The 70,861-nt window shown below is 36.5% G+C and overlaps 1 protein-coding gene across 1 annotated transcript; it reads right to left on the reverse strand.

Annotated features, from left to right (window-relative positions):
• Positions 1-16,498: 16,498 nt before the first annotated feature.
• Positions 16,499-58,279, reverse strand: LOC140162481 (polypeptide N-acetylgalactosaminyltransferase 1-like). Its single transcript, XM_072185719.1, has 10 exons — positions 58,061-58,279; positions 49,281-49,458; positions 48,198-48,361; positions 44,192-44,402; positions 43,192-43,362; positions 25,433-25,550; positions 23,462-23,773; positions 20,565-20,678; positions 17,756-17,884; positions 16,499-17,028 (listed from the first exon to the last, which is right to left on the reverse strand). The coding sequence occupies exons 1-10, from the start codon at positions 58,158-58,160 to the stop codon at positions 16,867-16,869; spliced, it is 1,659 nt and encodes a 552-aa protein (XP_072041820.1). The 5' UTR covers positions 58,161-58,279; the 3' UTR covers positions 16,499-16,866.
• Between the last annotated feature and the right edge of the window lie 12,582 nt (positions 58,280-70,861).

Genomic DNA, 70,861 nt, shown 5'->3' on the forward strand with positions numbered 1-70,861 from the left:
TAATATAGTTTTTGAATTTTTAATTGACCACACCGTTCTTGAAATAATGAGAATTTTGGGTCATTCTTCGGTAAGGTGCACGATTGCAGTTCTTCCATTTTCAGGAGTCATAACTAAAATACAAAACATGATTTCGCAGTTGTTTAGTATTGACGTTCCTTTTATATCCCAAAACATCAAAATATTAAAAGAAGTTCTTTTTTTCAAGAAAATTGCTTATACAGGGTGTCACAACCCCCAAAACCCCATGTCCCGATTGGGGTGATCAAAATTTTTGATGCTGATATCTTTTAGTGGATAACTTCAGCATCGTAAAAAACACTGGGAATGACAAGTTTTTTATTGTATATTGTAGAAAAAGTTATTGTAACACATCTTTCATAGCCAGGAGTAAAAATAATTTCACCCTATATGTCTAAAATGTCCTGTCCCTATGTCTGCGTCATCTACCGTCACGAAAATTTAGAAGCGCCTGGAGAAAAATACTAATTTTGTAAGGTCATTTATTTGACCTAGAGAGCACAAGTCAATATGCAGTAAATTCATTTAGACATTTTTTCCTCATGTTGGCACAATAAATTCATCAAAACTATAACCATTTCTTCACTAACACGGGTGGGTACCTTTATTAATCATCATCTCCGAACGCTTCTGATACCTAAAATGTTCGCATTATTTATTTTACTTTTTTCAAAATTACAACAGTTGTACGTTTATTTCTATTCACCTCCTTTATTGACCATGTGTATGTTATAGTTGTACCACTAGGGTCGTAAGTTTGTTAATTTCGTAATATACCATCACGTCATATCCGTCACAATTTTGTGACGGATATGACGTTTGGGGTGATTTTTACCATGAGAGAAGCATTTCCGTCACGTGACGGAGATGATACAGCAGCATTTCCATTCCTTGACATCATCTCCGTCACTCTACAGATAATGCCCTGCTTTGACCTTAAAACTGGTCAAATGGAAATGTAATGATATGTTGCATAATCTTATAATCTCTCATAAAGGTAAAAAACAAATGTTCAATGTGTGACACATTTTTGGTATCAGTTGAACTTCGTTGCAATTGTGACGGAGATGACGACCGTGATGGAGAAAAAGCCAAAAAATTACATCAAGCTGCTAATAAAGATTAAGCCAAACACTTTTTTACTACACTGGAGACATGTCTCTTTGTTAATCTGTAAAAAAATTAACAGAAAAATCATTTTGAAATGTCTATTTTCAAAACCTTCAAAAGTGCACCTTACCGAAGAATGACCCTTTTACGAAATTTTTTTTCAAAACTTTCCGCGGATTCAAATATCAATCGATCATCTGTATTCGGAGGGGATTGCTAATCACTGAGCATCATCAGCGCATGAGGCGTCTATTGTCATTGACATATAGACATTTAACTCCGTGGAACTGATTGAAAATGAGGTCGTTTCGTAAAATTCTTTTGTTTAAAAAATGGAGCGGTTAATTGTAAAATTTTAAAAGTATGTGATAGCTGATTATATTCCTATTATCATTATATACTACTACCATTACTATTCCGGTCATTTAGTTATGTTTGATTTATGCGTTAAAATACCGGGGAAAATCAGTTTCCGACGTTACAGTACTTTCAAGGACACCCTGTAGCGCCATGCTTTCCATTGACAGGACGTTAAAGTGCTACTTTTGAATTCGTTGCTTCCTTCGGTTTTCGATCATCGTTTCTTTAATTTATAACTAATTTAACAAATGAGGTCTTAAATCAGAGCTTAGGAGTACTGTAATGGCTGCTTGTTTTAGTTTTGACACATTTTTCTTTGTTTGTGATATACAGGGTTGAATATAGCTGGCATCTAAATTCTTTTTCAGTTTGTAATCAGTATTACAATCCCTTTTAGGTTTTTTCTTAGGGTTTTTTGTTTTTGTTTGTTTGTTTTTTGTTTTCCTCAGTAACATACCGGTTGCGTGGTCTTGAAGTAGCACGACACTCACGAATTGAATAAATCTAACATTATCTGTAAAGAAATATAGGCAGACATATTGACAAATGTAAACGGTTGAAATATAATTATTTTATTTGTAGAACCCCAGCAAACACAAAAACGTTTTAAAAACGTTTTAAATAAGTTATATTTTGGCTTTTGGTTTAGGTAAAAACGTTTTAATAACATTAAAATGTCGGGTTATATAAAGGTCATGATAACGTTTTAAAACGTTTTGTATGAAAACACACTACAACAATATTTTAAAATGTTTTCAAAAAATGTTATTGTAAACTATTTTTGTAAACATTTTTGCCAAATATTTTGTCAATACTTAAATAACATTATGTTAAAATATTTGAACCCAGCAAACACAGAAATGTTCTTAAAATATTTTTTCAAAACATTTTAATAACATTTATATGTCGGGTTATATAAAGGTCATGAAAACGTTTTTAAAACGTTATTGCAAATATTTTGGGCAAACATTTTTCGCAAAATAATTTATCAACCCCAAAATAACATTCTGTTTAGAATGTTTTGTATCAAGTTTTCAAGAATGTTTTTGGAATGTTATCAAAACGTTTTTATACCCTTTATATAACCCGACATTTAAACGTTTTCTGTAAAATATTTTTGTTTGCTGAGCAGTAGATTATCAAAATGTTTTTAAGGTTATGAAACCGTTTTATACTCTTAATATACCCTTTATATAACCCGACATTTAAACGTTTTCTGACAACTTTTTATAACATTTTGCGAATGATGTCGAAAACGTTTTGTGTTTGCTGGGACGTAATCTTTAAAAAAAACAAAAAAAACATTACATATATATATATTATCAATATTATTATTAACATGCTAGACTACGTTTACCTGCACACATAGCAACTATTTAAGATTTCATAAGAAACGACAACATTTATAAATCTTTTTTTTTTAAATCCAAACTCCAAAGTGACACAAAATTTAAATCACACAAAACGTGCAAAGGATTACATTATAAACATAATTATGTAAGATATTGTAACGCAAATTTGATTTTTTTTGTTCTGAAAACTAGACCAAGTATGTCCGATTTCAAACCATCGACATAGAGCGTAGCTTGAGCTAGTGGGTTACCGTTTCATTGACACATTTGGGTGTATTCATAATACATTTGGGTGTATTCATATACATTTGGGTGTATTCGTAATACATTTGGGTGTATTCGTAATACATTTGGGTGTATTCGTAATACATTTGGGTGTATTCGTAATACATTTTGGTGTATTCCTAATACATTTGGGTGTATTCCCGTTACGAAATGAAGGCACCTAACAATAACAGCACCAAATACTACAAAAAAGGTAACTGAATTTACTTTAGCATGTAGTATGTATGGATAAATAAATTCAGATAAATTACGCATATTCGCACATTCAACTTTGCTGTGTTTCATAGTTTTAGCGTACTAATTACTGCTGAATAATAAAGTCAAGCACATTCCTAATTCTAGTATATTCGTCCTGTTGCCATGCAAACTCTACCACAAAGGCGACGAAGCTGAGTGTGTCTCAAAAGTGGTAGAGATAATCTGGCAACATTGTCGAAAACCTACCAGATTTTACAAATGCACCAAATCTAATATATTGGCATCAATCTTTGTAAATGTAGAGGTTTTGGTAGCAAATGTGGTATCTAATAAGCCCAATCGCCATTCTAACTTCCGGTTTTTGAAAGCAGTTTTGGGACACTTTGACCTCTGACATATCGGGAAAATTGACATAATTATTAATAGTTTTCTTATTATTGTCATTATATTGATCATTAAAAATATTAAATAATTAAAAATAAAATACTAATATTTTTTATATTTGTTCTAATTATTGTAAAACATTTTACATTATATTTTGTACGTACAAAAACCCAATATTTCTGAATTTTCTGAAAGGTCAAAGGACAAAGTGTCCCAAAACTGCAAAAACTGTCCTACAATGCATTGCAAACTTCCAATGCCGATTAGGCTTATTAGAGCTAACAAGATGCTGAACATGACTGTGTCAATCAAATTGTCACAAAAATAATAAGCAGGTTTAGATTTATGACGGGTTACATTAGTGAGGACTTTCTTTTTGTGTTATGTTTTTTATCTGCATTGGGTATTAACCTGTTTGGCCACACGTTTGGAAAACAAAAGATTTTGCCAAAAGGGGACAAACTACTATTTTCAAGAGTTTTTATACATGCCAAACACGATATAATATCTATTACACTCTTCCTATGCATTTATACTCTGATCCATAATGTTAGAATATGTTTCGGTGAGCGAATGTAAACCTTTAGGTCATGAACCCTTTTCAGTTGCCCCATTCAAACATTTCTTCGCCAATTTTTCAAAAATCTATAACGAACGCAAAACAACTCATTTCATATCTACATCTACCATGTCCACCAGGATACTCAGTAAAATTGCCTAAGGTTATTATCTGACTGAGCAAAACAACACTGACGCCGGTCATCAGACACGGATCAAATTACAGTGCATTGGACAAGAACAAAGTATTAATCAACTTTTCGCTATGAAACTTTTATGTTTCTTATTAGTACTTAATTACTTTTGTTGACTAAAATCATTAATTTACATGCAATAATAAAAAAAAGAATCATAAAGTATTAATCTTTATTCTCCTATTTTTGAAATTGAAACTAAGTTCAACCAGTTTGATCTCAATATATCTGTACAAAATATGACCTTCTTTGGGGACACATTTTCCAGGGCATGGATGAGACAGCCTCTGGGCTTGGTCAGTACAGGGGTCCGTGTTGACCAGCTCCAACTATGTATGTCATGACCTTGAAGAAACCATAGTATGTGTTAGACCACAACTTTTCACATCTGGCGTTCCAATATCCCCCTTTAAGACAAGATGTAAATGATTCCAGTTTGTTACAATCGAGTAACGATGAGGGTACACTGTAATGAAATCCCATCCAATATGATGCGGGGAATAAGCTGAACTTTATGTGCGTTGATATCGGAAGGACATGACTCGGATTTTAAGAGGATATCGTTGGTTTTGTATATAACTGGTATGGAACCGGCACATCAATTGATTTTCCGATGGGGTGGGGTAGCTTGGGTCGGCCTCTGAAGTTCCACAAAAATACTGTGTAAACGTCACTATCGGATCCCTTAATCGCACTAACAGCATCACCAAATTGAATGAAACAAAAGGGATTGGAAAGCCAAATATTAGTAGCAATAAATACCATTACATCAATCTAGTAATTGTTGAATATATCAGTAGGTTTAACTGTTTGAATATTTATGTCGTTGAGTTTGTTACGGATTTTCTTTGTGAACCTTTAACAACGCCATTTCAAAAACAGTCAAGCCATCCTTAATCCACCCTTAAGCTCGATTACTACAACATTACATTTCAAAGTCCTTTTGGAGTTGTCTGGAGGGCTAAAGTATTATTATAAAGCGTCTTTTCAGTCATTATAACTCCACCAATTTATGAATCACGAAGTACATAGAGACTATAAAGTGCACTTTAAATTTTGAATTGATCACTCCCTGATCCCTTTTAATACTTAAAAGCCAAATGTATGATTTATATTCACAAAATTTCACTTATTATCTGTTAAGTGTATTCCTTTTAAATTTGAGCTGAGCCGAATAAGGCCAAAAGAAAAAAAATCCCTATTGCATTCCAAAGTATGAATGCATACCGTATGTCGATTGCTTTACTCATGCGTTAAATCTCGGAATCCCAAGATTTTATTTTTAAAATCTCCGATTTTGTCACAAATACAGCGCCTTTGGCCACGCCTTTCGCAGGTTATTTTAGTTCATTAAAGTATACAATTGCCTGTAAATCAGAATTTTGAAGAAACAAATGAATTCATACAATATTGCTTTAAGCATTTCCTAATATATCTCATCAAATTGATAAAATTAGTTTATAATGTATACGAAATCCATCTTACCTTTACGGTAATTATATTCCCATACTGCGTTTATTTCTAGCGAAAAGGTACACGCTTTACAAAAAAGTTGAAATATCGATGACTTTTACAATCACAAGAAAAACAATGGTTGCACTTGAGATAATATTTACCGATTAGAAATGTTGTATTATCTAAAGTGTGGGTTTGAGCCAAATTTGAAATTTGTGTTACAAAAGTTTTAATGTCGGTTACTTTTACAATCACAAGAAAACTTAATTTATTCTCTACAAGGTAGCACTTTGCTTTATCGACTACCTTAAAGCATCATTGGTAACCAAACGCTTTGAAAGTTGTGTTACAGAATTGTCAATCGGCGGGTTTTACAATTGAATACCTGAGTGGAAGAAGGGCCCAAATCCATCAAAACTGTTTTTGAGATATTAAGAAAAAACTTAATATTTGGAAAAGTTTTATAGACAGAATGTTTTCATCTTCAGGGGATCTTTAATACACGAACATACAGTATTACATACATTCAAAATCATATATGATGTTTCCATGGCAACGGTACAGGTCTTAATAATACGAGATGGAGTTGGGCCCTTCTTCCACTAATATACTGCAAGTGCCAGTTCCGTAAGCAAATATTTGGTAATTATCGATTAATTGCACAAGTAGAAGCATGTAATATGTTAGCAAGAAAGTTTATTGTAGTGAAAAGCAGATTTCATTAATGAACAAAAAATTCCTCTTTAACCCAATATTTGTGGAAGAAGGGCCCAACTCCCTGGCAATAAAATGCTGGGTCTAACGCATTTTTGTAAAAAATTGGAGTTGGGCCCTTCTTCCACTCAGGTATTCAATTATAAAAAGAACAATGATTGCACTTGCTTAAAATACTCTTTTGTGTGTTTGTTTTTGTTTTGTTTTCCTCAGTACCATACCGGTTGCATGGTCTAATTGAAGTAGTACGACAATTTTTATAAAATTATACGAATTGAATAAATCTAAAATTATTTGTAAAAAATATAGGCAAACATATTGACACAACGGTTGAAATATAATTATTTTATTTATAGAATGTAGTCTTTAAGAAAAGAAGAAATACATTACAGATATATTGTTATTAATATTATTATTAATATGCTAGAGCACGTTTACCTGTACATCTAACTATTTTAAATTAGAAACGACAACATTTATGTTGTCGTTTTAAATCCAAACTCCAAAGTGACACAAAATTTAAATCACACAAAATATGCAAAGGTTTACATTATACACACAATTATGTAAGATAACGCAATGTTTTGGATAACTAGACTAAGTATGTTCGATTTAAAACTATCGACATAGATAAACGTAGATAGCTGAGCTTGAGCTTGTGCGTTACCGTTTCATTAATAAAATTGGGTGTATTCCTGATATATTTGGGTGTATTCGTAATACATTTGGGTGTATTTCTAATACATTTGGGTGTGTTCCAAATACATTTTGTGTGTATTCCTAATAAACTCAACCCAGAAAGTATCGAAACGATTATAGATGGTCAGATATATCGGGAACTGAAATATATAGCGTCAAGTCGGATTTTGAAAGTTGCACTTAGCTCGGTGTTTTTGCTATATATTTCAGTTCTCATCTATAATCGTTTCGATACTTTCTGGGTTGAGTTTACATTATTCCTAATACATATTGGTGTATTCCTATAATACATTTGGGTATATTCTTAATACATTTGGGTGTATTCCTAATACATTTGGGAGTATTCCTAATACATTTGGGTGTATTCCCGTTACGAAATGAAGGCACGTAACAATAACAGCACCAAATACTAACTGAATTTACTTTAGCATGTTGCAGATTCAACTTTACTGTATAACATTGTTTTAGCGTAATAATATTTCTGAATAATAAAGTCAAGCACATTCCTAATTCTAGTATATTCGTCCTGTTGACATACAAACTCTACCACAATGCCAAATGAAGCTGATTGTGTCGCAAAAGTGGTAGAGATGATCTGGCAACACTGACGAAAACCTACCAGATTTTACAAATGCACCAAATGTAATATGTTGGTATCAACCTTTGTCAATTTAGAGGTTTTTGTAGCAAATGTGGTATCAAATTAAAGCTAACAAGATGCTGCACATGACTGTGCCAATCAAATCGTCACAAAATAAGCAGGTTTGGATTTATAGTGAGGGCTTTCTTTTTGTGTTTTGTTTATATACCTTCACTGGGTATTAACCTGTTTCTCCTCACGATTGGAAAAATATTGTTCCTCAAAAGTTTGGCCAAAAGTTTACAAACTACAAAGTTTTTATACAGGTCAAAACCGATATAATGTCTATTACACTCTTGTGTATTCTGCACTTATATTACTTCTAGTGCCCATTTCTATTCACCGTTATGTATTTTTCTCCCGTTCATTATTTTCGCGAACTTCGTAGCCCATATTAATATATAAACCCTGCACGCTAAACAATGCATTATCTGAAACCGGTACGCTAAACAATAGATTCTAGATAATGTCGGCTCTCGAGCTAAATCACTGAAATGCAATAACTCCACGGCGCGTGCAATTATCTTGATTAATGCATTGCACTCAGTTCATTATTCTTATCGTATTCTGATCCATAATGTTAGAACATGTTTCGGTGAGCAAATGTAACACTGCAAAAACAGTGTTTGAAAATTAAACACCTTTCTAAGTACAATTTGCCTTCACTTTGTAAACACGTTGAATAGAAGCTATACATCATGTGTCAAATTTCTGAACATTGGTCATTGATGGTGTTCCATTTCTAAACATCTGACATCCATATTCTAAACATAACCTTTCTAAACACATTCTTGCCTTCACGTTCTATACACTATTTTTGCAGTGAAGCATTAGGTCGTGAGCCCTTTTCAGTTACCCCATTCAAACATTTCTTCGCCAAATCTTCAAAAAATCTATAACCAACTCAATTCATATCTATACATCTGCCACGTATGTCCATCAGGATACTCAGTTGCCTTAGGTAATTATCTGACTGAGAAAAACAACACTGACGCCGGTCATCAGACACGGATGAAATTACAGTGCATTGGATAAGAACAAAATAATAATCAATTTATGCTATGAAACTTTTATGTTTCTTATTAGTACGTAAGAGAAGATGTAAATGATTCCAGTTTGCTACAATCGAGCAACGATGACTTTGTAATGAAATCCAATCCAATATGGTGAGGCGGAATAAACTGAACTTTATGTGCCTTGGTATGGGAAGGACATGTATATAACCGGTATTGTACCGGCACATCATTTGATTTTCCGGGGGGGTTGGTCGGCCTCTATAGGTCCCACAAAAAATACAGTGTAAACGTCGCTATCCGATCCCTTAACCGCACTAACAGCATCACCAAATTGGATGTCGTCCTTAATAACGACATTTCAAAAAAACAGTCGAGCCACCCTTAATCCCTTATATGAGCTCGATTACTGCAACATTACATTATAAAGTCCCTTCGGATTTGTCTGGAAGGCTAAAGTATTAGAATAAAGCGTCTTTTCAGTCATTATAACTCCACCAAATTATGAACCACGAAGTACATAGAGACTAAGTGCACTTTAAATTTTGAATGGTTCCATTACTTCCTGATCCCTTTTAATACTTAAAAGCCAAATGTATGATTTATATTCACAAAATTTCACTTATTATCTGTTAAGTGTATTCCTTTTAAATTTGAGCTGAGCCGAAAAAGGCCAAAAGAAAAATATCCCTATTGCATTCTAAATCATAAATGCATATGTCGATTGCTTTACTAATGGGTTAAAGCTCGGAATCCCAAGATTTTTTATTTAAAATTTCAGATTTTGTCACAAATACAGCGCCTTTGGCCACGCCTTTCGCAGGTTATTTTAGTTCATTAAAGTATACAATTGCCTGCAAATCAGAAATGTAGAGAAACAAATGAACTCATACAATATTGCTTTTCCTAAGACATCTCGTCAAATTAGTATATAATGTATACGAAATCCATCTTACCTTTGCGGTAATCATATTCCCATACTGCGTTTATTTCTATAGAAAAACTTTACCACAAAGTTGAAATGTCGATAAATTTGAAGAACAATGGGTGCACTTAAAATAATATTTACGGATAAGAAATGCTATGTTACCTAAGGCGTGATTTTATGCCCAAATTTGAAATGCATCGCGCTCAAGTTGATGATGTGGTTAAAATTTGTGTTACAAAAGTTTCAACGTCGGTGACTTTTACAATCATCCCCTGAGCACTACCTGCCGATCCAACATTGCCTCTGATCACCAATCAGAATTCAATTTTTTTTGCGTGATGAAATTATTCTAACAATGTTGCTTATTGGTCCAATTGATAATGAAAACTTGTTTTGACCAATCGGCAGGTAGTTCTAATGGGGTTAATTTACTCTCTACAGATAATAAAATGAATATTAAATCTGTTCATCTGGACTTACTATTATTTTTGATAGCGACAGTATCGCGTCTCATCCCAGACGCATTATCAGGCTGACTGAACAGTCGACAGCTGAACTGTCGCTATCAAAAATAGTAAGTCCAGATGAACAGATATAATATTCACTTTATTATGTTTATCTACCTGGATGACTTAGAATATTCACAAATTTACTCTCTACAGATTAACACTGTTGTCTTACCTATTCATCATTGGTAAACAAACGTTTTGAAAGTTGTGTTTCAAAGTGTCAATGTCGGCGGGTATTACAACCACAAGAAGAACAATGGTTGCACTTGCTTAAAATGATCTTTATCAGTAGCACTATTGTCTTATATAAAGCAAAATTTAGAGCCACGCTTTGAACGCATCGCATAAAACAAGATGAAGTTTTAAAAGTTGTGTTACAAAAAGTGCCAATGTCGGCTGGTTTTACAATTACAAAAAGAACAATGGTTGCACTTGCTTAACATTATCTTTACTGGTTAGCGCTGTCTTATATAAAGTATAATTTGGAGCCACGGTTTGAACGCATCGCATACAATTAGATGGAGTGTTTAAAAGTTGTGTTACAACAGTGTCAATGTTGGCGGGTTTTACAACCACAAGAAGAAAAATGGTTGCACTGTACTTGCGTAAAATAATCTTTACCGGTTAGCACCACTGTCTTATCAAAAGCGTCATTTGGAGCCACGTGTGAAAGCCATCGCATGCAACTAGACGACACGTCGTGACGTGTTTAAATGATGTGCTACAACGTGTCAATTTTGGCGGTTTTTACAACCACAAGAAGAAAAATGGTTGCACTTGCTTAAAATGATCTTTATCGGTTAGCACTGTTGTCTTTTCAAAAGCGTCATTTGGAGCCACGTGTGAAAGCCATCGCATGCAACTAGATTACTTGTTTAAAGTTGTGTAACAGAAGTTCTAACGTCGGTGGCTTTATAATTACAAAAGAACACTTGCACTAGTTTATTCCGTTCATTTCATCTACCATGTAATCCTCTTTGGAGCTGCTCACATGATAAATTATCGATACATTTTTAAAACTTTGTCAAGTTATTAGGCCCTGATTTGATCAGATTGTCATTTTCCAGTAATTCGTTTTCCTTTCCAATGTGGTTAACAGCACTATCGTTTATTTTTGTACTGCATGAATCACTGCAGATCCGTAAAGATACCGTATTTCCACTAAAATAGCGTTTATTATCCGTATCGGATCTTCCATTATCTCTTCCTACTCTAAAACATTTCACTAGACGCTTACGATGGGAGGAACTTAAAGCAAATACTAGCCATGGGTTCAGGCTTGAATTGGCCAGCGACATGTAGTAGTGAAAATGTCTAAATTTAATGATATAATCATTAAGGTCTTGAAGTGTTTCTTTAGTCATGAAGTTGTACATTAATGTGTATATGTAACTAGGCAACCAGAATATACCAAAACAGATTGACAGAGTTATTGACAAATATGCAAGTCTTTTACGCGCTTCAATTTGTTTCACAAACGTTGCATTGTTTTCTTTGAATCTTTTGGTGCTTTCTATTAAAGTCTTCGCCATGATGCTATAATGTACTGATATAGCTATAACAGGGAATATGTAAAGTACTACCACCCGAAATGATTCGTAAATTTGAGCTGCAAGACTGCCGTGTTCAACATATGTACACAAGACACCGATGTAGATATAAGAAAACTTCTCAGATAAAATTGGAGATGCAAATATGAAACCAAATAGCCACGTAGATATAGCGCAACAAACTGTACTCTTAATTTGACTCCCTTTTCGAGAGTGAATTCCTTTTGTTATTGCTGTGTATCGCTCGCGACTAAGAGCCACCAAGGAGTAGACACAAGCGCACTGGCACACCACAGGTGCGTAGTTTCTGAGTGCACAAGTGACCCATCCTAGCAACCAACATGGGTTAATCTCATGCTCGATACGAATAGGACCGGTCACAATGATAAAAACAAAATCCGATACAGCTAAATTACATATGAGAATATTTGGAGCGTTTCGAAGATGTCGATCAGTTAGAATAATTGTCAATAATGACAAGTTACCGATAATACCAAAGGAAATGAACAATGCGAATATGACCATCCTCGCCACATAGTGGGACCGTGTGACACAGACTTGTTCCCGTAAATAGTTCTCATAAAGGTAGTCACTTGAATAACTGTCGTTGGTGTCATAGTTGTCATAGTTGTCATAGTTGTCATATATCGCTGTTCCCATGGTAATTACTAATTAAGGCAGTCTGATTCCAAGCACGTTCAGGTATTCTGTTTTTGTCTAAACGCTGATAGATATATGCTCTTTTCCTAGCCCCTCTTTACATATGTTAAGAGTTCATCGTCTCCGTGACTATGCAATGCATCAGTGGTATTAAGCTTTAAGTTTGTGTTCCATCTACTGAAGATGATCATTTATTATTTCTAAAGATCTCAAAAATACTTATCTTCATCTCTCTGATGTGCCTTAACTCTATCCACGCGGATGTCGACTACAGACGACATGTTTCAAAACAAAACAAAAATTCACGATTCAAAAACTTTTCATCACCATATTTGGAATCAGCATGAAAAATGCATTAAACTGAGTACAAACAAGCCTAGTATTGGTTCAGTGGTTCTTAAGATAGCAAGTGATATTTTGAGAAAATATCTCAAAACTTTGAATTTTTCCGTTGAAGTCTATAATGTTCAGCACGCAGAGTAAAAGCCTGAAATGGGCTTCAAATGTGTTATTAGTATGTAGAGACCTCTCAGCATATGTTATGAGACATAAAGCAATGATTAATTCGCTAACAGATAATATCAAATTGATTAATTACAAAGTTTCTCCTGCCCAAGCTCTGACTTAAACATTTTTAGTTTGGAAGTACAACTGTCGTATCAAAGCTCAAAAAATGATATGGTGTCATTTCATAAGATGATTTTGCAGATGAGAATTCCACACACACACATGTCTTTCCATTCAATCTGTAGTTAATTTAGTGTTAAGCTATTTCACATCATAAGGTCACAATATATTGCCACAAAAAGTGTAGAAAACATACACACGGTAAAATATGTAGCTAACTTTCGAACATATGTCGATGAAATATATCAGTTACATTAGGAACGTGACAGCATACAACATCAGCTCCACAATCACGATTGACAGGATTAATTGTTAGCATACATTACAAAATCCGTCAGAGTTACATTGTTTCAGGTGTCGTTTTGAAATTCTAATCTGTACTAATGTAACAAAGCAATGGTTGTGAGTACAATGTTACTGTTGCAGCTCAGCTCTATTTAAATCCGATCTGTACTGGTGTAACAAGCAATGGTTGTGAACAAGTGCAATGTAACCGTTGTAGCTCAGCTACATAAATTTAGTATGAATCGGTATTTGAAAACTCTCAAACAAGCAATTTGTCGTAAGTGTAGTTCAACAACCGAAACCTCATCTCATACTATGTATAAGTGCTGAGCGGTAACTTTGATGAAGCTATAATAGTCCTTTCCTCTAAGACAGACAATTTGTCATTTATGATAAATGTTCGAACTACCGTTAGTTACACACGCCTACTTCAACTGTGGCTCGGAGTAATTGTGCTACTGCCTGCCTGCCTTTGGCTCGGAGTAATTGCGCTACTGCTACCCGCCTTTCGTTAACTTGTGGCTCAGAACAAATTGCGCTGCTGCCTACCCCGCAGACAATCAACTGAATTCAAAACTGTCTGTCCCTCCTACTATATAGAGTTATTATTTTACGTTGAGGGCGCAGAACGAAAGTGAAGAATGTCATCAATACAATTGAATGTCAGATAAACTCTGCCTCCCCTAGATGTATCATTTATGCCCACATTCATACTTGAGAGAAACATGTAGTTTTGATTAAGCGTTGAGGGCGCGGATCGCGAAATGGAATCAAGGGTGAAACTGTTAGCTTTTGTTTATACAGACATCGGATTTCATACGATACGTGTGGAGCCTGTTTACTAATGATTGTTTTAAAATCCAACCTTCTGTGGAATGTGTGCGCCATGTACGAGTCCAACAAATCGAATATTTACACTTTTTAATAATCATGAATGATTATGTTACCAATCGGCGTGATGCTTGAATGTGTTTAAAAAAGAAAAAAAAAACACGTTTCCAGCAGAAGCATACAAAGCATTAAGCATGTAAAGTAAGCAGCATAAGGTTTCATTTGCCTTACCGGTATTATTCCTGCCAGGTAGCTACATCAGCTGAGAAAGATATTTAATATAACCCAGGCTTGTTAGATCATCGAGGGTGTTTGTATAGAATATAGTTTGAAGGCAGGCACTTAGAACATATATAGAGAGAGATAACCTTACCCAATAATTACCAAACCCTCAACACGCGGATGTCCACTGCAGAGAAGTTTTAAATTTTGTTTAAAAATTTTAAAATGTCAGAAATGTTAATATACATGACCATATTTGGAAATAGCATGAAAAATGATAAATGAAAATGCATAAAAATGAGTACAAACAAGCTTAGTATTGATTCAGTGGTTCTTGAGATAAGTCTTGATATTTTGAAAAAATACCCCCAAACTTGGGACTTTTATGTTGAACCTGAAACCTATGGCTAGCATACAGAGCAATAAGCATTTTTCCATTGGCTACATTGTTACTATTGATATTGTTGTTGCAGGTGGTAATATAATACCAGTAGTATACTGTGATATGTAATACATTTTATTGAATATACCACATAACATATCATATAATTGAATTGGTAGTAAAAGCATTTTGCGTATTAAATAAAAAAATACAATATATGATATATATAGTTTTGTATCGTTATTGACGCATACATAATGTGTACTCATATTCCAAATACAGCAGGACTTTCAACACATCCCACACGCGTTCTCAGAATACGTAGATTTAGCCATTTTAGTTGAAATCCACACAACCCCTGTGGAAGATTTTGGCAATACCTTCCACAGCTGGAGTATGTTTTTCATATGTAACTGGTCAGGACTACTCATTTTGAAGCCCATACTCCTCCTGTATTATGACTTTCCCTATAATTATCTTCCACAACTGGAGTACGTAATTCAAATGGAAGTTACCAAATTGTCTATTCTATTCAAAGTTCATACTAGTTAGTTCTTCCACTCAGGTTGGGGTAAAACATCCAAACATCGGTATGCTGCAATGGTACCAACAATATAAGTTTTTAATAACCAGGATGTACCTGTATGCGGGCCTGTAGGCCTATGATAGAACAGATGTTTAATAAATTCAACCAGTTTGAGTCCAAGCACGTTTTTGTCTGGATCCTGATAGATAGGCTCTTTTCCTAGTCCTTTTACACAATACAAATAACAGCCCAATTAGTGTATTTTAATGGGCTATTCCAAATGAAATACATACATTCTCTATGGAAGTCATGACCTTAATCTTCCACACAAGGGGTGTAGATTTCAAATGGAGCCACCCGTTCAGGTAACCCACTTGAAATCCACAAACCCTGTTTGGGAGATTAAGGACCATATCTGAAATAGGGGATGTATATATAGATTTCAACTAGATTTCAAGAGTCTGATGCTCTTTCACTTCGTGCTCATGCAAATAGACAGGTTTATTTCTCAGCACAAGTCATATTCAGCCTCATGCTTTTGTTCCATCTACTTCTTTTATTGATGAAGATGATCCAGGCGGCGGATGACATGATTGAGCCGGCAACTCGTGAAACCGCCCGGCCGTATGGCATTTTCCATATACTCGGTTAGTTTTGTGGGGTTCATTATCGAACCCCAACGGTTTTAGCTTGTATTTATATTATTTATAGGCCTATTTGTTTGTGATATTTCAAGCGTTTTAAAATTTCAAAATAATCCCATTCAATTACACGGTTGACGATGAAAATTTACTGAATTTAGGGAATGCACGTCATACACCACCTGAAGATGATCATTGATTATTTCTAACGATCTCAAGATATGTTTGCCTTCCCCTCTCTGGGGCGTCTTAAAAGCTTTGAGTGAGCTCCGCATACGCTGAATGATTGTTTATTGACATCACATGTACTACAACCTCCATAGTTTCCGGTACGAGTTTGTTAGCATTTTCTCTGAAGAACTTGCAATGGATGTTTGCGAGACTATGTATCGACAAGATTAAATGTTATATTCGGTTGTCAATTTTATAGTTCAGTATTCGTGGTTCTGACAAGTATAATTTATACTATATTATGTATCCAGCTATGTCTAATGACACAAATGTAACTGGTAGTTGGACATCGCTTAAAATAAAACTCCCTTCCGCACTGTAGATGATTTTAAAGAACATTATAATGCTACCATTCTCTCAGATAAACCATTTGTCATTTGTGATAAATGGTTCGAACAACTTTTATTTTACACGCGTCTGGTTCAGTTGTGGCTCGCAGAAATTGCGCTATTTCCTACATCTTACTGGATGATGGGTCACGTGTAATGGTGTCAAAGTGCTGATTGGTTATCTGATGACGGAATATTCCATTGTCGCATGTCCATAACCCATCTTTGTGTTTCCGATGTTGCTTTACATTTGTTTGAATAAACCACGCCATCTCGCGATCCAGCAAAATCTAGACACCATTCATTCTGGCTTATTTGCTGTGTCTGAAAAAATAAAACCCAACAACAACAACACGTTTTAGTGGGCTACACTGATTATGAGTCGTGCTTTAAAAACACAGGTGGCGGTATTCATTCTAAAGTCGCTCCAGGACAACTAAGGTAGATTTGATTCCTAATGCGTCATCAACCTGTGGCCTGTTGGTAGTCGGGAAATTAAATTTGTATGTCTTCCACCAAGTCTACATTTATTTAGGCAGTATATTAGAAACACCGTGGAATAAGTATATAATTTAAAGAAACTCATCCTAACTTGCTAACAAAATGTGGCGAGTAAGCAGAAAAGCAAGATAGAATGGAAAGGAAAAAAAAATAAAGAAACACAACGTTTCGACCTTTATCGAAAAGGATTAGCGGGTTAGTGTAGTAGTCTTCTCACTCGCTTCTCACCACTGTGGCCCGGGTTCAATTCCCGCGGTGCCACATGTGAGTTTGGTTGCCGATCCATGCTCGTCCTCGCAGGTTTTTCTCCGGGTGCTCCGGTTTTCCTCCTGCTTCTAAAATCGGACCTCTTCCCATATCCCTGTCCCGTCATATCTGGAGGCATCCCTTGAATTTAGTAGCCTCTGAGCACTATTGGGTTTAGCCTGGCTTCGGCCGAATGTTATAAATAAATAAATTATCAACTGGAGCCCAATAAATAATATCTAAGCTTTCTAAAACTAATGCCAGTTTGTCTGAGCTTCATTTCTTTAAAACTAAATGTTCGTACCTTATTATCGTAGGTCCATTGCTGTTGCGGCACTCCATAATTACACATATTTACTAGTGTATACTGAGATGTACTATCAATACACCTGTCATTATGTCTCATTTCTCCATGCTGATTGAATGACCAGAGCTGTCAATGCAAAATAAACAAATTGTAAAATTGCCAGCTGGTTTAAAAAGAACCACCTCACTCTGAATATCAGCAAAACAAAATTGATGCTTTTTGGTACCCCACAAAATCTTAGTAAGTACCAAAATATTTCTTTAATTTATGAGGGTGAGGCTATTGAGAGAGTTGACAACTTCAAATATCTTGGAATTATTTTTGATAGTCACATGACTTGGTCACATCATATAGATTCAATTGCTTCCAATGTTTCTAAACGTTGTGGTGTTATTCATCGAGTTAAATATTATCGTCCAAATTATATTCTCAAAAAACTTGCTGATTCTCTTGTCATGCCTCATTTTGATCATTGCAGTCATGTTTGGTCCAACTGGTCTCTTACTCTTTCAAGCAAGTTACAAATTCTCTTGAACAACCTTGCCAGAATTTATCTTTCTGCTTGTTTGTTTGTTTGTTTGTTTGTTTTATTTCTTATTTTGCCTGGGTTACTCATTCAGTGGATGTTTTAAGGTATCCTCTGTTCTTCCATAAGGCCCAGGGGTCACATAAAAATATACATTAAAATACATCAAAATAATGAAACAAAATATTTAAATACATAGGATACATAAATATATAAGCATACACAATCATGAATTTAAAATGGGGAAACTAACCCATATTTTACATATTATAAAATACATGTTATAAAATACATAACCAACACAGCGCATCAAATTTAACTGCAAATTGTTTTTATCAAATATAAAATTCAGAATTCAGAATTTTTTCATGAAAGAAATTTCAGATTTCAGATTTCCATTATACTTGCCAAAATACAGCATAAAAGACGTGTTTTGGAAACTAAATAATTTACACAGTTTAAGATTTATGACACAATGGAATTTACATATCATTTAGTATTTGAATTAAATAAGATAAACATATTTCTCAAATTATAAAACAATCGAAGATTTTTAACACACTAAAAATTGATACAGTAAGAAATTTCATCAGCATTTCAATTATATATACACATTTGAAAACTAAACTTTTGATTGCAACATTGGCCAAATACAAGCCTAAGGCCATGTTCACACAATTTTTTTTAAAAAGGTTTGCTACTTAATTACACAAATGGTCATATTACACTATTAAATATTGCTAATATTATTACACATGATTGTCTCTAATAAGAGTAAAAACATCATTTAGGCCTTCAGGAACAAGCCCGGCTAGGCATTTAAAGACAGTGATACATAAGTTATCGTGTCTACGATCACTTAGGAGCTTCCAGCCAAGCCTGCCCCTAATAAATGAAGAAGGTGTGCGAATGGGGACCCTGAGGATAGCTCTCCCAGCCCGATTCTGAAGACGTTCTATCATGTTCTGTAGAGAATAATTGCAGTTATCCCATACAATGTCACAATAACTGAGTCTAGGAAGCATGCAGTTATCCTATACAATGTCACAATAACTGAGTCTAGGAAGCACAAGAGCTTTGTAAATTGTATATAAATTGTCAGCTGATAGCCACTTTCCAATTCTCTATAGAACACCAATATATCTTGAAACATTACAACAAATTTGGTTTATGTGAGGCTCCCAGCACATTTTTTGATCCAGAGTGAGGCCTAAGTATTTACATTTATTTACAGTTTCCAAGACATCATTATTCAAAAATAAACTAAGATCATCAGATTTACTAATATTACGACTTGAGCAACAGAGCATGGCTTTGGTGTTTTTTTGCATTAAGAGTGAGTTTATTTATTTCCATCCACAATGCAATTTGAGAAAGGTCAGAATTGAGATGATCATTAATGTTGTGAACATCTTTGGAAGCGAAAAATATGGCAGTGTCATCAGCATAAAGGTTGATTTTTGTTTCCTTAATATTGTATTGTATTGTATTGTTTACTCCTATATAACATGACCAGCTCAAGAAAGATATTAAATAGCTGAGGTGAGATCACACACAGCGCTTTCAGAGTTCCGGTAGAGATCTTCTAGCAGCTTTGTTACCACAAAGAATCAAAGGCCTTTTCGAAGTCATTCGGTCATTTCAAATATTGAGTTTTAGTTTTGGTTTTGGTTTTGGTCACGTGTTTTCCTATTATCCTGCCTAAGCTCTTGAGTGATGTCATGATTTATATCTTTGTTTGTACAATTCTTGAAAGCCATTTCAGTCTTCATTTGAGTTTGTTATATAACTGTGCGACCACAGGAAATCAGATTTGAAGTTACCTTGATCAAAATGTACAAAAGTTTTTAAATTTCGCAGTGCAATACTCGCGAGCAAAGAAGTCGAAAAGTCAATCTACATTTGAAAGCATTGATTTAGTTTTTGAAATAGCCATACTTTTTTCACTGTGAAAAATATAGACCATTGAAATATTTCCACAGACATTACCGACACCGATCTTAGACTTTCTTCTTCTTTTTTCTTCTTTTTTTTGCTTTTTTTTCTTCAAAATAAAAAGTAAATAAATAAACAAAGATAAATAAATAAATAAAAATTCAAAATTCAAATTTAAAAAAAAAAGAATCGAAAAATTTCCAAGGCCTTTATCATATACAATTTCCGGCTTCAAATGTGTGTAAAAAAATGCCGACCGACCTACCATAATTTTTTTAATGTTACGCCAATCAAACCACTTTTTCTTTAGGCCTATTCAATTATGAAACATCAAATGATTTGTACCTGATCGACATTCGGTAGGATGCAATTCCACGTTTTCAGCGCGTTGTCAGGTTGCTTTGTTTTGTTCGCGGCATAATACGTAGCTAAACAAAGTTGACTTGCCAGATGTTTAACCTATCAAAAAAAACAAAAAACAAAACAAAATTAAGAAACATTTATTGAATCGATAATTAAATCGCTTTATTGTCACTTGTATCAATTAGTAGTAGTTTATAAAGTATTCCAGGTTTAATTGCCTCAAGTAGTATCCTATGGCAAAATAAAAGCAGATATCGGGTGACCACCGGGTGGTTATCTGGTGGTTACCCGTACCTCAATTATATCATGTACCCTGGAATTGGACTCCAAATTGTACCCACCCGGGGGGGGGTTGGCAGGGAAATAAATAAATAAATTAATTAATTAATTAATTAATTAATTAATTAATTAATTAATTAATTAATTAATTAATTAATTAATTAATTAATTAATTAATTAATTAATTAATTAATTTTATTTTATTTATTTTTTATTTATTTATTTATTTTTTATTTATTTATTTATTTATTTACTTATTTATTTATTTATTTATTAATAAATAAATAAATATTTATTTATTAATAAATAAATTAATTAATTAATTAATTAATTAATTAATCAAGTAATTAATTAATTTATTTATTTATTTATTAATTAATTAATTAATTAATTTATTTATTTATTATTTTTTGTATTTATTTATTAATATATAAACAAATTAATTAATTAATTAATTAATTAATTAATTAATATTAATTAATTAATTAATTTATTTATTTATTTATTTATTTATTTATTTATTTATTTATTTATTTATTTATTTATTTATTTATTTATTTCATAATTAATTATCTAATTAATTAATTAATTAATCTAAAAGCTGGCAATAGACGACCATTTTGCTTAAAGCTATGATTATAAATGTCTGCTTCTATCAAGAATAAGTTTATCATTATGGAACCAACAATATTTGAATACTAGTAGGCCTAGATGAGATTACAACAGAATGTCATGTTCTACAATGGGGTAATCCCCAGCAAACACAAAAATGTTCTTATAACGTTTAATCAAAACGGTTTAATAACATTTAAATGTCGGGTTTATAAAGATCATGAACACGTGTTGAAAATGTTATTGTAAAAACCTAATAATATAATGTAATATCTGCTTATAATGTTCGTACTGTTAATCAAAAAGGGAAAATCCATCAGCTATTCATGGGCTGTGCTGATGCAGGTATTGACATTGCCGGAATTCAAGAACATTGTCTCATTACACCAAGACCAAGTGATAAACTTCGGTCAGACGATAGGAACTGTGTTTTAATATACAGTTCTCCTACCAAGCAAAGGCACGGAGGAGTGGGTCTGGTCATGTCCGAGCACATTCACAGATGTCTTAAGAGTGTTGAAGCTGTTTCCGAGAGGATACTATATGTAATATCCTCAGCTAAGCATCACTGTTGTATATGCACCCACTGAGTGCTCAACATCTTCTGACAAGGTGGAATTCTAATCATCTCTATCTGACCACCTGGATGGTTCGAAAAGGCACAGCATCCATCTCATCCTCGGCGATTTTAATGCCAGAATAGGAACAGACAGTTATCTTTCCCATCCTAGGGTCATTGGTACATATTGCTACCATAATTCAACCAATAACAATGGTGAGCATCTGGTCAACACCGGCCAGGAGTACAAGCTCAGACTGGCCCAGATGAGATTCCCCCAACCCAGGAACCGTCTCTGGACTTGGACCCAACCTGCTGGATCGACCCATGCACTATTAGACCACATTCTGAAAACAGCAAGTGGGTAAATTCTCTCCGCAACTGTCGAGCATACAACTCAGTAGAAGTGGACTCCGATCATCGTATTGTGAGCGTCCGTGTAGCTGCCGGTCTGCGAACAAGCAAAGAAAAACCTTGCAAGATACCAAAATGCAACTGGAAGAAGTTGCAAGATCCTGATACAAAGGAGGAATTTCAGCTGGAGCTATCAAACAGATTTCAGGTCTTGAGCATGGATGACGCCACACCCATCTCTGATAGGTATGAGACCTTTGAAACAGCGGTTCGTGGAGTTGATGAGAAAGTTATTGGAAAGCAAGAGCCATGCGGACAAGTTGGGTATCAGTTTCAACCATCAGACTTAAACTTGAAAGGGATGAGGCCAAAAAGCGGTACTCCATTTCAAAGTCTCGTCACGCTAAAGAAAGATGGAGGAACTTGAACATCAGCCTTAACCACTCTTATAAAACTGACGAGCTTGCTACCCTCAATAATCAGATGGAAGACCTGAAGCTGGCCGACGAGATAAGGAATTACACCACCACCTGGAAAATCATACACTCACTTTCTGGGAAGAACTCAAGGGGTGGAAGTCAAAAATAGGGATGGAACAACCCCAACCAGTGACCATGAACTGCTTTAGGAATGGAAGGAATATTTTACCTCACTCCTTAACAACGACAGTGACACAGCAGCTTCAGAACTTCCTGCACCAGCTGTTGAAGATTTTCCTACCATCCCTAAGCCCCCAACTTGTGAGGAAGTAGTCGAAGCAATAGCAATTGATATGATTCTCGAATTCTGTATGGAAGTATTCTCAACGCTAACACCGCCACGTTAATGGGTCACAAATGTAACGCAATTGCTGTTTGTCCTGTTCAATTTGAACACATACACGAAAAATGGAAAAGGGATTGGTTGTGGTACCTTTACAGTCTTAACATTTCAAATTTGGGAACATGCTGATTGTGCCTTAGGGTCATAAAAGGAACATAACAAAGTTGGTTTGGTTTATTTCTGGGTGGGTGCAAAGGATGTCATCTCAGCTCCCCGAGTAATTATTTCATGGTCGAAAACCTTTCGCACTTACCTGTCCAAATACCACACCTTTATGTAAACTGCTTGGTAAACTGCTATAGGGAAAAACATTCTCTATATACCATCCAAATGATTTACAATTCAGTCGCTTTCGTAGAGCTACTCTGTCCGTCACATTACCAGCGTCAGCTTCTTTTATTTCCGGATTGTAAAAGTAGAAAAATTCTTTGTACCGGCCATCTATCCATACTTCGGTTAAACGTTTTTGGTTTTCAGCATAAAACGGATATGTTCCCCTAGCGCGAGAGATATGACCCACACGTGAACAAGGCATGATCTCCATTGAACCGCCACACATCCAAGTCTAAAGCAAAATGCAAACATTGACGAGGTAATTATAATAATATATAGAATAAAAATTCCTTTAAAAAGGAATAGGGCGAGCACAGGGGCGTAGCAAGAGCATCAGGGGCCCATGGACAAGGAGCAGTACGGGCCCTCTTAACCATGGCGGGATTTACCTTATGGGGGCCTGGACCAGGCAAAATTTGGAGGCCCCGAACTCACGTACTGATACTAGGACATTTGCGTGCACCGCACGCGAAAAAATATTCAATTTCAGACTAAGCGCCGAAAATGTTACAATTTTGCCATATTTTGGCCAAAAACATAGTGTTATTGGGGTTGAAAGAAAGATGCATAGGGCATCTATGGGGCCCCAAATTTTGGTGGCCCTGGACCCGGCCCATCTGCTTGCTACGACCCTGGGCGAGCAAATGAGCAACTGTCACGATATAGGCGTAGTTATGATATTGATAACGCAGTGTTACTTCGATTTTCATTTGTCGTCATTAAGAGAAAGTGAAATTTTGATTAAAATAATTGAACTAGGAAGGTTGGTGTTGGAAGTTTATTGTTAATAATTATAGAATTGCTGGCCGAATGATGAATGTCCTTGATCGTGATGTTTATCCGATTTATTTGTGGTATTATTCATGAGCGTGAATCCAGGGGGAGGGGGGGGCATGTCGCCTCCAAATTTGGGGATGGGGACCTTTGACAATATTAAATCCCCCCACGATTCGGCAAATACTTCCCTGGTCTCAGTAGGCTTACTGTAAAAATACAGCTTACTGTAAAAATATAGGTGATATTCGATATTGTACCTAAAATAGCACAAAATTTAACATTTCTCGCACTCTGCGCGCACTTCATCCTCTGTATACTTAAATTAATCTTGATTGGGACTAAAATAGTTTAACAAGCTTTGCGTGAAGTATATGCGCAGTTGTCCCCGTAAATTTGACTGGTAAAAGGCTTTGCCTACCCTGCTGATGTCTTACCACTGTTATGTCCTTCTTAAAGTTCTTTAATATGCCAGTAACATCGGGCCAGAATAACGCTCACTGGATAAAAAGTCCAGGTACGGCACTGGAAACTGTTTCAATGGGGCCTTATATTGAACATTTTACCCAACAATAGTGTAAAAAGTGTCCGTCTTCATTTGGCGCTCATTTTGTAAAATTTTCTAACGACTGTAAGGCGAAACATCCAAACAAATCCCTTTTGTGTAAGGGAAATCCCGAAAGAGCAATCCCTTATATTTTTAGAGGAATCCTCAGCTTGATATTGAGTTCAAGTTATACGACATAGTAGCCTCTTGAGATGGTCAGATACCCCAATTAAATGAAGTTCTTCTGCCGGATGATAGGCATTTCATATAGAGAACACAAAATAGGATCTCGAGCTTGCTACTATGAATCTCTGCTAACGGCTGCTAACTGGGACAATCCACCGGTTTGGTAATGTGGTCAGAAGTAACAACACCTTGTCCAAGACCACTCGGCAAGGCTTTTCAAATGACTTAAAATCTAGAGGTCGTAAGAGAAGATTGTGGACCAACGTTACAACCTGAAGACATGGAGTGACTCTGAACCGCCTATATTCGCCTCATTGACTATCACCCTAACTGTCGCTCCGCTGTGGCTGACTTCCTGACATAGAAAGTAGGACTACTTTTTACCTTGAATGAAAGTTCCAGATTATCTCCACCCCAGATCTTGAATCCATCATCAAATCCTCCCAGTTTATTCCAAAAAGATTTATCGACAGCGAAAAGCCCGCCACCTATTGTGGGAGTTCTGGAATAAAAACAAAAGAATATCATATCACTGGCTTTTTATTTTAGGTAATATACTCGGGGAGCTGAGAGGACATCCTTTCCACCCCCGCGAACTAAACCAAACAAACTTTTTATGTCCTCTCATTAGGATATCTTCAAAAAAATAAATAGTGGCTAAAAGGCAGATATTCAAGATGGCCGCCAAAAGTGGTACGATTTCACAAAATAATGTATATCAACCAAAAATTAACTCTTAAAGTGTGGTTAAAGCAATGGGATAATGCACTGGACCATACATTCAGATTTAGTATTGTACCTTTGATAGTGTCCTTTAAATCCAAGATGGGCGCCAAAATGGCCGCCAAATATGATCAAATTTTACAAAATGTTATTTATCAGCCAAAAGGGACAATGCAAGTGTGGCTAAAGAAATGGGATATATGCATATTAGACCACAAGACACAAAATATCTAGTATTTTAACTATTCTTATTTTATTTTTCTAGAGGGCCGCCAAAATGACCGCCAAATATGGTCATTATAGCAGTTATATTCCAAAATGTGCGGTACTCAAATGGATATCAAATTTGATACCAACTTGAATTACACAACTGTCTATGCCAATTTGCCTTTAGTATAGGTGAATGGTATAGATCCTTTCAACAGATGATGAAAATACATGTACAGGGCATTATTTTTTTTATTTTTGTGAGTTTTTATTTTACGAGGAAATACTTATACGAATCCCATTTTTTCTTAAAATATTCATGTTATATTTACATGGTTTTGTATTAACTTTGTTAAATCTAACTATAAAGTACAACTGGGCACGGGGATCCATTTATAGGTGTGTTTTTTTTTCAAGTCTGTTATGGATTATTGATAATAAGAAGTCTCCTAAATGATTGAGCTGGAATCTTTAGAAAAAAAGTCAAAGACTGTAAGTGCCCACTCCCCAAATAAAGTTGTTATTTTATAAATTTATCATTAAAGAGGATGTGATTCCCTGATCACATTTAATATTGATCTTATTGGTCAACTATATGAGGACCAGGAATCTGCAGTCAGGACAAGTAATGGAGATACCGAATGGTTCAAGATTGGAAGAAGGCTGAGACAGGGCTGCATATTGTCACCATACCTGGTTAACATTTACTCAGAAGACATCATTTGAGAAGCTTTGGACGGGCTGAGTCAAATTTGGCGGTAGCAGTATCACAAATCTACATAATGCTGATGATACCACCCTAATATGCAGCAGTAGAGAGGAATTGAAGGCCCTTTTGAAATGCATCAAGGAAGCCAGTGAGGAGTAAAGGCTTAAAGACTACTCCACTGACAAAAAATATGAAAGAAAAAATTGCCCCTGACCAAAAATGAAAGAGAAAAGGAAAAGAGCAATGATCATAAACATTTGCCGGAATATCTACTTCAATTTCCATCTACATTATTCAGATATGTAGCCAGGAAGCCCAGGATAATACTTAATTACCATGACAGGCGACTATACTTAGAGAGCTTTTGGATGTTTTACAGATCGAACTTTATTCGAATCTGTCAGCTCAGTGCAGTGTAATTTGTACACGCCATTCGATATGCGATCAATGCACCGTGTATAGTGATATGAATGCATCCGTAGTGTTGTGAAGGCATAGCCTCTGTGGCATTTCTAGGCATGGATACACATGGATATACCATGATACGGGACGGTATCTGTCTGTTTTTGTTGGTTTTGGTCTGATTCTTCCTAAATGATTGGCTTGCTTTGTCATGTTTATCATCATATGTATGGACCTCCCTGTACATGCCCGGTGTACAATGGTGTACATATGGGGCGGAAGACATGCCGAAAATATCCACGCAAATTTATGACCATTGCCTGACAGCAACTCTGATGTCAACACAATAATGGATTGTTTAGATGATTAATTCGGGATGATTAACGCCGAATTTCGCTGTTTAATATGTCAAAAGTTACAAATATAACAAACCATTTAGGTTTCTTAAACCTTGAAGAGAGTTACAACTTTTAACCAATAAACGGGTAGTGAACCCGTTGCTTACGATTGCATAAAGTTGATTAAGGGAAGTGTAATGAGCGAACCGTGGTTTGGATTCCAGATGGAGGGTGTCTGTAAGAGGCACAGCCATCAGAAAATGAATAACTGAGATCGCGCGCCAAATAAACTTACTGCAGTAATTTTCCAAGTCTTTAAAAAAAATTAGTCATAGGTGGGAATTGAACCCGGCACCTTCCGGTTCTGAATCAACGGATAATACCACTAAGCCAACTTCCTATCTGCACTAAAACCTGTGATATTAATTCTTGATAATGCTTAACGGAAAAAATCAATACTAATGTACGATTTCATTCAAAATCAAATAGAAGTCCCACAATTAAAGTAGCAATCGATAAATCTGCTCACTCATTCATCAAATAACCAATCGAAAAATAAACAAATAAATAAATAAATAAATAAATATGTCCGTTCTCTCGAGCCCCAAAACGTCATAAGATAAATAAGTAAAATAAATAAATAAATAAATAAATAAATAAATAAATAAATAAATAAATAAATAAATAAATAAATAAATAATACAAAAAGAAATTATAAATTAGTTTTCTTGGCCCTACGCTGGAAAAATAAAGCAGCATAAGAAAAGTGACAGACGCACGGTTTCGAACAAGCGACGCTCAGAACAGCAACTAAGAAACCACAACGCCTTAGACCGCTCGGCCATAGAATCACACAGTCTACTCAATGTCAAAGAAATATATTAACCTTTAACGTTACGCAATATTGGCACATGACACGGGCACATGTCTGCGGGTAAAGATTCTGCATGATAGAAAGGCGCACAAAGGGTCTATCCCTTTTGCACATACTAACCAAAATGTAACCAATTCTTTGTATACCAGCTACAGTCAACATATACAAAGAAGTATATTATTAGGCGTAGACGCAATCATCAATGCGGGAAGTATAAAACCATAGTCGCCACTCGTGCACTTGTTTGAGTCCACGGGCATTCCAAAAACAGCCTTCAACCCTGAATTCAGAGGTCGATTTTGGATTGTTTCATTTCATTTTCATTTCATTTCATTTTATTCGCCAGAAAAACATTATAAAATACATATATTGCACATTTATAAGTACTACATCAAAAACAATTAGATATTTAAGAACGATTAAATATAAGCCCCTTGAATAAGTTCATTAGGACTGTTTGATAACATACCAATGGTAAATGAGTACAACAATTCACTCCCTCATATGGGAATTGAGCAACATGGCCTGCTGGGCAGATAGCACCAACCCCCGGGAGGGTGGGTTGGAGCAACAAAATTGGCAAAACAGGACGGAAAACAAGAGAACCCTGGCAGGGAAAGCCAAACAGTGACAAGAAGTCAACTTTCAAAGTGGCTAACCGTATGGCTCTCTACAAACACAAAACAACAAAAAGGGCTGAGAGACCCCCCCCCCCTCCCCCGGGATGAAGAGCAAAAACTCCCACCAGGCCAGGCAGCTCATATGGACATCTAAAAATGTAAATAAAATATTATGTAAAATTATAAAAAGAACAAAAATACAAAAGTATAGAAAGGAAATTACAGTTATTGCACCCAAAAAGGTAAAAAAGAAATCAGGATTAGTTCTGGACCTGCCAGCTGATTTCATTTAAATATTTTTGTACCTTGTAAAAAACTAGGAAGACTCATCAAGAGTTGGTCCTTGACATGAGAGGGTAAATTGTCAAAATAAACAGGAAATCTATTAAAAACTGTGAATTTAAAACTGTCAGTTCTGGCATATGAATGATGAAACTTAAGAGTGTCTGCATGACGCAAATTAATCTTGATATATTTGAAGGGATCAACGTCGTACACACCACAGAGACACTTGGTAACATAGGCAATGGCAAGATATGTATATCTGTTCTCCAGTGAGGTGAGACTAAGTCTTTGGAGGCGCTCATTATAAGACAACTCGCCCCTAGGTGCAGGCATACAAGAGCGTGCTAAGCGCTTCTGAATATTTTCAAGTTTTTTAAGATGACCAGACTGATGTGGAATCCAAGCTGGGGCCCCGTATTCAAGAATGGGGCGGCATAATGTATTGTAAAGCCTAACAAGGATATCAGCATCATTACAGCGAACAAGACGTCTGATGAAACCAAGGAGCCTTGAAGCCCTGGAAGTAATATGCTTAATGTGATCCCCCATTTCAGATTAGAAGAAATGATAATACCCAAATATTTGTAGCTTTGCACAACACCCAAAGGCGAGTTGAGAATATTATAAGAGGGACTGCGATGCGCAACACCAACTCTCCTACTTAGACGCATAACTTTGCATTTATCAGGATTTAAAGACATTTTATTGATTTGACACCAATAAGTAATATTATCAAGATCACCTTGTATGATGTTGATGTCATTTTCAGAACGGATAGGCCTGTAAAGAAGTGTGTCATTTTATAAATTTATCATTAAAGAGGATGTGATTCCCTGATCACATTTAATATTGATCTTATTGGTCAACTATATGAGGACCAGGAATCTGCAGTCAGGACAAGTAATGGAGATACCGAATGGTTCAAGATTGGAAGAAGGCTGAGACAGGGCTGCATATTGTCACCATACCTGGTTAACATTTACTCAGAAGACATCATTTGAGAAGCTTTGGACGGGCTGAGTCAAATTTGGCGGTAGCAGTATCACAAATCTACATAATGCTGATGATACCACCCTAATATGCAGCAGTAGAGAGGAATTGAAGGCCCTTTTGAAATGCATCAAGGAAGCCAGTGAGGAGTAAAGGCTTAAAGACTACTCCCCTGACAAAAAATATGAAAGAAAAAATTGCCCCTGACCAAAAATGAAAGAGAAAAGGAAAAGAGCAATGATCATAAACATTTGCCGGAATATCTACTTCAATTTCCATCTACATTATTCAGATATGTAGCCAGGAAGCCCAGGATAATACTTAATTACCATGACAGGCGACTATACTTAGAGAGCTTTTGGATGTTTTACAGATCGAACTTTATTCGAATCTGTCAGCTCAGTGCAGTGTAATTTGTACACGCCATTCGATATGCGATCAATGCACCGTGTATAGTGATATGAATGCATCCGTAGTGTTGTGAAGGCATAGCCTCTGTGGCATTTCTAGGCATGGATACACATGGATATACCATGATACGGGACGGTATCTGTCTGTTTTTGTTGGTTTTGGTCTGATTCTTCCTAAATGATTGGCTTGCTTTGTCATGTTTATCATCATATGTATGGACCTCCTGTACATGCCCGGTGTACAATGGTGTACATATGGGGCGGAAGACATGCCGAAAATATCCACGCAAATTTATGACCATTGCCTGACAGCAACTCTGATGTCAACACAATAATGGATTGTTTAGATGATTAATTCGGGATGATTAACGCCGAATTTCGCTGTTTAATATGTCAAAAGTTACAAATATAACAAACCATTTAGGTTTCTTAAACCGTGAAGAGAGTTACAACTGTGATGTGCCCTGAGTAATTTGATTTAATTTAATTATTTAACTTTGTTTACAAGCTGAAAGTATTTCATGAGATGGGAAACCCCCTTGTACGTGCAAGATAATGGTGTGGAAAGTCGATTTGGAATTCCCCCAAATTATTGTAAACAAAGTCAGAGCTATGTTTGGAACTTGGAAAGCCCCAGTTCATTATTGCACCATCAGGAAAACCCCCCAGGAAGTGATGTAATGTGAAAGGTGAATGTGTATAATTAATATTGGGAAATCCCAAGATTGCAGCAATGTTGTGAAAATGTGATTGAAGTAATGGTTTATTAATAGATGATGGGATTTTTTGCATGAGTACTGATATAAAAAGCTGAAGGCTTTTGTTGGGACTTGACAGAATGTCATGTGAGATTGAAAACTCCACATGTGTGTGATGGTCTTCGTGCTTCAAAAAAGAAGTACATTTAACCAGTTTATATAGCCAATAATTGAGCTAATTTTAATACAGCAACGAAGAAGACAGCGAGCACACAAAGTGCTCTTCCTCATCAAAGGATTAAAAGTTCTTCTGTCAAATTGCTGGAGTTTGCTGGGTTTGTGAAGGCCACGCATCTGTCAAAAAACAGCGGAGCTGTGTTAAAGAAACCTGTTCCCTGGAAAAGAGTGATTGGTGAAAGAAACACCATTTTTGGAGAAAGCAGCGCAAGGAGATACATTCGTGGAGATAGCAGCGCAAAGGAGATTGGAGGAAGCATCATCATTTTCGTATGAGGATTTTATACGCAAGGATTTATAAATGCAAGTGTACTATGGACATCGCTGATTTTCGCAGGACAAGTGAATAAGGATATATTACATCAGTCGTCCAGAACATTGCAAGAACTCTAGGATCACCAACAAGAAGACAGCTGGTTAAGTACTGATATAGTAAAACTGTCATTGTGTGATTTTATTGTATATGCGATATTGTTATTATATGTACCAATCATACTCTGTTTTCAATTAAAGACTTAGATTTTGTTAGCTTAAACAAACAGTGTATTTGTGTTGTGCATTCGTGTGAGTTCGGGAAAAGGGTAATTTTTGGCCTTGAGTCAAGTACGACTCGTAACACAACTTTTAACCAATAAACGGGTAGTGAACCCGTTGCTTACGATTGCATAAAGTTGATTAAGGGAAGTGTAATGAGCGAACCGTGGTTTGGATTCCAGAGGGAGGGTGTCTGTAAGAGGCACAGCCATCAGAAAATGAATAACTGAGATCGCGCGCCAAATAAACTTACTGCAGTAATTTTCCAAGTCTTTAAAAAAATTAGTCATAGGTGGGAATTGAAACCGGCACCTTCCGGTTCTGAATCAACGGATAATACCACTAAGCCAACTTCCTATCTGCACTAAAACCTGTGATATTAATTCTTGATAATGCTTAACGGAAAAAATCAATACTAATGTACGATTTCATTCAAAATCAAATAGAAGTCCCACAATTAAAGTAGCAATCGATAAATCTGCTCACTCATTCATCAAATAATCAATCGAAAAATAAACAAATAAATAAATAAATAAATAAATATGTCCGTTCTCTCGAGCCCCAAAACGTCATAAGATAAATAAGTAAAATAAATAAATAAATAAATAAATAAATAAATAAATAAATAAATAAATAAATAAAAGATAAATAAATAAATAAATAAATAAATAATACAAAAAGAAATTATAAATTAGTTTTCTTGGACCTACGCTGGAAAAATAAAGCAGCATAAGAAAAGTGACAGACGCACGGTTTCGAACAAGCGACGCTCAGAACAGCAACTAAGAAACCACAACGCCTTAGACCGCTCGGCCATAGAATCACACAGTCTACTCAATGTCAAAGAAATATATTAACCTTTAACGTTACGCAATATTGGCACATGACACGGGCACATGCTGCGGGTAAAGATTCTGCATGATAGAAAGGCGCACAAAGGGTCTATCCCTTTTGCACATACTAACCAAAATGTAACCAATTCTTTGTATACCAGCTACAGTCAACATATACAAAGAAGTATATTATTAGGCGTAGACGCAATCATCAATGCGGGAAGTATAAAACCATAGTCGCCACTCGTGCACTTGTTTGAGTCCACGGGTATTCCAGAAACAGCCTTCAACCCTGAATTCAGAGGTCGATTTTGGATTGTTTCATTTCATTTTCATTTCATTTCATTTTATTCGCCAGAAAAACATTATAAAATACATATATTGCACATTTATAAGTACTACATCAAAAACAATTAGATATTTAAGAACGATTAAATATAAGCCCCTTGAATAAGTTCATCAGGACTGTTTGATAACATACCAATGGTAAATGAGTACAACAATTCACTCCCTCATATGGGAATTGAGCAACATGGCCTGCTGGGCAGATAGCACCAACCCCCGGGAGGGTGGGTTGGAGCAACAAAATTGGCAAAACAGGACGGAAAACAAGAGAACCCTGGCAGGGAAAGCCAAACAGTGACAAGAAGTCAACTTTCAAAGTGGCTAACCGTATGGCTCTCTACAAACACAAAACAACAAAAAGGGCTGAGAGACCCCCCCGGATGAAGAGCAAAAACTCCCACCAGGCCAGGCAGCTCATATGGACATCTAAAAATGTAAATAAAATATTATGTAAAATTATAAAAAGAACAAAAATACAAAAGTATAGAAAGGAAATTACAGTTATTGCACCCAAAAAGGTAAAAAAGAAATCAGGATTAGTTCTGGACCTGCCAGCTGATTTCATTTAAATATTTTTGTACCTTGTAAAAACTAGGAAGACTCATCAAGAGTTGGTCCTTGACATGAGAGGGTAAATTGTCAAAATAAACAGGAAATCTATTAAAAGCTGTGAATTTAAAACTGTCAGTTCTGGCATATGAATGATGAAACTTAAGAGTGTCTGCATGACGCAAATTAATCTTGATATATTTGAAGGGATCAACGTCGTACACACCACAGAGACACTTGGTAACATAGGCAATGGCAAGATATGTATATCTGTTCTCCAGTGAGGTGAGACTAAGTCTTTGGAGGCGCTCATTATAAGACAACTCGCCCCTAGGTGCAGGGATACAAGAGCGTGCTAAGCGCTTCTGAATATTTTCAAGTTTTTAAGATGACCAGACTGATGTGGAATCCAAGCTGGGGCCCCGTATTCAAGAATGGGGCGGCATAATGTATTGTAAAGCCTAACAAGGATATCAGCATCATTACAGCGAACAAGACGTCTGATGAAACCAAGGAGCCTTGAAGCCCTGGAAGTAATATGCTTAATGTGATCCCCATTTCAGATTAGAAGAAATGATAATACCCAAATATTTGTAGCTTTGCACAACACCCAAAGGCGAGTTGAGAATATTATAAGAGGGACTGCGATGCGCAACACCAACTCTCCTACTTAGACGCATAACTTTGCATTTATCAGGATTTAAAGACATTTTATTGATTTGACACCAATAAGTAATATTATCAAGATCACCTTGTATGATGTTGATGTCATTTTCAGAACGGATAGGCCTGTAAAGAAGTGTGTCATCCGCATATTGCGGAAGAGAAAATTGCACATTGTTTGGTAAATCCAAAACGAACAAATTAAATAAAAGAGGACCCAAGACCGAGCCTCGGGGGACCCCTGATTGAACAGGGATCCATTCGGATGAAGCCCCTGAATTGGACACACTGAGAACGATTCATAAGAAAGGATGAAATCCAATGCCACAAAGGGCCACAAATGCCATAATGGTGCAGCTTTTTAAAAAGAATTTGATGACTCACTTTATCAAAAGCTTTGCTCCAATCAAGAAAAATGACATCTACATCAGGAGGTGATCTTTCATCAAGAATCTGAGCCCAATGATAGCAAACAGAACTGAGAAGAGTGGTACATGACCGACCAGAAACAAAACCATGTTGCTGATGAGAAATCAGGCCAACATTACGCATGTACTTGACCATACGGCCAGTAACCACCCTCTCCAGCAGTTTGCCAACCACAGAACACAATCTCACAGAACACAATGAGATAGGCCTATAGTTTTTAATACTTGAAATATCACCAGCTTTGTGAATTGGCACTACGTTGGCTCTCCTCCAGTCATCAGGAATTCTACCTTCGCTAAGAGATAAATTGAAAAGCAGGGTAAGTGGCATCGCAACTTGACCAGCAGTAATTTTTAACATGGTAGATGTAATACCATCAGGCCCGGGGGCCTTACCTGACTTTAAACGATTGATAAGCTGAAATATCTCATTAGCGTCAGTACCGATGGCCACTAGAGGTGAGCCAACGTGTCCATCACAGGTGGTATCAACATCAGAGTCTACATCTGTAAAATTTGAAGCAAAAAAAGTGTTAAAATTAGTTGCAATAGTTGCGGGGTCAGTAATAAAAATATCTCCATCTTTAAAAGATGTGGCACATTGTTTGGCCTTGGATGCACGAACAAAGGACCAAAATGTTGCGCCATAGTTCGAGTTGTCAGCAGAAATATCTTTGAGATAATTGTAATAATCCTTTCTAACCTGAGACTTGAGTTTATTACGACACTTCTTATATTGGTTCCATTTATTATAGTTATCAAGAGCTTTACGGCTAGCTCTATACAGTCGGCGCTTCCTCCTAGCAAGATTTATAGTCTCAACTGTAACCCAAGGCTTCTTGGGCTTCTTTTTAGCTTTCCGGGACGGCACATACTTGTGGATACATACCATAAATCTATCCCGAAAAGCGCACCAGGCATCATCAATTGATTTGCCACCGATGACTTTGTGCCAATCAATATTACCAAGCTCGTTTCGAAGCCCATCAACATCCGCCTTGGAGTACTGAAGAAAAGATCCAGGAGGAAGCGTCGGTCTGGGGAGAGCAACACTGAGTGTAAATTGAATACCAGCATGGTCACACCACCTGTGATGCCATAATGTGGCATTACCTTACTAATAATATTAGAGTTATTTGAATATAGATGATCGATGAGGGTACCATCAAGATCATTTTCTGAATATCTCCTAGTAACAAAATTAACCAGTTGAGTCATGTTAAGGTTATACACAATTTTGCCATTTTCAGAAGCAAAATGGGATGCACGTAGCCCCCTTTAAACTTATCTATTTCTGGAAATAAATATCGGAGAGAAAACGCAAACTACGTCTAAAAGCTGAAAGTGTAAGGGTCATTATTATGCTTGAATTTTCCACTTGGCTCAAAATGAAATGTACTTTTCAAACATTTCAATTTTTTTTCAATATCCGGAGCATCAAGATTTTTGGGAACACGGCCATAATTTCTCATTGGAAGTGGCGATTTTGTTGGGAACTTCGACGCACATTACAAACAAGTCAATAAAAGAATGTGCATATTCATTCTTGATATTGGTTGTCTCGATTTTTATGTAAGCTTAAAATGTTGGCCGAATTTGAAGTAAAATGGCCTCCACTTGTATGTCGTTTTGTAACCAGTAATAATAATTCCGTGCAAGATTTCATAGACAAAATTCTGACCTACATTATTTCTATAAACCCTCTTCTGCATGCAGGTGCTATTTAAATTTTCATTTCGATAGCAGAAAATTGAGATATTTGCTATTTTTCCGACTCGCTGCTGCCAAATTGTCTAGTTTCGCGATAAAAAGATACAGCGAAATCAATTTTTTTTTCGAACCATTTCACCTCGTTTCGGCTTGTGCTTTGAAGCACAAACTTCAAAATTGATATAGTGATTCTATATTTCAAGCTGCGTCATACTGTGTTTTTCTTACCTCTGATTGTCGCTGCTCAAGGCCAAAATTCGAAATTTTTTGGACAGAAGTGACACTCTCATTTCTTTTTAAAACATGTGTTTACGTACGACATTGTTACGACGGGCTGTATTTGCCAAGTGGTGTTGCCGAGGGCAAGTGGTGTTGCCGAGTTTGGATTTTAAAATATTTAGGTATTTTCTAGCTTAAAATCCAGCGCCAATGCTGCGCTTGCAACAGGTAGATATTTAGAAATCCATTTAAGGTATGGGTATGGGTATGGAAATTGGGGATCCCAAAAATTGGCATATGCCTATATATAGGCTATATGCAAAGGGGATGTGGCATTTTTGTCAGGCCAAGGGGGAGGGGCCACAAAAATTTGGCAGTCCAGGGGGGTGCGGACACTGAGCGATTTTCGGCTGGCCGAGACGGAGGCAAGCGATTTTAGCGAGTCGCTTGGAAATTTTGGCTTATAATTAGTAGGCTAATACCGGTACTGATTGCACAGCCTTTCGAGAAAGCAATTTTTTGGCAAGCCGGGGCCGGGGGAGGGAATAAAATTAAATTTTGGCAGGTCGAAAGGAAGAATGACTTTACCTAGCACACATTAAAGGGGCATTTCGTGATCCACAGCCTCATACAACCCCATAGGCCTACGTCCGAAGTTTCTCACAAGTTAAGATTTTTATACCAGTCATCCCGCTCTGGCCACATTTTCACGCAGATCAATTCATTAAGCAATGGAAAATATTGCCAAATTTGAATTTCGTTTTAAAAGCCTACTCCCCATTAAAAAAACCCACTAATTTTGGGGGATTATAAAAGTTCTGTAAAATGAAACAAAAGGCTGCCTCAATCCTAATTATACATTTAATAGGCGAGGCCTTCATTTCTGAAAATAGCGTGAGCTGCGGGAGCACAGTTAGTCACTCTCCTATGTGTAGGCCTACTGAGGAGCTTGACAAGGAGCTCAATTATATAATATCAATATTAAACCATAGGATTTTCAAGAAGTGAGCAGCTCAATAAATGCCATTAGTAAAATTATTGGGCCTACGATTTTTATATTTTATTTGACTGTGATCCGCTTTTCTATAGGCTATAAACATGCCTACACTGTATATAGGCCTACCTTTAAAATTTCTAAAATTGGCGGAATTGAACAAGCTCTAAATTTCTCATACGTCCAGCATAACCAAGGGCAACGGGGGACGCCCCCTAGCTATGGCCATACCCGTAGTGGCGGAACCATAATTTTTTTCCGGGCATGGGGCCGGGGGAAGTGAATTTGAGACAGGGGCACTTATTGCACTTGAAATTGCCGCAAAAAGTGGAAAATTACATAATTGTGGGGATTTTGCCTAAAAACTGGAAGAAAAAATATTGGGGGAAATACTGCCCCCCCACCCCTAGCGGCGCCACTGCATATCCATCCATGATGCTAGATTCTTAGTCAGTGGGAGTGGTCTAGTTCGTAGATACATTTCTGATTGGACAATCGCATGATTTCGAGTGCCGTCTATCAGGCCGTAGACGACCCCACGTCATCATGCATCTTGATAATGCGTAACACGCGTGTAGAGGTGCGCGTATGCATCGCGCTGGGTGCGTAGACTAGTGCGAAATACGCGAACGCGCTAGCAATACGCGCAACAGAATACGTGAAGTTGTAAACAAGTTTCGTTCATTTTATAATGAGGGAGTTTTATGACGGTAACTTAGTTTTTGCTTAACAAATGTGTTTACAATTATTAAAATAATATTTAACTGACTAAGAATGAGAATAAACGATAGGAATTTTTATTTTGCCTATCCTCTACCTATGATAGACGACAGGCAGGTCCAATATTTTTTTATCGTAGTGGATACCGGCTGCGCCGGCATCCACTACTCAAAATATTGGACCTGCCTGTCGTCTATCACACGGTAGAGGATAGGCAAAAAAAAAATTCTATCGTTTATTCTCTAAATGACGGAAGTTCTGGCGCTGAAATTCAATTTCAATATCACGAGGTTTTATCAGGGATTTTACCAAGGGAAGGCGATAGTGTAGGATTTTGCTGATATACCAGGCAACACGAGAAAGGTGTGGCTAAATAAGGGAGTGTGCATTATAAATATTTTCCATTATCATACTTTTGACGCCGAGAGCATAACTATTTGAAGCGTACATCGTTTCAGTCACATGGTCACATTATTTTCTGTTGAAAGAGAAACGCACATGTCTCTGATTAGCTCGGGGATTAGCTACTGCGCGCTGCGTGCTGGTCTGTTGTTGTCGAGTGGAAATGGGAAATTTATGAATGAACTTCCGCAACTTTGCAACATCATCACGCAGCGGCGTAGCTGGGATTTTTCCAGGAGGGGCAAGACTGTAGGCCCTATGGGGCGGGGCCCAAATCCACCAAATTTCCCACTGGGGGCGGGGGCCCAAATAGACAATTTTTGCCAGGCTTATCATAATCGTATATGGTAGGCCTATTGAGCTGTATTGCATATCGTTTGGATTCCCCATCTCTCTGCCCCTCCTCTCACCCTCTCCTCTCTTTTTCCTCTTTCTCCCCCCCTTCCCTCTTTTTTCCTTGCACTAGGGGGCGGGGGCCCAAATAGGCAATTTTGCAATTGCCCCCCCCCAACAGCTACGCTACTGTCATCACGGTAGACATACGCGGTAGGCCTACAAGCAGGGCTGTCAACTCTCACGCATTGGCCGTGAGTCTCACGCCCGGGGGGGGCACTCAACTTAAATTTTGGTAGGGGCGACGAACTTTGGGAACTGAGAACTGATTTTCGGGCAAAACAGGGGCTTGAAGAACTGAAATTTGGGCCAAATTATAGGCTGTTGAGCTAAAAATTTCCAAATTTTTTCCAAATTTGAGCTTAAAGAGCTACAATTGTCAGAGTTTGAGGCTCAAAGAACTGGATTAGATTCATAAGGAACTGCCGGAGAGCCTGAAAAAGGGACCCTTGACCGCCGCACATACCCGTACCACCTTAACATGTGAGTGCCCCCCGGGGTCTCACGCATTGGGTCACTTTCTCACGGTCTCACGCCAAGGTAGTATAATCTCACGCCTAGGTAATAAATCTCACGCAAAAAGCTGGAAAATGAGTCAAATCTCACGCATCGTCCTGAATAATTTGTTGCTCCTACCCCCATTTGGGTAGGCCTAAGCTACCCATGCTTGATTCCGGGAGGTTTTTTAGCAGGCCCGACCATTTTTTAAATAAAAACACCTCAGGCGGGTCTCTTCAAAACATTTGTACCATGGGGATCAAAGTCATCCAAATTTGGCCTAATTTGACGCTTTTTAAGGGCACTTTTGCCAAAATGCGCCCAAAAGTTGGTCTTCGCTGTAAACCCACCCATCATAGTCGTTGAAAAGGTAGGCCTACCCCAAAACTGTGGCACATCCACGAACCCGAGGGAGAGACCTCCGCGTGTAAAAACACACCTCTAGCGGGACCAGATTTATAATTTAAAATAGGCCTACATTTTGGAAGCCAGTCATCACGACAAAATGGGCCATGGCAGTGTTAATGGTATTAACACTTTGATTTTAGGCTTAAATAACGAGTGTAGGCCTATAAATTACAAATTTGCACACACCCGGGGGAACCTTCTCAAGCTGGTTTGGGTAAGGATGTGAGGCTGTGAAAAAAAAAACTACGGTACGATTTTAAACCAAATTTGAAGAAAACAGACCCAAAATTGTATCAACTTTTGGACTGAAAGTCTTTTCGCAAATTTTTACTTTTTCGAGAAAATTATTGAAAATACCCTTCTTGAACCTAATTTTCATGACACTGAGGGTCAATAAAATCATGGCTAAAAATACAACAGAGTCTAAACTAAATGGCTGAAAATGCACCCCAAATCTGCCGCACATCCCCACGACACATTTCACCTTATAGATTTTGAAAATTGTCGCAATAAAATAGGCCCGAACTTATCCCAAATTATCCCCCGAAAAAATATTTTTTTGCAGGTGAGGTTGGAGTCTTATTATTTTTATTCTCAGAGAGGATATGGGTTGATATTTTTAGCAGAGTACAATTTGTCTTGTTTTTTGACGTTGAAGTTCCAGATTCTTTTTTTTATATGTTATTATTCATTTATACCCCGGGATTTATACCCTGTACGTGGGGAAAAGTAGGCCTACACACGGCAGCTACAGATAAACCACGAAAAACTCCAGAGAAGTGCATGAAAATGCACCGAAAATGAGCCAACCGAAACACCCGAACAGGAAGATAAAATAAAAAACAAAACCAAAAACCCAGGAAATTTCCCGAAATAAGTTCCAAATTCTTTGTCCCCACTAAAATATATGAACACTCCCTTATGAAGTCTGCCCTCTTCCGGCTATTCTGGTAGTAGGCGTTGACAATTACCTTCATATTTTTGAAGCATGTTTGAACCCGATTTGTTCTCTATTCACATTTTTAACGTTGCAAGTAACATTTCAAGACCTCTATTTGTGACAGGTATTTATTATCTTGCTAGAGATGTGCCTAAAGTTGAAATTCAATATTTCGGATCGCAAAGATCGAGAGATATAAAGTTGTTGAATATCAGTTTAACACCATGGATCATATGGGCGTCTTATATGAACGATTACGATAACTAGGCAAAAATGGCTGGGATACAGGTTGCGTAAATACTACATGAATATTCATGAACTATACAGATTCCATTCTTCTCTAATAATAAAGATGTCAATCACTCTCCTAGACGACAGTTGCTTGGCGCTTGTAAACAAATCGAATAATAGTGCTTGATAACAGCTAAAAAAATAGGCTAAAAACACATTTTCACACAATTTTTCCGGATTTTTTATTTCACATGATAAGTAGACATATTTTCTTACGTATAAGGTAATAATATATTTTTTCTGGAGGTAAAGCCCTTCAACACTTTGTTTAACCTTAAGGGGGTCTAATGTCTGAGAAAGTAAACCGTATAATCTTGTGTCACCCTCGGAGACCTTTTGAGAAGGTTGAATATTTGAATATGTGGAGCATCGATGTTGAAATCTCCAACAAGAACAACAGCTAAATATGAATTAACATGTTGGAGAATTCTTTCAATGCAGTCATCTAAATCAGTAAAAAAAGATAATTTTGGGTTTTAGGACAATACAAAGAGCCATATAGTATGGAACCTTTATGAGTCGTCATTTTTATCCATAACAGTTCTAAATTATCATGTTCAAACTGTGTAATTCTAACTGGGCTGAGACTGTCTTTAGCTGCAATCATTACACCACCGCCGTTCCTTGAGCGATCCTGACGGAAAAGCACATATGGGGCAGCGATGACTTCAGAGTCGCAGATGGAATCAGCAAGAAATGTTTCATTTATAGCCACAATATCCGGGTTCTCTGTGTCCAACGTAGTGTGAAAATCAGGAATCTTATTCATAATGCTGCGAGCATTAAAAAATAAAGATGTGATCACATTTGTCCGGTAATTAAAGTCTGTAGATGATGAGAGGGCTGGTGAGTTTAAAGTGAAGTTAGACGAATCCCCACCACGATCACTATTGTTGAAATATGAATCAGTAGGCTGGTTATCGAGGGGACCAGGGCCGGGATTCAGCCCCACATCATTAGATAAAAACAAAACACGAGATGGATGAAACGTAGCTGTCCCATTGTTATAATAGGTGACTGGGCATGATAAGAACCTCCGCCCGTAATGAGAACTTAGTTTTGTTTTGCCTGCAGCATGTAAGCTTACACAAGTTCCCATGGTGGAATGTAAGGAACTAGCATATAAAACTATACATAGCAGTAAAATAGTTGTGGATGGAGCCATAGTTAATTTATTGCACATGAAGCAGTCAATGATAAAGTTAATGTAAGCTTAAACCAAGACTTGTGTGACAGTGGTGCCAAAGGTGCCAAATTCTGCAACCTTGTTTGTGTACAAACCTGGACTCAAAAGTTGTCATCAAAGTCAGGCAAATGTAGCAAGAAAACTGGTTCTCTAGCAACTGGTTCTTGTTACATGCAAATACAAACTAATTATATCATGAAAAAACCCACCAAGAGGACTACGATACTTTAATATTCAGAGCCAATCTACATTCTGTTATTTACAAAAGCCGACGAAAAAACGCCCCAAAATTTAAAACAAACACGAACCTCCCAAAATAAATATATATTAGCACTCGGCGGCCCAGTCACTACCTGTCGCTATGATTTGGGGTAACTCGTTGCTTCCCTTCTCCAAATACCTGTACTTCAAGGTCGCTCATACCCCACGCCTTAAGGATTTCGTTTACGGGAAAATAAGAGTGTTGGCAAGGATGTCTACCTAATCTCAACACTTTGTAATAACTTTGTTAAATCTAACAACATTTTGTTACTTTACCTTACTGGTATTGTTCCGTTTTTATTTAATGATGTAATATCACGTGGTTGCATTAATTGCCACATATAATCCAATCTCCACTGTATGCCACCAACAAAACGAAGATCACCGTATAGATATTCGAAAGTATCAGCATGGATAGTATCCACAGTTGGCGTAACAATACGAGTTCTAAAGTAAATGGTAATGAATAAAATAAATAAATAAATAAATAAATAAATAAATAAATAAATAAATAAATAAATAAATAAATAAATAAATAAATAAATAAATAAATAAATAAATAAATAAATAAATAAATAAATAAATAAATATCACATTCATTTTGGATAGGGAGGCCGCTGGTTCGAGAGAGGTGTTAAGGAAGCCATCCACATCAGAGCCAAGTAACCATCTCTGAACAAGGACGGAGGGTGCGACTAGCTACCAAAGGTCTATGGTCCGATTATTACCATGATTACGTCACACTTCGAGTGTGCTCGATCGGGTCATTCCGCTGAAGAAGGTTGTAGTAGCAACAGCTGAAAATTACGGCGGGAAATATTTTTTGATATTGAGAACAAAAGTTAAAATCTTCCTATATATTTAATAAATAAATTCAATAATTAAGTAATTAATTATTCAATTAATTACTTCTTGAATTAATTGATTACTAATTTAATTAATTAATTAATTAATTAATTAATTAATTATTGATTTCTTAGCTAAAATACTGTTGCTCGTAGCTTGTTAAGGTATGCAAGGGTAAGATGAAATAAGAATATGGAAGTGGAAGATTACGAGCATTTTCCAGACTCAACAATGCTACCCTATTATATAAACAAACATTATTTCTTGGTATTTAAATTAAAATAAGATTCTCGATTGAGTGGGTGAAGGGAAGGAGAGAATTTCTCAGACTCACTAAGCAATCCTACACTAATATAATCTACATCATTTATAGGTACATTCTTTCCATTTCTAGGTGATTAAATTAAAGGAAAATTCTCGATATTTTTACCTGTCTTGTACTACCCTATACACCAATGGTTCCAACCAGCCTTCAGTCACTTCACAGTGAGAGTCAAGTATCACTACAATTTCACCTGTCGCTTTCGCCACTCCAAGATTCCTTGATTTCACTGAACCAATTCGCGTTTCCATTTGAAATAGTTTGATATCGAAGTCCAGTTTCTTAGCATAGTCATCCAGCCTTGATGGTAGAAGAACGGCTTTAATAAATAAAACCATAACATGATAAATAAGATTCCATGTACATCAAGAAAGACCGGGTATTTGATTGCCGATCTCCAATTCAGGATAACCCTGTCGCAGTTAAAGCAATATTATAACATTATCATACAAAATAGATTAGCATTTCTTTGCCATAAAATGTTAGTTCTTACTGTCAGATATATCCCCGTTTATTTTTGAGCCGAACAACTATGGCAAAGCAAAGACAATTGGAATTTACTATCAGCGCGTATGTCGCCAATTACGTACCACTCCTTCGGTCATGTTATGGTACGACCCTTTGTTGTGTAGATCACCGTCTCGCACGCAGTATACGTACTGTGTGTTATGAACATCGTGTATGCGTTCGACTGATAATTCCATCGTAATAATAAGACGCCGGTTCCGGCGCTTTATTCAAAATCTCGGATTTTGACAAAACTACAGCACCTAGAGTCTTAATTTTTGCAGGGTATATTGGTTTAATAAAGTACAATATAATCAATGTAAAAAATGAATTTTTAAAAATCAGTGAGGGCGTCCTCAATAGCAAATGTTATAATATGGCTTTAACCTGATCGTGGTATCATAAATCAATGTGAATGAGACTAGTGAACTTGTTGTCTTGTTTGCTGCTGAGTTCTATTTGAACTGGCCTTCAGTTTTTGACTCGAATTTGTTTTTCAACTACAACATGCAGTTTTGCTGTTTGATTATATATTTTTATGCCTGTCCCTGTAGAAGAGCAGTTTTATCTGCTGGAAATGTCGCTTGTTTTTTTGTCAGTTTGTGTATGTGTACATTTATTTTCATCACTTCCATGTACTTTTGTATTGTTTTCCTGACATTTCTGCGGGCTCTGGAATTGACAGTTTTTGGCCATCAAACTTTTTCTGTTTTATGCCTAAATTTAAAAAACAAAATTTGGCTTATCGTGTCTGCTTTTGTGCACAGTAACTTTCATTACTTCTTCTAGTGCACTTTTGTATTCCCATTGATTCCTGTTGTTTTTGCAGGTTTAACACTTCTGTGGGACTTCTATGCCCCACATCAAGTTCATGTACCTTGCTTTGTCTTTCAGTTGTTCGTATATTCAAGGTATTCTCTTGTATCATTTACTGATCCTGTTTTATATGTGTTTTGTATCCTCGTCCGTTGGACTCACCATTAGCCACTTTTTCTTACAATGTGTAATGTGGTATTCTCATCGAAGGCTCTTGTAATCGATAAATTCTTCCTTGACAACATTTTGTCATTGGCCTTGACATCAATTGCGCAGTCATCAGCTAACGTATGTGCAGTCAAACGTTTCACAAAATTGATAAAACCGGTACTTTTGAAACGCCGCTTATTTGATTAAAACCTTATGCAAAACAAAAGTTGTAGTTGTCACAAACAAAGCTTATAATTTTAAGTACCTACTTTTCAGTGTTCATTTTAGCAACGAATTTATGTATAGACCTCATGGAAATTTGTTAGCTACATTTTGATACCCGTCGTGGCACCAGAACCCCTAAGATTGAGAGCGGTATATGAAAAATGGTACCGATTCAAAATCTGTTTCTCGTTCACTCTCCCCATAACCCCACCCACACACTATTTCCCAGTTGCCAAATCCGCGATTTGGTAGCCCAATTGGGCGACTTTTGAAGATTTTCCCCGCGACTTTTGACAATTTCCTGTCCCATAGAAACCAACGGTTAAGAAAAAATTTGGGCGACTTTTCAACATTGGCTCCCGCGACTTCCGATAGTTTCCTGTCCCATAGAAACCAATGGTTTTAAAGAAAAAAAAAATTGGGCGACTTTTCGATTATTTGACCCGCGATTCGGGCTGAAATCTTTTGGCAACCCACTCTTTTTCCTCTCTCTTCTCATTTCTTTCGAGCAATAAAGAATAAAAGTCAGCTAGGCTAAATTGGAAGTCATATAGCTTCAATCGATCCTATTGCATGCGATATGCATATAAATAGATGTGGATATATCACTCCCGTGTCTATTCTTTTGTAATCTCAGTGGAAATATTTCGATGGTCTATAGTTCACAGGAAAATAATCCAAGGATTATTTGGTCTTCTAAATCACGCTTTCAAATGTAGATTGACATGTTCTGCTCGTAAAATATTGCACTACGAAATTTAAAACCTTCTTTTGTATACTTTAATCAAGGTATCTTCAAACCTGATATTCTGCGGTTTTAAAATTATGTAAGAAACTGAAATGAAAACCGAAACTGCTTTCTGCAAGTTTTAAGTTTCTAACAAAGGGTACATACAAAGATATCGGTACTGACGTCAGGATACTAAATCAAAACCAATCCTGCAATTCATAACTTGAAACGACCGACTGTCTCATCACTCATGTGATCATTATAACCTATGTTTTGCATAACTATTCATTTGAATGACCGCAGTTTCAACAGTACCGACACTATTGTAACAAATGTGGTGTCAAAGTACGCGAAACTAACTTAGGCATCTACTAGTATTTCAGACTAGTAATTTTATATTTAATTATAGAATAATGCTCATTTGTGGAAACGTTTACTTTCGATCAGCTTCATAAATGTATAAAGGGTCATGATACTTTAGAATAATATGGGGGAATTTCTTCAAGTGTGTTTTTCTTTTCGTCAATTATCAGTCCGGTCCGACTGACTGCTCAGGAAACACTACCGGGCCAGGCAACATGGTATCACACAATGCTCTATTTCAAATCTACATTTCTACATCCTTTAATAGACCGGTATTTCTTGCTTTAGAGTTAAGACGTATGTAAAATATGTAAAATTATCAAGGATATAAAATCAGTAGTATTTTTTCATCAATTTTAGTTAGCATAAAGGTAATTTGCATTTTTAAACCAATTTTTTTTTAAATCGTTAAAAATTATTTTGTTATTTTAATTATTTTCCTCCGAGTGATTTTTTTTCACCCGGTGAAAAATTGTCAACATACATGTAGCTCGTGCGTGTAAAAGTAAAATGTCCACCTATCTTTTGTAAAAAACACCATGAACAGTTTATGGCTTAGTCTACCAAATTCGGAAGAGTTACCAGAGCCTGTGTTGCCTAACCAGACAACATGATGCCTGGCCCGGCAGTGTTTCCTGTGCAGACAGTCGGACCGGACTGATTATGGTTATTCATAATTCATCCAAAAAGGTTTGTATCAGTATGTGGTATACCGTATTACCGTTGTAGTTAAATTTCCATCATTTCATTTAAGGGGGTACTACACCCCTGGCCAATTTTGTGCCTATTTTTGCATTTTTCTCAAAAATTATAGCGCATTGGTGACAGGTAAGATATGTATATTATACGGGCAAGGACTACAACTACTGCACTGAAAATTCAGCAACTCAAGGCAAGTAGTTATTGATTTATTGATCAAATATTGGTTTTCCTCATTTTTGACTGTAACTCCACATCTGTTGCCTGTGCTGAAATAAAATTTCCAGTGCAGTAGTTGTTGCTTTTGTGCCTAGTCCTTGCCCCTATAATATACATATCTTACTTGTCACCAATGCGCTATAATTTTTGAGAAAAACGCAAAAATAGGCACAAAATTGTGCAGGGGTGTAGTACCCCCTTAAGGCATTCAAGTCATTTGTAATACGAATAAGCGAGCTAGAGGCAAAATGTAGAGGTAGGTGCCGAGGGATCGGAGGACATGGATCTAGAGCAAATGAATACCCCATATGCTTTACACACATAATTTACAAAAGGCAGTTTCCGCGAACGTAATCCAGCTATTAGATCTTAGATCAAATGAAGCATTTTGTGTTTGGAACTCACCTTCATCACTGGCATCGTTGACAAGGACAATTTCCTGCATGTACGGTGGTGATCGGTTGATGACACTATGAACTGTCCTCCAAAGAATACTCCAAGGTTCGTTATGGAATATTATTACAGCCGATGTCTTAGGCAGGATCTTGGGGTACTTCAATGATGCACATCTGTGGAACACAATATAGGCTTCCACTCAGTACACAGTGGCGTACCGTGGCCGCTCCTGCCCCGGAGGGCTGAATAAAATTCAATTTAGCCGCCCCTTCCTCAACACTCCGAAAAGGTTGACCAATTTTTTTTCGGTGGTTTGAAAAAGTGAAGAGCAAAAAAAAAAAAAAAATATATAAAAAATGAATTATAGGCGCTAGCGCACATTTTATAGGCGCTAGCAACACATTTTGATGTATAGTACCATTTTTTTCACTATTTTTAAATACTTTTTCAAATATTTTTTGCCCTTTTTTCGTTACTAATTCTTTTTGCCGCCCCTTATTATTCCGCCGCCCCTTCGTTTTGGCCGTCCCCTGTATTTACCTCGGGAGCTCACGCCCCAAAGCGCCCCCCCTCCAAAAACAAAATACGCGGATTGGATTTTTAATGCTCTAACGAAAGTCCGCACTTATTTAACCCGTCACACCAACACCTGATCATGTTATGACAATTTGATTGAGAAGGTTGTGTGCAGAAGGTTGTTGGCTACCTGCGGCAACTTCAGAACCAATTGTCCGATTTGATTCAAATAAAAAGCAAATAAAAGCCAAAATTCTATACTTTGTTAGAAAAAATAAAATTTAAAAAATCACCTTATTTTACATTTTGAGTGTTGCCCTTCCCTTAACATATCTTCGTTTTACATGCGAAGTTTATACGAGTAATTTGTTTGTGTTTTTTAAGATGCAAAACAGAAAACTGGTATTTAGACCCTCTCCATACAATGCAGTCCATTAAAGTACCATGCTTTTGTGCCTAGACACGGGAACAAAAAGGTAATGGCACATACGTTTAAATTGTACACAATAAGGGATATAATCATTATAAAGACAAAGAAACAAACAAGCAGGCAAAAAAGCAGAAATATAAAATTACTCTTGTGGGCGAATGTCAGCTAACGTTCTATTCAAAGACATCATGTTACTGGCTAGCAGATTATACCCACTCGATTTAAGTAGTTTCTGGTACTCGTCGTGGTGGGTTGCCATATCAATAATGACTGGTCTTCCCATATCACCGAGGCCTGGCACGTTATGATATGGGAGCTGCGAAGCTGAAAAAAAACCCGCAAAATATCTCAGAAAATATTTTCATGATTATAATATACATTTTTATAATATAGTTTAAGAATAAGTTTAATGATCTTGTACCAGTTGTAATTTTGCACCCTCGATATAGCAGATGTTCGTGGTAATTAACGTTAAACTGTAATTAAATATTAAAGCAATAATGTGTGATTTGCATAAAGAATAGATTCTTATTTAAATGTTTGTTTTCATTGATCACATTATCCCCTTTTAATTTCGAGCCAAACAATTGAGGTATAACGATAGCGATTCCTTCCAACGCCTACAATTCGTGTACTACGCTCGCCGATCGTATTACATGTAACTGCACGGAGCATCGCGCTCGACGTGTGTACATACAAGCTGACATCCACGGTACATGTTAGCAAGTACTTGATCGTTGAACTCTGAATAAAAAGTTAAATTTTACTGTTATTAAAGCACTTCAGGCTTAGGGGCTGTGCAATAATTATCAGCCCCCTGGGGGTAAATTTCGAACGGCTCGCCAAAATCGCTTGCCCCCCCTCTTGGCCCGCCAAAATCGCTTGCCCCCCCTCTCGGCCCGCCAAAATTCTTTGCCCCCCCTGAACATGCCAAATTTTGGGATCCCAAATTCCAAACTTTAAATGGTCTAGATGTATGTTGCGAGCGCAGCGAGCAGGAAAATTTGCATATTTAAGCGTTTCCGTACCGTTTTCCTAAGCCTTTTTAAAGCATTTTATTAAAAAGGCGCCCCGTGAATGCGTGCCAAAAATCGCTTGCCCCCCTCTCGGCTTGCCAAAATTGCTTGCCCCCCTTTCGTCTCGCCAAAATGTCTTGCCCCCCCCAATTTTACCCTCCCCAGGGCTCATAATTATTGCACAGCCCTTAGTCTTTACGTGATATTTTAGTATACCACTGGGCATCATAATTATGCAAAAAGTAGAAAACCGAGTAAAATTGAGGGCGTCGCTGTGAAGCAAATCACACATTATGGCTTTAAGTTTCATCAGCTTCAACACACTATGCTGACACTATACCCACGTCTTCCCTCACCTGCCCACCGCCTCACAACACCCCTATAATATCCACATTTACAATAAGTTATGTTTACACTTAATTTCAATAATGTTTGGGTATATTTATTTGTCATCGCATTCTGTGTAACAAACGATATAACGTTTATATGGTGCTGTACTTTAGACATTAAAGATCATTTCAAACAACTGTTTTCAAATGATCAATTAAATATTTTGATATTATCTATTTTATGGATAAATCTATTAACTAAAGTAATATCAGTGTTGTTGAGTTTGTATTGTCGACTAAGCTTGTATTATAATGTACCGTGTAGAGAAACGGCATTCAGAACAGCTGTGTATAAATAGTTTTGCAATGATGTGATTGTGTAAATCTGAATCGTGGCAACATGAGCGTGTTTATATCATAGTGGGGGGGAGCTGTGGGCCTGTAAACATTTTGTCACACACTTCAATATAAGACGGACTCTGACTTCAACATCAATCCATGCATGCTTTGTAATTGTGAGTCTCAAGTCGTATAAAGTGTCAGTGGACCAGTCATAGTGCACTTATGCTGCGCAGCAAACGTGATTCGACCTTTGCAGTACTTAAACCTGGTGAACATGAAATTACTCCAGCCAAATCAATCGATAAAGTCTAGTCTATCCTCCACATTGAATAGTGGACTTCACTTATGCCCAAATATTATGCCCAAATCAATCACCCACTTGAAATCCCCTGGCTAGTGGTTCGCTGCACTGTTCAAAGTTATGGACAGATATGGGCGCTGTTTTTGCTGTTATCTGTCATTTACATAGGTCAAGGAAGTACGAATTTTTGCAGATTTTTAAAATGTATTTGTTAAATTTAGGAAGACACTAATGTAAAAAGATCTGGACTGATGGTTATCATTGCCGTTGCAATATTTAATACAACAAATTAGTTAATAATAAATTATGCTATCAAAAATAAATATATAATGCGATATCAATCACCCGATCACGTAACCAGAGAAATTTTATTCAACCATTAATTTTACTCAAAATACTATAATACATGATCAAGATGATACGATTGTAAGCTTGCTAACACCACTTAAGATATCCTAAGCATGCTAAGTGCTGGTGCAATCAGCGATGGTGGCCGCCAGTCTTCGCGGTGACAAGTACTGTGAGTTTAGAGTCATGCATTGTTGATCGCCGATACATTTTCAGTCAGTGACTGTTAAGTTCTAACGGCGAAGCTTCGTGGTCACCGCAAAAGTGGGCTGCGATAATGTGCAGAAGACTCGCCTTAGTACACAGCAGACAATAGGCTTACATGTTGACAAACTTAATTCGACCCTTTGACTTAAAACTAGTGCCACATTTGTAATTTAAATTCATTTTCATCCAATATTTCACCTCCGGGGTTTCACTACGCACTATAAGAATTTGCAACAACAGTATAAAACAGACTTTTTAATTTTGAGATATTAACCTTTGAAATTTGGTAAAGTTGTTTTTGGACCAGCATGTATGTTTTTGTATTAATGATATACAAAACCAAAGGTTCTTCTTAAAGGAGTATACAGTGAGATTTCAAGTTCATCTAAAACATTTATCATACAATACAATACTATACAATACAAAGAGCATTTGCGCCATTTCCATAAGGCTCAGATGCGCTTACAAAATACCTTAATACTACAACTTAAAACTACATTTTGAAGGTGCATCTTAAAAATAATACAAATTACAATATCAATAAGAACATGTTATGGGAACAAATACGTTTTAAGCGCTTTTTTGAATGCATTTGTTGATGAAGATTGTCTAATATAGACAGGTAACTTATTCCACTCTTTTGATGCAAAAACTGTAAAAGTTCTATCACCAGCTAAGACTCCAGTCATGGGATAGTCAAGACGAAGATAATCATCGCAAGATCGGAGTTGTCTCTTTGGAACATACAATGATAAGCAATAACATATGTTGGTCCTTGGTTGTGAAGACATTTATATACAAACAAAATTAATTTGAAAATGATCCTTTGGCGTATTGGCAGCCAATGAAGTGATTTCAAAAGTGGACCTGCAGAGTGTTTTCGGTCGACTTCAAATACAAGACGTGCTGCCCAGTTTTGAAGACGTTGTAGACGAATAATATGAGTAGATGGTGATGATGAGAGAAGACCATTACAATAGTCAAGACGAGAAAGTATCAATGAACGTGTGGCATGATGACATGTAGGTTGGTCTATATATTTCCTAATTCTAGCGATGTTTCGAAGATGAAAAATAACAGATTTGCTAACATTTGTAATATGAGAAGACATAGTCATGTGAGTATCGAAAATAGCACCCAGATTCCTAATGGTCTTTGCAGATTCGATGCGTTCATTTCCAATAGATAAAGTTATATTAGGTGGCAAATATTTGTTATAATAATATGGTGATGCAGCTATAAAGAATTCTGTTTTACTATCATATAACGACAGTTTGTTTGCAGTCATCCAGTTCTTTATATTGTGATGTGCCCTGAGTAATTTGATTTAATTTAATTATTTAACTTTGTTTACAAGCTGAAAGTATTTCATGAGATGGGAAACCCCTTGTACGTGCAAGACAATGGTGTGGAAAGTCATTTTGGTATTCCCCCAAATTAGTGTAAACAAAGTCAGATATATGTTTGGAACTTGGAAATCCCCAGTTCAGTATATTGCACCATAGTCAGAAAACCCCCCAGGAAGTGATGTAATGTGAAAGGTGAATGTGTATAATTAATATTGGGAAATCCCAAGATTGCAGCAATGTTGTGAAAATGTGATTGAAGTAATGGTTTATTAATAGATGATGGGTTTTTGCATGAGTACTGATATAAAAAGCTGGAGGCTTTTGTTGGGACTTTACAGAATGCCGTGGGAGATTGAGAAACTCCACATGTGTGTGATGGTCTTCGTGCTTCAAAAAAGAAGTACATTTTAACCAGTTTATATAGCCAATAATTGAGCTAATTTTAATACAGCAACGAAGAAGACAGCGAGCACACAAAAGTGCTCTTCCTCATCAAAGGATTAAAAGTTCTTCTGTCAAATTGCTGGAGTTTGCTGGGTTTGTGAAGGCCACGCATCTGTCAAAAAACAGCGGAGCTGTGTTAAAGAAACCTGTTCCCTGGGAAAAGATTGGTGAAAGAAACACCATTTTTGGAGAAAGCAGCGCAAGGAGATATATTTGTGGAGAAAGCAGCGCAAGGAGATATATTTGTGGAGATAGCAGCGCAAAGGAGATTGGAGGAAGCATCATCATTTTCGTATGAGGATTTTATACGCAAGGATTTATAAATGCAAGTGTAGGCCCCTACTATGTTTTCGCTGATTTTCGCAGGACAAGTGAATAAGGATATATTACATCAGTCGTCTAGAATCACCAACAAGAAGACCGCTGGTTAAGTACCGTTAGAGTAAAACTGATTGTGTGATTTTGGTGTATATTGTTGTTATATGTACCAAGCATACTTTGTTTTCAATCAAAGACTTAGATTATGTTAGCTTAATCAAACAGTGTATTTGTGTTGTGCATTCGTGTGAGTTCGGGTAAAAGGTGATTTTGGCCTTGAGTCAAGTACGACTCGTAACAATATCCAATACACAATTTTGAAGTCGAAATCATATGTGTTAGGCATGTGTAATTTGGTCCTTAGAACATGTTTAGGTAAGTAGTCATTATCAAAGCCCATTTTCTGGAAGCAGGAATGCGTCATATACAACTCGTTTTTCAAGAATATTTACGCTGGATACAAACTTCGCATTTATGTGCAATCCTTGAGGTAACATCTTAATGTAAATGGCATGTGCGCAACCCAACTTGAAAAAGCTTGATGCTCTATGGCTTTCGTTCACGTGCCAAAAGGTTTAGACATCAAATCTATCTCGGATCTGCACCGTGAAGCTCATTTAACAGCCCACATCTTTTCAAAAGTTAAAGTAGATCCCCTTGTCAACCACTGTCTTGACACTCGTCTCAATAGGAAACAATCCTGGACCAGGAAAAATCTATAACTCATGAAAGGATCAAGTTCAAAAAATGTTGCACTCGCATGTTAAAACCCTCCTTGTTCAAGGGCGATTTGTCGATCTTCTTGCTCTAGAAACAGCATTCTATACAATCATCTTCACGCGTGTCCTGAAATTTTTGGTCAATGCCCTTGGTGACACAATGAATAATAAAGATTGAAATAATTGTTTCGGTTTATTAACGACAACGGGTTAAGGCTTCTTTACATACCAATATATACTTGATCTGAAATAAGAGAAAAATAGGGCGCAATGGGGGCCTGTTTTTGGTACACTCTGTATTTATTGCACTTTCGAAAATGAGCTTTAGCAACGGTGAATTCAAAAGGGACAGTGAGCTCAATAATGACTAATTTTTTAATGAAAGGGAAGGAATGTTAGTTGGACAACATTTGGGGAGGATTGACATCATTAATAAAGCCCAACTTAATGGTTTTAATAATATAATTAAGAATGTTGTTGTGTCTCCATCGTTTAAGATTTTAGCAACCGACTACATTTTTACTGTTTTTAATGTAGTCGGTTGCTATCCTAGGTAAACAGCTAACCTAGCCACGCGCGTCCTACAAAACGGGCATATCCAACGCCGCTCACGTAACGCAGCAATACCATGCAGGTAACGCACCACTACGCTATCTCGCCTGTAAACGACGCAAAGCCTCGTAATGATATTACGGTACACGACCGTAGACACGCTATGAGAGGACGTAATAAATACGGGGAGAGACGTGTGTTTGTTAAAAAGTATAAACAACATGAAGCGGTACAATAAATAAAAAAGAAAAGAAAATGAGGACAAAAAAGCTACAGGTATGTGGGTTATAGTTGGTTACATTAAGAAAATGAAAACGTGAATAAAATAGGCTAAATAAGGAAACTAAATAAATGTAAAAATCATGTAAAAAGAAGCTCAAATAATGAGAACAGAATTAAATAAATAACATAAATATAAAAATGGGAGCAAAATGAAGTAAAAAAAGAAAGGAAAAAAAAAGAAGAAAAAAAAAGAAGCTAAAACGAAAATATAAGAAAGGGTAGATTTATAAACTAATGGGAACGGGGTTAAATAAATAAATAAATAACATGGAAACAGGAAATCACAAGCTAAGCAGAATTTTAAGTTGATTAATGAGAACAAAATAGGCCCATGTAGAATAAACTGAAAAGAAAGAAAAAAGCTAAAAAGGAAATGTAAGAAGGGACAGGTTTAGATACATAAACTCAATGAGTCTACCTGCCAATTCCTCCTGTTTTAGTGAACGCTCCAACAAATAAACTATACGGTGTGCAAAAAGTTCGTTCCGCCCTTATGTCCGGTTTGCTGTAAGCATATTATCACTATAGTTAGAGGGCCATCAGCTTTTGCCCTCAGGATTACCTGCTATGAATGTTCTTAAGGCATACACACTGTAGAAATTATCCAGCCATTTTAATTTTCTTCTAGTGCGGACAGACGTGTGTCTTCAGGAATTTAAAGAACCCCAAACCTCGGAGAATTTAAAGATGGCGTCCAAAAAAACCGACAATGGCTTGTTCAAGGAGAGAGAAATTGCAAGAGAATGGAAGAAGAAGGTCTTAACCCAATAGAGAAATGTTGTGGTCTAGTCTAAAAGAAAGGTTTTTGAAACTCCTTATTGCAAAATCATAACACCACTTACAGATAGAGTCCAGAGTGTATGGCAAAGCCTAGATAAGAACAAGGAACTTCTTGTGCCATTAGTTGACATTATTTCTGTGGCAAGCGTGGTTTGGAGGTATCATGGTGATTGACCACCAAGGATCCTATGACTTCAAATAAAATTGTTTAACATCTCTACTCATGTAGCAACATAACAAATAACAAGTAGCCTTGAAATGCATTGTGTGAGTTTCATTTTAAACATGTTATAAATGCTTTTGGGTAGGGGCGGAACGAACTTATTGCACACGGTATAAAATTAAATCAACCAAAAAAATGATTTCATCGCCTCATCACCACATCATCTTAGCAGAGTAGAACACCTTAGTCTTTTTATTGGAGATGTTGAAGTCCATCAGTCACAGTCCATTCGCAACCTTGGAGTCATTTTTGACCGTCACATGACCATGTCTGAGCATATAACCCAACTTTGTAAGTCAATAAACTGGCAAGTACGCAACATCTATAGATTTCGTCGTTTCATTTACTATGGTACTATGGTACATTCTTTCTAAACTGGACTATTGCAATGTTCTTCTAAATGGCATCTCCAAGAAAGATCTTAAAAGACTCCAGAAACTGCAAAACAAGTGTGCTCGGTTAGTGTGTCAGCAACCACGATCTGCTCACATTACTGCACTTCTTGATCAACTACACTGGCTCCCTGTCTCACAAAGAATTACATTCAAAACTCTTCTCTATGTTTTTAAATCACTTAACGGGCTCTGTCCTCAGTACATTGATGCGTGCCTAAAAAATAAGATGGCGGCCGGACTCTATGCGTACTCGCTCATCATCCTGTGTCACATTGGAAATTCCATCATCCAGAAAACAAGCTGGGGACAGAGCTTTTTCCATTGCTGCTGCTCAATCTTGGAATAGGCTTCCTGCCACAATCAGAAATGCTCAAAACATAAACAGTTTTAAAACAGCTCTCAAATCTCATCTTTATCCGCAGTAACTTTGGTTTTTGTTTTCCATAAACTCTTTGTACTTCTCATGATATATATATGTCACCATTGTTAAATTATTGCTTAATGTTTATATTTTTGATCTTTTGTGTTTGCTTACCAGCGCTTTGAAACTTATCTCGAAAAGGCGCTTTATAAATATTGTAGTATGTACATCATTTACTCATCTATCGGGTGTCCCGCTAGTTATTTTAATAACGGATGAACAGTGCCATGGGAATTATGTAAATAAACATACGCGGTGAAATTTTTTTGGAGGCGTTGGGTTTTTGCACTTCGCACAAACATTTCTTGTCGTGTCGTTCCTATCAGATTACCATATAAATGCATGTAGTATGGAGCGACAAAAGGTTGTATTCATTGCAATATAAAATTAAAAAATCAATATGGTGTATATAAAATTCAAATAAATATTCTGCCTTTTAAACCAGATCAATTTTAAAAATCGTTTATAATATGATATTCACAGTACAATTTATATGCATCATATTCCTTTATACATCGGATGCTATGGCGTTTTCAAAAGACATTTATTTGACAAACCTACTATCCGGGAAAGGTAATCAGGCGTCTATTTCGTTTGAGTTACATTAAAGTTCATTTATTTCAATCTAGGAACAGTTATACAAAGTTATAGAAACTCGATATGCGTGGGCGTCAATCCTGTAGGACCTGGGTAAAATGTTCCCAAACCTTCTGGCAAAATGACCCATTTTGTTGCTCTTTTCAGATACTTTTCTGACTGCTATTATACTTCATGGCTACTTATATGGGTATTTTGGCGGCAATTTGAGTTTCAATAAAGGGAGTTTTCAATGTTTTAGGTAAAGACAGAAATTAATTTTAGTATAGACATTTTTCTCATTGCTAATATACAATACCTTACCTGGAACATCGTCCTGGCTCTGTATTAAATCGCTAGAATTCATCGGCTGATTTGTCGAAAATGTTACCTTGATGTCATTTGCGAGTATCTTATTTTTCATACTCTTTGCCTCTTTTATCACCAAGTCCCTTGATTGCTTGTTTCCAATATAAGCCTGATAATTGATAAACAATTGCACAATGGAACAAGAACTGATAAAGAGTGTCAATAGCAACGCAATCCTTTTTTTGAGATGCATCCTGAATTATTTAGTCAGAGCAAGCTGTCATTCATGCGCGTTCAATGGATACATAATATATATGATAATACTATAGGCTGTGTATAATTATTGTTATTTTCTTTTTTTACAATCTCGTCAGTTTGAGCGAGAATTCACGAGAAGATACCATTGCAACACTACGATATGTTTCTAAATATATATCTTGTTTGGATTTTTGTTTTATTTCATAAATTCAGTGACATTTTAAGTGATATATTTAACATAACTCGTCAATGAATAATCTCGTAGGGAGATATCACTGATGGATAGAGAATGGTGCCAATTCCAATAATTTGGTTTTAATCAAGTTGAATTCTAGTCTTAAAACGAAGTGATATAATCAGTAGATAACAATAATTGGGAAATACAACCTTCAATAGATATGGGGAGGGTTGTGGTTAGGGGTTAGAAGTTAGCGTTAGGGTTAGTGAGTTAGTGTTATTAGGGTTAGTGGGTTAGGGTTAGGGTTAGTGGGTTCGAGTAAGGGTTAGAATTAGGATTAGGGTTGGGGTTACGGTTAGAGGTTGGGTTAGTGTTAGGTTAGGGGTTAGGATTAGAGTTAGGGGTTAGGGTGTTATGTTAGGGTTAGGGCAAGGTTAGGGTTAGATTTAGGGTTGAGTGTTAAGGGTTAAGGGTTAGGGTTAGGGGTGGATAATTAATGGGGTGGACCCATCAGTGGGGGTGAAACACATTAATGGGGTGGACCCATTAATGGAGACGGGCCCATTAATAGAGACGGACCAATTAATGGGAGTGGGCCATAAATGGCGTGGACCCAATAATGTGATTGAAACCCATTAATGGGTTGTACCCATTAATTGGGGTGAAAGCTATTAATGGGACTGGACCCATTACTGGGATGGACCAATTAATGAGGGTAGACCCATTAATGGGTATGAAACCAATGAATGGGGCCTCCATGATTATCTATATCATTAGGGCCCTATAAGTATGTTTGACGGGATATCGATAACAAAATAAAATTTCCGCTATCCACAGCCTGTCATCTCGTATATATAGACTGTTACCCTCAAGGTTGCTCTTGATTTCATGCCCTGCGGGGCCACTTGGAGTGTTTAGTCGTCGTATGGGAGTCACTGGCATCGGGCCATAAGGGTGACGGGTTGTGTCTAAAAAACCTTGAGTAACCTTAATGTAATGACCTTGTAAAAATACTAGGTTTAGTGGGTTCATATTCGGGCTTTTCGTTAAATTAGTAAAAATCAGCCAAATCTGCCTGTTTAGAAGCCGTTAAGTTCAAATGCCATGGTATTTTCAAATTTCCAATATGGCCAACAGCAGTCAATTTGGATTTTGCAAGCTAAATTTAAACGTCAAAATAAAACCTTGGAATGAATTTCTAGTCATAAATTTAATTGAAAATAACACCTAAATTTGTATTTGTAGGTAGAGTGGGTCTGTAACTGTGCTAATATGAAAATAATCAGTGGTTAATGGCGGCCATCTTGGATTTCATGACGAAGATAACCCCAAAATGATAAAGTAACGCCCGCCTGGAACGAATTCCTGATCATAAATATAGTAGGAAATGTCATGTCTGCAGGTTGATATATTCAAAAGTTATGTAATGTCAGTGAATTCAAATATGACCACCGGTAGCCATTTTTGATTTTGCCGTTTCCTGGAGTTTTCCTGGGAGGTAATAATAATAATAAGTTTAATATCAGCAAACAAACATCTCTATAATTATAATTCTATTACCTCCACGACCCATTATTCAAAATCGCGCACTGTGATTTGTTGAAACGCGTCACGTGAGAGCCCATTATTCTGCAATAATGGGTCGAGCGCCGTAACAAATAAAAACAATAATTGCTCTGACGAAGCATGTAAAGTCTGCACAAAAAGTAACGCAGCTGTTATAAATACGCCTATAGCTTCAGAACTAATAACTGTTTTAACGATATTTTAACATACGGAAGGGTGGTTTATTTACACGCATTTTGATACCACATCCCGAATTTAAAAGTTGCAGTTTACAGCGTTTAATTGTTATCACGCAGCATTGTGGCACGTAAAAACCTCCATTATCTTCGCGCTGATTTCAAATCAATCCAAATATTTGCAACTTTTAAATTCGTGTATTTTGCTTCAAAAACACTGCTGTGTTGTTAATATTGAACGAAATTGGTCGAATGGGGTATCAAAATGCGCGTAAATAAATCCCCCTTCTTTCTGCGTGGCAATAGGCCTATTGTGAAAACACTTATTAGTTCTGAAACTATAGACATATTTATAACAGCTACGTTATTTTTTGTGCATGAAATTGATGCTCCATTGATTGGGATGCTCCATATGCGGTACGACACGCACGTTAACGTGGCATTTGGACCTCTTGTGTGACCTAATGCTTGTGACCGAAATGTGGTAAATTCTGGAGGGCGCCAAACAGGCCCAACATGCCGCTTAAAGTTAATTGTTTTACAGTGTTTCCGAGTACTATTATTACAAAAAAAACCTAATATTTCGGTAGATCAAGGACCACTACATGCATATATTATGACCTTATTTTCAAAATGATACTTTTTCGTGGTGAAAATTAGTCACGTTGCATGAACCGTTGTGACGCCGTACAAAATGTTAATTTCAACGTTCACCGTGCATATAGTACCGTTTGTATTATTATATATCGGCAAATCGGAATCTCTTTTTTATACTCTTACTCTTACGATGATACTCTCCAACGCCCCATGTGTGGTCGGACGAAGAGGAAATTTGTTGTGCGCTGAGGTGAATTGCTTGTATGCCACAAAAGTGGTCTTTGATGCTTTGCTTGAATAATTTAAAGTCTTCTTCAGTGACACTGGTTTTCCTGTTATAATCATTTTGATGAAACGGACTCCTCGATGCTGGATCGCTTCAAGTTGGTGAATGAGATCTTGATAATGACGATCTAAAACAGCGGAGCAGTAAATAAGTAGGTCTGACCAGCATATTGAAAGCTGAGAGTTTGGTTTCTTCATTACATTAACTGGGATTTCTCTTGACGAACCCAAGTGCCCTGTATACCCTTAGTTGATATTTCGTTTATGTGGTTTTCCATTTGAGATCTTTAATTATTTCGACTCTCAGGTATGTACGCGAACTTGTTTGTAGCAGTGATGACTCTCCCAGCTTATAGCCTATTTATGTGTTTTGTAACATGAAGGTTTTTTTGGGAGAACTTGACATTTGTCAGGATGGAACTTCATTCGCCAGCATTTGTCCCATTTGGAAAGGGTGTCAAAATCCTGTTGCGACACTTCACATTCATTCATAATCTCTCTATAAATGACACAGTCGTCTGTATATAAGACGAACTTGAGACAATATGTTTTCAGAGAGGTCATTTATAAATAAAATAAATAAAAGGGGCCTAAGACCGTCCCTTGGGGAACACCTGATCGAGCAGTGATCCAATCTGAATGATCGCCACCGGCAACGACCTGAAAAAATCGAACTGGAAAATTTTACCCTCCCAAGGCTCATAATTATTGCACAAAAAACATATTTATTCAGGGCATTTCATTCAGTTTACAAAAACTGGTCTACCAATCAGATTCTGTTATAATTGATGATTAAATAATATAAGATTTTAACAAGTTTGCCATATCAAGAGATAAATTACATAATACAAAAGAAAAGAAAAGTTGAAAATGTAAAAGTAATATTTACAAAGCAAACCGTATAAAACATGATTATGAACAGGTAGTGAAATTTAGTACTAGTACAGAGGCTGAAAGGTGTGAATTATATGCTTATGTTTGATCCTAACATATTCATTGATGTAAGATTTGCGAACATCAGAAGACAATCTGTTTCACAATTTCGTTTACCTGAATTATTATTCCAAGATGGCAAGTCCAGGGTATTGCAAAATTGACTTCTGGTACATGAGAGGTAAGATGGAGCATCATGATGAAGACAAGACAGTACAAGAAGCTGCTTTATCCCACCCTGTCCTGTATTGTTCTGCGATGTTTTGTTCTCCCCCACCATCTCTCCATTTATCACTCATTATGTAAAGGCGGGACCAGACTTAAAGTCCTGTCCATTTTCTATTATTATTGTTGCTATGTAAGATGGAAAATCATACGTGAATAAACTACTTTGAATTGAATTGAATTGAGTTTAATCTGTCCCAGGAAAGAGTGTTCATCACGAGATGGTTTGGGCGTTAAAGCGCACATTTTTATGACGGGTAAAAACTCTTGGGGTGGTACAACCCCCACCACCCTTCGTAGTTTTAGGGTTAAGCACTATTTTGTTTCATAAACAGTGTGTTTAATATTTTGTAATAAAAATTTGTATGCAACTTTGTCGACATCTTATGCACTTTTGCGTCACTAAGTCGATAAATTACAGAAATCATATCACATTTTAAAGATTTTACGCTACTGTGCGACATTTTAATAAATTGTAATGTAGGGACATGTCTGCATTTTATGCAACATTATACCGTATGCGTTTTCTATTCTGATTAATATTTTAGTACATAACTTGATATCAGTAAACCAGCTGTGACAAATTGCTTCTAGGTAAACATTTTAAATGAAGAACTACCTTTTTTTTTCTTTTTTTTTTCAGAGGAAAAAAAAACATTTATTCGAGTTTAACTTTAAACAGAGGTAAACATTAATCATACACATGATACGCAATGATATTACATGATACACATGATAAAATTTAATTTCATATACACACAGAGAAGCTCTCACACAACGCTATGCAAGTACAGAACCTTTACGAGGTTCTGCCACTACACATCGCCATGCAAAAACCTCTCCGCGTGTACGAGGGTCTACATCTTATTCTCTACAGAGTGAATTGAAAATACCCCATCTTTTATAAAATAAACCAATATTATTGTTACATATGTAAATATATTTTTCTAATTTATAATGATTTTGCAATTATTTCTTGAAAATGTGGATCGAAGGGTTATTTTCTTTCATTTTCATTTTATATATATGAAATCTACATAAAACTAGAATCAAATCCAAAACAATATAGCTAGGACCAACGCCAAAAAGCAGATTATCTTTTTTCCAAGAGAGATTTATATTAACTTTGTTTTCGATCCACCTTTTCACATCATTCCAAAATTTCTTAACCACATGGCAATCACAAAACATATGAATCAAAGTTTCACTCTCCTCCAGACAGAAGGTACACAGACCGGAATCTTTTATCCCAATTTTAAATAAAAATGCGTTTGTACCAAGGATTCTGTGAATTATTCTGAATTGAAACCACCTGAGTTTAGTACTTATTGTACATTTGAAGGGTGTATTAAAAATAACAGGCCATCTTGAAGGATCAAATGTAGCTTCAAGCTTTTCTTCCCATTTTGTACATATTTACGAACAATTGGTTTTTCGAAACCAGAATATTGTATATTCTTCTGGAACCCTTTTTATCTTTAAAGAGGACATCAAAGTGAAATGGAATAGTGGGATAAACAAGAGTATCACCAGGTTTGTCAAAGAATTTTGGAAATGACTTTTTGATCGCCAATATTACACCACCGTATTCAACAAAATTTGTGCGAACATGAAATATACGCATAAAATCCTCCAGCAAGAGGAATTCCCCTCTCTCATTTAAAAGATCATTTACAAGATCAACACCATTACGAACCCAATGCTGGTAATGCAAACTTTGTTTACCCACTTTAATGTTTTCATTGTACCAAAGTGAAATTTTCAGTATCTCCTGTCTGGTAGTTGGTTGATGACAGTTAGAAAAACTAAACCATGCCAAAAAAACATCTTTCCAAAATTTATTCGGTTTATCATTGTTGTTATTCATGAAATTCATAATATTAGTAGATCCACCCTCAATGTCCTGGATACGTTTTATACCTGTTGTCTTAAGAAAAAGCTTTACCCACTCTGTCTCCGCATTTTTAATGATTCTACGGATCCAGGTTATTTTTAGTGCATGTATATATGACTGGACATCAACCATTCTCACACCTCCTTGACCATAATCTTGGATCATTTGATTTCTTGTAACCTTATCAATACCTTTCCATATAAATTTATATATTATTTGGTTTAAATCTTTTATTAACTCGTATTGTGGATTAGGCAAAGTTAAAATCAGAAACTATTGTTACACGGCCCAGAACTGTAAGATTACGTCTTGACCATTGGTGAATTAATTCATGAATTGACTCCATTGTTTTTACATAATTAATCTGCACCATTCTTTCAAGTGACACAGTGAAGTCAATACCAAGTGCTCTAAAACAGTTATTATTATGAATCCATTTAACGTTCAAATGATCACAAATTGTTTCATTGCTACCCTTTTTTGACCCAATCCACACAACATTAGTTTTGTCTATATTTACCCGTAAACCACACATGTTTTCAAACGAATCGAGGATTTTAAAAGCTTCGTTCATTGACTTTTCTGTGCCATCAAGAAAAAGAACAGTACTTTTTTCTGATAACTGTGTCTCTTACAAACACACATTCTCTAGAATCCAAACTACGGCTGTGCCTCTTCAGACCTCCTAATCCTCTTCACACCTCCTAATTCCAATAGACGTGTGCACTCGTGGAATGATTCATTGAAAAGATCGGTGGAAAACTCGCCCTTATTAATTGTAGGTCAATTTTTGTAGTTACGATTGTTGATATGAATGTAATTGTATTTTTGCCAATGAGACAATTCCGCCTCATAGTAGTAATATGGGTGACACCAGACATGTGATTAATAAGAAATTGACGATGTACAAGACTATAAATAGCCTATTACTCTTTTTAGGTCATTATCCGATCGATCGAATTAAGACAACAGTGGTCTGGCGAGTTACTCCGAGTAAATGGGGCTTTAATAAGTATACCGTTCACGTTATACCAAATAAAACTGCATTGAACTGAACCACGCTATACATTGGTCAATGATGAAGAACTTTGCATTAACAATGCCAGGATCGCGTTTGTGAAGTTTGAAAAAGATTTCACTTACACGAATCTCCAGTATTAGGGAAGTTTACATTACAATGACGCTAAAATATTTCAACTGCACGGATCTCCAGTATTAGGGAAGTTTACATTACAATGACGCTAAAATATTTCACCTGCACGGATCACCAGTATTAGGTAAGTTTACATTACAATGACGCTAAAAGATTTCAACAGCACGGATCTCCAGTATTAGGGAAGTTTACATTACAATGACGCTAAAGATTTCACCTGTACGGATATCCAGTATTAGGAAGTTGACATTACAAGGACGCTAAAAGATTTCAACTGCACGGATCTCCAGTATTAGGAAGTTTACATTACAATGACGCTAAAAGATTTCAACTGCACGGATCTCAAGTATTAGGGAAGTTTACATTACAATGACGCTAAAAGATTTCAACTGCACGGATCTCCAGTATTAAGGAAGTTTACATTACAATGACGCTAAAAGATTTCACCTGCACAGATCTCCAGTATTAGGAAGTTTACATTACAATGACGCTAAAAGATTTCACCTGCACGGATCTCCAGTATTAGGGAAGTTTACATTAAAAGGACGCTAAAAGATTTCAACAGCACGGATCTCCAGTATTAGGGAAGAGTACATTACAATGACGCTAAAAGATTTCACCTGCATTGATCTCCAGTATTAGTGAAGTTTACATTACAAGGACGCTAAAAGATTTCAACTGCACGGATCTCCAGTATTAAGGAAATTTACATTACAATGACGCTAAAATATTTCACCTGCACGGATCTCCAGTATTAGGGAAGTTTACATTAAAAGGACGCTAAAAGATTTCAACTGCACGGATCTCCAGTATTAAGGAAGTTTACATTACAAGGACGCTAAAAGATTTCAACTGCACGGATCTCCAGTATTAAGGAAGTTTACATTACAATGACGCTAAAATATTTCACCTGCACGGATCTCCAGTATTAGGGAAGTTTACATTAAAAGGACGCTAAAAGATTTCAACTGCACGGATCTCCAGTATTAAGGAAGTTTACATTACAATGACGCTAAAAGATTTCAACTGCACGGATCTCCAGTATTAAGGAAGTTTACATTACAATGACGCTAAAATATTTCGCCTGCACGGTTCTCCAGTATTAGGGAAGTTTACATTAAAAGGACGCTAAAAGATTTCAACTGCACGGATCTCCAGTATTAAGGAAGTTTACATTACAATGACGCTAAAAGATTTCAACTGCACGGATCTCCAGTATTAGGGAAGTTTACATGACAATGACGCTAAAAGATTTCACCTGCACGGATCTCCAGTATTAGAGAAGTTTACATTACAATGATGCTAAAAGATTACAACTGCACGGATCTCCAGTATTAGGGAAGTTTACATTAAAAGGACGCTAAAAGATTTCACATGCACGGATCTCCAGTATTAGGGAAGTTTACATTACAATGACGCTAATAGATTTCACCTGCACGGATATCCAGTATTGGGGAAGTTTACATGACAATGACGCTAAAGATTTTACCTGCACGGATCTCCAGTATTAGGTAAGTTTACATGACAATGACGCTAAATGATTTCACCTGCACGGATCTCCAGTATTAGGTAAGTTTACATTACAATGATGCTAAAAGATTACAACTGCACGGATCTCCAGTATTAGGGAAGTTTACATTAAAAGGACGCTAAAAGATTTCACATGCACGGATCTCCAGTATTAGGGAAGTTTACATTACAATGACGCTAATAGATTTCACCTGCACGGATATCCAGTATTGGGGAAGTTTACATGACAATGACGCTAAATGATTTCACCTGCACGGATCTCCAGTATTAGGTAAGTTTACATGACAATGACGCTAAAAGAGCTCAACTGCACGGATCTCCAGTATTAGGTAAGTTTACATTACAATGACGCTAAATGATTTCAACTGCAAGGATCTCCAGTATTAGGGAAGTTTACATGATAATGGCGCTAAAAGATTTCAACTGCACGGATCTCCAGTATTAGGGAAGTTTACATGACAATGACGCTAAAGATTTCAACAGCACGGATCTCCAGTATTAGGGAAGTTTACATTACAATGACGCTAAAGATTTCAACAGCACGGATCTCCAGTATTAGGGAAGTTTACATTACAATGACGCTAAAAGATTTCACCTGCACGGATCTCCAGTATTAGGGAAGTTGACACATTACAATGACGCTAAAAGATTTCAACTGCACGGATCTCCAGTATTAGGGAAGTTTACATTACAATGACGCTAAAAGATTTCACATGCTAGGATCTCCAGTATTAGATAAGTTTACATTACAATGACGCTAAAAGATTTCAACTGCATGGATCTCCAGTATTAAGGAAGTTTACATTACAATGACGCTAAAGATTTTACCTGCACGGATCTCCAGTATTAAGGAAGTTTACATGACAATGACGCTAAAGATTTCAACTGCACGGATCTCCAGTATTAGGGAAGTTTACATTACAATGACGCTAAATGATTTCAACTGCACGGATCTCAAGTATTAGGGAAGTTTACATTACAATGACGCTAAAAGATTTCAACTGCACGGATCTCCAGTATTAGGGAAGTTTACATGACAATGACGCTAAAAGATTTCACATGCTAGGATCTCCAGTATTAGATAAGTTTACATTACAATGACGCTAAAGATTTCACCTGTACGGATATCCAGTATTGGGGAAGTTTACATTAAAAGGACGCTAAAAGATTTCGACTGCACGGATATCCAGTATTAGATAAGTTTACATTACAATGACGCTAAAAGATTTCAACTGCATGGATCTCCAGTATTAAGGAAGTTTACATTACAATGACGCTAAAGATTTTACCTGCACGGATATCCAGTATTAGGTAAGTTTACATTACAATGATGCTAAAAGATTTTACCTGCATGGATCTCCAGTATTAGGGAAGTTTACATTACAATGACGCTAAAGATTTTACCTGCACGGATATCCAGTATTAGGTAAGTTTACATTACAATGACGCTAAAAGATTTTACCTGCACGGATCTCCAGTATTAGGTACGTTTGCATTACAATGACGCTAAATGATTTGAATTGCACGGATCTCCAGTATTAGGTACGTTTGCATGACAATGACTTTTAAAAGATTTCCATTAACAGATATAAGATAAGATATACAGATGTAAACTTAATACCCGATCTTGGAACATCTTGAATTAGTCATTGTATAAACTTAGGCCAAAACAAAACGGTTTGTCTCAGGTTCCAGCTCGCATAGGTTTTAATATTCCCATTTTAGCACACAAATGCAACAAAACCAGAATTCCCGCGTCCACATAGACCTAGTCCTCTTTGACTGAGACAAAAAACGTTTTTGGTCTATTGCAGCTTTAGTGCAAATATTTTAAGAGTCATTGTAATTTACACTTATTCAATACTGGGGCTTCTTGCAGTGGCAGTCTTTTTTTCACAAATGGTTAATTTTAAGCTGAAAGTCAACTTTTGATAATTAAGAATTGTGAGACCACATGACATGTTTGTTAATCAAAATATGGTTAGTATATCATTGGTCACGTGATACGATGAATTATTGGAGCATGATGATGTACATGACATAGTTTTAACTCATCCATGTCTGATGATGATCGATGCTCAGTTTCTGGTAACTAGGCTAAAATCGTTTCAATTCTTTCGATCAATGAGAACATGATGACACATTTGCCTTCAACAGCTGCAAGTGAAGTTACCTATACCCAATGGCGCGTGTCGTATGACTTAACCAGATTCGTGCAATAGGTAGAAATGCGTCCTTGTGAGTAAATCACAAGTGGTGGTCCAATTGCAACACAATTAAGACGTTTTCTACCTCACATTGAGGCCATTCACTAAAACATTCTCTGACCCAATTTTAATATCAAACTGGACCGATTGAGTCCATATTTATTGGTCGAGCTATGAGTTGTAAGATATTGGACAAGACGAATTCAATAGATCTGCAGTCACGACGTGTTAAGACCGATATTTTAAAAATCGCAGCGAGGCCAATAAATATTGGGCTTAAAGCATCCAATATTATCAATATTATGTTTTGGATACAATATTTTCACACACTTGGATTCATCAAAACATAATAATAATTTAAATTGCTCCATTAGTTCGGTTCACGAGGCAACAACTTAGACTCGTCTGGTCAGAAGTTTGATTCATTATAACGGATATTAGGTCTAATAATTATACGACACACAGCGACAACGCCTGGTAAATAATTATATTGTACAGACAGGGAAACTAAATCGATGTATTGAAAGAACATGATAGTCGTTAGCGAGCGTATTGACAAACAACCATGTGTTTTGAAATCAAAAACCGAGAAAAATTCAGATTTTATAATTATTTGCAGAACAACAACAACAACAACAACAAATGACAGCTGCCCTCATTCTTAAACAATCGGGGTAGCGAAACATATCACGTTACAAGAGGCAGTGTAATGCAGATGACGTACCAGGCTCACTGACATCTACAGAGATCAGTCACCAAGCTATTGTTAATAGCCTTAGTCGGATATCCCGCGGCCCATTATGCGTCTCAAAACTATTAAACGGGTCGGAACAAAATGGACATGCGTGGTTGTTGAAGAACAAGTGGATTCGATATGGCGATTTCTACCATGAAGATATGGGGGCGATGACACTGTGCGACAATTCGTCGCTGCGGAACTAACGTTTGCAGACAATCTACATTGCTTTCACTAAACTTGCAAAATAGCACGTTTCACATTAGGGAATCTAGATTAATTATTCTTATTAAAATAACATATTACAACATCTTGTTGCTGTCATGCTACATAAATCTTCATTATTGACCTGACTCCGAAATCATTTTTTTCTTTTGAAAATGTCATGGCGCGTCTTCACAGATGCTGACAATGACAATCAGACCACGACCAATCAAAAAGCGATTTCATTTATCTCACAGCTTTGTAATAAAAACAGGCTTTTGAACATACCAATTGTTCAATATAGCCTAATTATTTTTAAAAAAAATCATACATGTATAGACGATAAATTCAGCTCGTATATAGGTGTTTCCATATGTGACACGATCTGGTCCATGGGGGCCAAAGGCGGCAAATTTGAAACTGAGAAAAAGGCAAAAATATGGAGTAAAAAACAATAAAATACATAAGAAAATAGACATCAAAAAGCTTCATAACTTTAGAACCAAGTATGCTAGACCTTTGGTGTTTTCAGTAAATGATAGCCTATTGTATGTATAATGTAATAATTACAGTAACTCAATTTTCAAAAATGCCTCCTTTGGCCCCCATGGACCAGATCACATATAAATTAGGTGTTTCCATATCCCGTATATAGACTTATGCACTCGTGGTATTACATTTCATTTGATCGGGACATACTCATACACACAAAATAATAGACCAATTATTGAGTTATGATTGTTGATAATGAAGTTATTGAACTTTTGCTTATGCGAGAATTTTTCCTCAGTAACACATCACCATAGTAATACGTCACCATGGCAGTGTTGTAGGTCTCGAGACCAGGTCTCGGTCTCGAGACCATCTCGAGACC

This window comes from Amphiura filiformis, chromosome 10 (genome assembly GCF_039555335.1).
Source record: "Amphiura filiformis chromosome 10, Afil_fr2py, whole genome shotgun sequence".
Lineage (NCBI taxonomy): Eukaryota > Metazoa > Echinodermata > Ophiuroidea > Amphilepidida > Amphiuridae > Amphiura > Amphiura filiformis.

Bases quoted from the DNA above. Each gene is read 5' to 3' on its own strand.
- LOC140162481 (XM_072185719.1), bottom strand. From the start codon at position 58,160: ATGAAAAATAAGATACTCGCAAATGACATCAAGGTAACATTTTCGACA. The intron at 49,459-58,060 runs GTAAGGTATTGT...GTTTTTTTTCAG, and splicing joins GAGCCAGGACGATGTTCCAG to CTTCGCAGCTCCCATATCAT. The intron at 44,403-48,197 runs GTGAGTTCCAAA...TATTTATTAAAG, and splicing joins CAACGATGCCAGTGATGAAG to CCGTTCTTCTACCATCAAGG.